The sequence below is a fragment of the Triticum aestivum genome, chromosome 5D (genome assembly GCF_018294505.1).
Source record: "Triticum aestivum cultivar Chinese Spring chromosome 5D, IWGSC CS RefSeq v2.1, whole genome shotgun sequence".
Taxonomy (NCBI): Eukaryota; Viridiplantae; Streptophyta; class Magnoliopsida; order Poales; family Poaceae; genus Triticum; species Triticum aestivum.
The window spans coordinates 523934180-523998537 of NC_057808.1; the positions used below are offsets into that span (position 1 = coordinate 523934180).

The 64358-nt window shown below is 47.1% G+C and overlaps 4 protein-coding genes across 4 annotated transcripts; 1 reads left to right on the plus strand and 3 right to left on the minus strand.

Annotated features, from left to right (window-relative positions):
* Positions 1-3096: 3096 nt before the first annotated feature.
* Positions 3097-20954, minus strand: LOC123121092 (F-box protein SKIP19-like). The gene is made up of 2 exons (XM_044541019.1): positions 20519-20954; positions 3097-3430 (listed from the first exon to the last, which is right to left on the minus strand). The coding sequence occupies exons 1-2, from the start codon at positions 20848-20850 to the stop codon at positions 3097-3099; spliced, it is 666 nt and encodes a 221-aa protein (XP_044396954.1). The 5' UTR covers positions 20851-20954.
* Positions 20955-34858: 13904 nt separating this feature from the next.
* LOC123121093 (putative F-box/LRR-repeat protein 23) lies at positions 34859-36033 on the minus strand. The gene is made up of 3 exons (XM_044541020.1): positions 36027-36033; positions 35501-35870; positions 34859-35393 (listed from the first exon to the last, which is right to left on the minus strand). Exons 1-3 carry the CDS (start codon positions 36031-36033, stop codon positions 35009-35011), a joined length of 762 nt encoding a protein of 253 aa, XP_044396955.1. The 3' UTR covers positions 34859-35008.
* Positions 36034-39788: 3755 nt separating this feature from the next.
* LOC123123446 (glucose-1-phosphate adenylyltransferase large subunit-like) lies at positions 39789-44406 on the plus strand. Its single transcript, XM_044543953.1, has 15 exons — positions 39789-40098; positions 40183-40296; positions 40386-40559; positions 40713-40805; positions 41098-41181; positions 41263-41318; positions 41566-41659; positions 41818-41930; positions 42206-42278; positions 42569-42649; positions 43013-43099; positions 43452-43556; positions 43647-43753; positions 43853-43913; positions 44129-44406. The coding sequence occupies exons 1-15, from the start codon at positions 39925-39927 to the stop codon at positions 44228-44230; spliced, it is 1518 nt and encodes a 505-aa protein (XP_044399888.1). The 5' UTR covers positions 39789-39924; the 3' UTR covers positions 44231-44406.
* A 1016-nt stretch (positions 44407-45422) lies between these two features.
* LOC123125957 (putative wall-associated receptor kinase-like 16) lies at positions 45423-48863 on the minus strand. The gene is made up of 4 exons (XM_044546393.1): positions 48827-48863; positions 48445-48714; positions 48287-48355; positions 45423-46633 (listed from the first exon to the last, which is right to left on the minus strand). Exons 1-4 carry the CDS (start codon positions 48861-48863, stop codon positions 45423-45425), a joined length of 1587 nt encoding a protein of 528 aa, XP_044402328.1.
* Between the last annotated feature and the right edge of the window lie 15495 nt (positions 48864-64358).

The window sequence follows — 64358 nt, forward strand, 5'->3', positions numbered from 1 at the left end:
ACCCGCCGTCCGGTTTTAAGTCACACCCAAACCGTTATTTTACATTTTTCAAAAACCCCCTGATGTTTTAGGTAATTCATTCACGGATCATATTTAAGTCAAACAAATACTTTTTAAAATCATCCATATCTTTTAAACCGTAACTCCGATTTGAACATGTTATATATGAAATTTGATTAGAAAAATATGTAGAATATGAATATGAAATTATTTTACCTGTTAAGTATTTTTAAATATTATTTTGGAATATATTTGAGTCAAACCAAATGATTTTTTAAATTATCTGTATCTTTTAAACCGTAACTTCGATTTTAACATATTTTATATGAAATTTTATTAGAAAAATGTGTGGAATCTAAATATGATGTTAATTTTACCTGCTAAATATTTTTAAAATATTATTATGGAAGCAAACTTATAATTTATAGCGCAAGATCCCTTTTCTTCATACCGGCGGCGATCCAGATTGCAAATAAACACCCCACTATAACTAGGGGTGGGCATAAAAACCGATGAACCGAAGACCGAACCGATACCAAAACCGGAAAAACCGAAATTTCGGTTTTTAATGCTAGAACAGAAAAGTTCGGTTTTTAACTCTGCAAACTGAACTTACTTCGGTCGGTACGGTTTTTAGCTCGGTTAGCCGAAAACCGAACATACCTCACGACGCGTGAACGTACAGTAGTTTCTCCAGCGCTGGAGCTCGCGCCCGACAGGGAAATGATAATTCATGGGCCAAGTCGACCAACCTACGTGCAAGGCCCAATCTGTTATGGGCTTTCTTTTTCTCCAGCGAGGCCACTGTACGCGCGCGCTGCCGGTGGTTCGTTACTTAGTTTAGTCCCACCTCGGTTGGACATGCAGAAGGAGTTGGAGTCCTAGCTTATATAAGAGCGCAGGTGCATGGTAGCGATTACACAGCTGAAATTCCTATTGCATTCGGCTAATACGGTAGAAAACCGAATACCAAACCGAAAACTCGGTTAACTGAATTTTCGGTTAGCTATTTTGTGATGTATGTTTCGGTTTCCAACTTTGCTAACCGAAATTACAAAAAAACCGAACGGTAGAAACTGAATTTTTGGTTTATACCGAATGCTCAGGCCTGACTATAACTATATTGGGAAAAGAAAACATCGAAAACTACGCATGCATACCTTTGAAAAATGTCGCAGGGAAAACAACAGATTTCTCATGCCGAGAGTGAGAGAAAGCGAGAGAGGGAAAGGGAGGAGAGAAGGAGAGAGACGCCTTAGGATTAACCATATTCAACACACGTTTTTTGTTGTTTTGTGTGAACACCGAGGCCATCGCCGGCGAGGTTGAGGAGGAGGATAAGCGGCAACATAAATATGATGCCTCGCAAAAATAAAGGAGATGGACCTATTGTGGTTTTGCGTGATGGTTGTTGAGTTAAAAGCGTGTGTTATGTTTTCTCTCCTGTTGCAACACACGGGCTCTTTTGCTAGTATATGGAAATATCTACAACTGCCTAAGCAGATTGAAGCGAATCATCATCAAAGAAAAAATATAAGAAAAGAAGAACATGCCCCGCAGTTGATTTGCATGGCACAAAAATCGGGATTCGCATGCAATCCCCCGCCGCATGCAAGACAAAAAGATGTCCCGTATCTGAACGGAAATCGCTGAAGACACCCAAGTGCACACGCAGAAATGCGAATCAGTTAATAAAATTTTCACCGGCAGCCTACAGTTACCATGCAAATGTACACCCCAGCCTCCCAATTTAATGCACGTGTCAACACTCAGTAGGCTCACAAGTCCCAGTCAAACAAGTGGTTAAACGGTGTTGTGTAAACCTCCCCACATATAGTGGCTTGGTTATGGTGTCTAGTAGTACACTCTTAGTGCTTGTTACTGCGCTCAACTTGTGTTCCACAAGTCTTTCTTTGGTCATCATGTATGAGAATTTCCTCAGCCTCTATATCATTTGGTAACGTGACTATATTTATAAAACGAGGAGAAAGCCTATTTCAAAAGAACTCGAGTCAAGTTTTTTGTTTTATTCTTTTTTTGAGAGAAATTTCCAATCTATTCATCAATCATGGCAGTACAAAAAACACAAAGGTAATAAAAATTACAACCAGCTTTATGGACCACATAGCGACGACTACAAGCACTAAGCGAGCCGAAGGCGTGCCGCCGTCATCGCCCCTCCCTCACCGGAGCCGGGCAAACCTTGGTGTAGTAGACAGTTGGGAAGTCGTCGTACTAAGGCCCCAAAGGACTAGCACACCAGAGCAGCAACCATCGCCGATGAAGAGAGTTGTAGATCGAAAAGATCAAACTTGTAACCACACGAACGAAGACGAACTGGATCCACAAAGATCCACCGAAGACCAGCACTGACTGAATCCCGTGAGATCCGACGGAGACGCACCTCCACACATCCTTCGACAACGCTAATCGCACCATCGGGACGGGGATAGGATGTGGGAGACATTATTCCTACTGAGGGACATCGCCACCGCCACACAGCCCCAACCAAGACGATTAACCTAACAAAAACGAGAACGGGGTCCCTCCTGCCGGTGTGGGGCTGAGATCCTCCGCATCTCCATGGCCCAAAGGCCATCGGAGGTGGGGCGGATCGGCGGCGGCGCCGGTGGTGGAAGGAAGAAGACTTTTCTTGGGGAGTAGGAAAGACACCTGCATATGTTTGCAAGCTTTTTGTTTTATTCAACACATCAAACGACAAGCCCATCAACTCATTGGATACAACACTAGAGACAATCTCTAAGATATTGTGCCGGCTCAGCATCTTGAAGGTGCTTATAAAAATAAAGTGTGCATATATGCGTTCACAGGAATGAATATATGAGCGTGTATGTGAGTATCGGCGTTTGTACTGTGTTAAAAGAAACACTAGAGTCAAAGATAAAATGCTTTAACAGGCAATTAAGGGCCACGTACAGTAGCAAAGCCCCGTAAAAACACACGGATCGATCTAGCTAAGTTGTAAGGTACTGATCATAAAGAACAATCTGTATTCTCACATGCAAGATTATACCAGTCGGTAGCTCTCGTTATCAGCCAAGTAGAGCCAGAGGAACGGATCACCATACTCGACCGTCATGGTCTCGATCCGGGCAAATTTAGCATTCGCGAGTAGAACGAGAGCGACGGACCATCATACTCGACCTTGATGGTCTTGATCCGGGCGAATTTCGCTCGCAGGGCCTGCTCCTCGTCTTCGCCATAGTACATCTTTGAGCGATTGCAGCGCACCCGAACAAACTCCAGGACAGGGCAGCTCTCAAGGACGTCGCTCAGCTCTCGCACGGTGAGGTCGCTGTATTCAACTACCAGGGAGCGCAGCTCCAGCAGAGGTGACTCTCTTATCACGTTGAGGAGTCGTTTGCTTCGGGGGCAGGATAAAAGCCGCAGGGTAGTCAGCGAGGGCGACCTGCAGACAGTAGCGCGATCTTTCTCGTAAAGATGATCCAGATGAGATTGATAAAATAAGGGCATGTACAATGCATAGCCTCAGGGTGATGCCTCACATGCCATGTAGGACCGGATATCAGGTAAAGTAGGTTCGGATAGGAAAACGGGATCCTCTGGAGGCGGGCGCTTGTGGAGAGAAAAAGTGTGGTCCGGTGTCAAAAGTTGAAAAGGGTGGAGTGAAAAGTAGAGATGCATGTGTATTAGAGTCTTTATTTTCTATTTTTTAATGAGGCCCACTAGTGCTAGCTTGCATTGAGGAGAAAAGTGTGAAAATAGCTGAAAGCGCATGCTTGATGCAGGGGCGCGTTGCGTGTTAATAAAGGGGCCAAGGCCGGCGGCTTACAAGTGGTTAGGTTTAGGTTAGGTGTGGATTGATCTCCGAGCTAATTATAGGATCATATCTCAACAACCTAACCTATCCTAACAATGTACAACACACGCACACCAGGCCCTAAGCTTCCACGGTTCATAACATTACCGTAACATACATTACAATGTTTAAGAAGGCGTCATTACTCATAGAGTTTGAAACAGCACCAACAAGCAGAGGCGGGGTACAACATGCGTACATGCACAAAAGCTACGGGCGGAAACCAGAGTAGCAGTGATACAAACGATCGAGGTCTCGACAACCAAAAGTACAGGATAACGGCAGCTACATGCGGTGAAACTAAGAGTGGCGTAAACGGTCGAGACCACGCCACCGGGCCAGGGGCACTAAGAGTGCAGATCATGGAGCTTCGTCATCACCAGAGTCAGAGGCCTCGGACCCAAGGATGGCATCCACCTGGCCGTCGTCGGCGCCATAGAGCAGCGCGATAGCCGCAAGATCTTCGGGGGAGGCAGGAGGGGCATCGGACTCGTGGAGGCGGGCCTCCTGGATGGCGCGGTCAATGGCTGAGCCGACGTCCGCATCAGAGAGGCGGGTCGCCTTGGCCTTGACAGCTTTGGCGAGCATGGGAGAGTACTTGGCCTCCTTGCCAGCCAGTCGCGCACTCCGCCGAAGCTTGTCTCTGGAAACGGACTGGTCGCGTGCCGTCTTACGGCGCTCCTTGCAAATAGTGCACTCGTGAGTGTCCAGATCCTGCAGAGGGAGAGCTGCATCCACGGCGATCACAGTCAGTGGCAGAGAAGCAGGAGGCATAGGGTTTAATTGATTGAGGGTAGGCGGGGGAGCGGGGTTACCAGCAGCACGTGATGAAGACTCGCCAGCAGAGAATGTGAAGGAGGTGGGGACAGCAGGATCCTCTGCAGGTGGGATAACCACGGCGAATGCGGACGCGAGGGACGGCATCAGCGGGCCCGCGATCAGAGGGGCGGCGGGCGGCCCAAAGCATGGGCTGGGTGGCACCACAGAACCCACCTGCGCAGCCGGGCGGATGACAGGTGGGGGATGGTCCTCAGGAGGGGGTGCATGCACCGCGTCCAGAGAGTCTGAGAGCACGCCATGCAGGAGCGGGGCGTGCATGTCATCGGACGCAGCAGAATCGTCGTCGGAGATGGTAAGTGGCTGGCGCATGGTTCTAGGAGGAGGGAAAGGTGAGGCCAGGGCGGATCTGTCTGAGGCAGAGCCAAGAGATGCGACAGGTGCACGGGGAGCGACCGGCCTAGAGCCGCCGTAGGTGGGATCGGCGCGCCACCCCGCACGAACCGCAGAGACGACGGGGGCGAGGTGAACAGGGGAGGGCGAACGTGGAGATGCACACTGAGAGAGCGGCGCCGAGTCGCCGTCAGATGAGTCACCACCGAAGGGATTGGCCCCATCACCGTGGTGCCAGCGAGAAACCTCTACTACTTTGGCGATTTTGATCTCATTGATGGGTGGAAGCTGGATGACAATGCCAGGGGCTGGTTTGCCTGATTGGAGGAGCACAAGTGCGCGAACTAAAGTGTAATCGATGCCATGGAGGCAGAAGTCGTCAACGGCGCAAACGTCGCCCAGGAAGGCCAGGGCGAAGCGTATGCTGTCATTGTGCCAGAGCTCGTGCGGAAACTCGGAGACCTCGACCTCAGCGAGGTCAGTGAACATAGCAATTGAGCGGTCGACGTGCTCGACCGGCTCAATAGTGACTACATTCCCTTCTAACTCTATTGGGCTATGGCTAATCATGTCATTGCGTGCGGCGGGTGTGTGGAAGGTGAGGCAAGCAATCCCCCGCCATGATCCGCCCATGATGAAGGCGGGGTTGTCGCAGGTGTGTTGGATGGCTTTGCGGATGAGGGGGTGGGGTTGGGGTCTGGGTTCTGAAGGTGCACGAAAGCAAAGCGGCGCGGGCAGTGGACTAGGCATGGTGGAGCGGCGACTAAGGACATATCCCCGTAGGGCGGCAACAGCCCAGCCTCATGGAACGGCCGTGGCGGCTCCTCATCGGAGTCGGTTTCGGAGACGTGAGAAGGGGAGCGAGTGTATTGGGAGGCAAGGAGTGTTGGAGATCGTTGCAGAAATTAAAAAATTTCTACGCATCACCAAGAACAATCTATGGAGTCTTCTAGCAACGAGAGGGAAAAGAGTGCATCTACATACCCTTGTAGATCGCGAGCGGAAGCGTTCAAGTGAACGGGGTTGATGGAGTCGTACTCGTCGTGATCCAAATCACCGATGACCGAGCGCCGGACGGACGGCACCTCCGCGTTCAACACATGTACGGTTGGGAAGACGTCTCTTCCTTCTTGATCCAGCAAGGGGAGGGAGAGGTTGATGGAGATCCAGCAGCACGACGGCGTGGTGGTGGAAGCAGCGGGGATCTCGGCAGGGCTTCGCCAAGCTCAGCGAGAGGGAGAGGTGTCACGGGAGGGAGAGGGAGGCGCCAGGGGCTTGGGGTGCTGCTCCCATGCGCCTCCCCACTATATATAGGGGTGGAGGGGGCTGGTTTCTTGCCCTCCAAGTCCATTGGGGCGTTGGCAAAGGTGGGGGAAAGAAATCCCATCATTTCCCTTCCCCACCGATTGTTATCCTCCTTTTTTAGGGATCTTGATCTTATCCCTTCGGGATATGATCTTATTCCATCTAAGGTGGGATCTTGGTGCGCCTTGACTAGGGGTGTGGGGCCTTGCCCCCACTACCCACGTTCATGTGGGTCCCCGCATGCAGGTGGGCCCCACTTCGGAACCTTCTAGAACCTTCCCGGTACAATACCGAAAAATCCCGAACATTTTCCGGTGGCCAAAATAGGACTTCCCATATATAAATCTTTACCTCCGGACCATTCCGGAACTACTCGTGACGTCCGGGATCTCATCCGGGACTCCGAACAACTTTCGGTTAACCGCATACTAATATCTCTAAAACTCTAGCGTCACTGAACCTTAAGTGTGTAGACCCTACGGGTTCGGGAGACATGCAGACATGACCGAGACGACTCTCCGGTCATTAACCAACAGCGGGATCTGGATACCCATGTTGGCTCCCACATGTTCCACGATGATCTCATCGGATGAACCACGATGTCGAGGATTCAATCAATCCCGTATACAATTCCCTTTGTCAATCGGTACGTTACTTGCCCGAGATTCGATCGTCGGTATCCCAATACCTTGTTCAATCTCGTTACCGGCAAGTCACTTTACTCGTACCGTAATGCATGATCCCGTGACCAAACACTTGGTCACATTGAGCTCATTATGATGATGCATTACCGAGTGGGCCCAGAGATACCTCTCCGTCATACGGAGTGACAAATCCCAGTCTCGATTCGTGCCAACCCAACAGACACTTTCGGAGATACCCGTAGTGCACCTTTATAGCCACCCAGTTACGTTGTGACGTTTGGCACACCCAAAGCACTCCTATGGTATCCGGGAGTTGCACAATCACATGGTCTAAGGAAATGATACTTGACATTTGGAAAAGCTCTAGCAAACGAACTACACGATCTTGTGCTATGCTTAGGATTGGGTCTTGTCCATCACATCATTCTCCTAATGATGTGATCCCGTTATCAATGACATCCAATGTCCATAGTCAGGAAACCATGACTATCTGTTGATCAACGAGCTAGTCAACTAGAGGCTCACTAGGGACATGTTGTGGTCTATGTATTCACACATGTATTACGATTTCCGGATAACACAATTATAGCATGAACAATAGACAATTATCATGAACAAGGAAATATAATAATAACCATTTTATTATTGCCTCTAGGGCATATTTCCAACAGTCTCCCACTTGCACTAGAGTCAATAATCTAGTTACATTGTGATGAATCGAACACCCATAGAGTTCTGGTGTTGATCATGTTTTGCTCTAGGGAGAGGTTTAGTCAACGGATCTGCTACATTCAGGTCCGTATGTACTTTACAAATATCTATGTCTCCATTTTGAACATTTTCACAAATGGAGTTGAAGCGACGCTTGATATGCCTGGTCTTCCTGTGAAACCTGGGCTCCTTGGCAAGGGCAATAGCTCCAGTGTTGTCACAGAAGAGAGTCATCGGGCCCGACGCATTGGGAATAACTCCTAGGTCGGTAATGACATCCTTCACCCAGATTGCTTCTTGTGCTGCCTCTGAGGCCGCCATGTATTCCGCTTCACATGTAGATCTCGCCACAATGCTTTGCTTGCAACTGCACCAGCTTACTGCCCCACCATTAAAAATATAGACGCATCCGGTTTGTGACTTAGAGTCATCCAGATCTGTGTCGAAGCTAGCATCGACGTAACCCTTTACGACGAGCTCTTCGTCACCTCCATAAACGAGAAACATATCCTTAGTCCTCTTCAGGTACTTCAGGATATTCTTGACCGCTGTCCAGTGTTCCATGCCGGGATTACTTTGGTACCTTCCTACCAAACTTACGGCAAGGTTTACATCAGGTCTGGTACACAGCATGGCATACATAATAGACCCTATGGCCGAGGCATAGGGGACGACACTCATCTTTTCTCTATCTTCTGCCGTGGTCGGGCATTGAGCCGTGCTCAATTGCACACCTTGCAATACAGGCAAGAACCCCTTCTTGGACTGATCCATATTGAACTTCTTCAATATCTTGTCAAGGTACGTACTTTGTGAAAGACCAATGAGGCGTCTTGATCTATCTCTATAGATCTTGATGCCTAATATATAAGCAGCTTCTCCAAGGTCCTTCATTGAAAAACACTTGTTCAAGTAGGCCTTTATGCTTCCCAAGAATTCTATATCATTTCCCATCAACAGTATGTCATCCACATATAATATGAGAAATGCTACAGAGCTCCCACTCACTTTCTTGTAAACACAGGCTTCTCCATAAGTCTGTGTAAACCCAAACGCTTTGATCATCTCATCAAATCGAATGTTCCAACTCCGAGATGCTTGCACCAGCCCATAGATGGAGCGCTGGAGCTTGCATACCTTGTTAGTATTCTTAGGATCGACAAAACCTTCCGGCTGCATCATATACAATTCTTCCTTAAGAAAGCCGTTAAGGAATGCCGTTTTGACGTCCATTTGCCATATCTCATAATCATAGTATGCGGCAATTGCTAACATGATTCGGACGGACTTCAGCTTCGCTACGGGTGAGAAAGTCTCATCGTAGTCAACCCCTTGAACTTGTCGATAACCCTTAGCGACAAGTCAAGCTTTATAGACGGTAACTTACCATCCGCGTCCGTCTTCTTCTTAAAGATCCATTTGTTTTCTATCGCTCGCCGATCATCGGGCAAGTCTGTCAAAGTCCACACTTTGTTTTCATACATGGATCCTATCTCGGATTGCATGGCTTCAAGCCATTTGTTGGAATCTAGGCCCGCCATTGCTTCTTCATAGTTCGAAGGTTCACCGTTGTCTAACAACATGATTTCCAGGACAGGGTTGCCATACCACTCTGGTGTGGAACGTGTCCTCGTGGACCTACGAAGTTCAGTAGTAACTTGATCCGAAGTACCTTGATCATCATCATTAGCTTCCTCTCTAGTCAGTGCAGGCACCACAGGAACATCTTCCTGAGCTGCGCTACTTTCCGGTTCAAGAGGTAGTACTTCATCAAGTTCCACTTTCCTCCCACTTACTTCTTTCGAGAGAAACTCTTTCTCCAGAAAGGACCCATTCTTGGCAACAAAGATCTTGCCTTCGGATCTGAGGTAGAAGGTATACCCAATGGTTTCCTTAGGGTATCCTATGAAGACGCATTTTTCCGACTTGGGTTCGAGCTTTTCAGGTTGAAGTTTCTTGACATAAGCATCGCATCCCCAAACTTTTAGAAACGACAGCTTAGGTTTCTTCCCAAACCATAATTCATACGGTGTCGTCTCAACGGATTTCGACGGAGCCCTATTGAAAGTGAATGCGGCAGTCTCTAAAGCATAGCCCCAAAATGAGAGCGGTAGATCGGTAAGAGACATCATAGATCGCACCATATCCAATAGAGTGCGATTACGACGTTCGGACACACCATTTCGCTGAGGTGTTCCAGGCGGCGTGAGTTGTGAAACTATTCCACATTTCCTTAAGTGTGTGCCAAATTCGTGACTCAAATATTCCCCTCCACGATCTGATCGTAAGAACTTTATTTTTCCTGTCACGTTGATTCTCAACCTCACTCTGAAATTCCTTGAACTTTTCAAAGGTCTCAGACTTGTGTTTCATTAGGTAGACATACCCATATCTACTCAAGTCATCAGTGAGAGTGAGAACATAACGATAGCCACCGCGAGCCTCAACACTCATTGGACCGCACACATCAGTATGTATGATTTCCAATAAGTTGGTTGCTCGCTCCATTGTTCCGGAGAACGGAGTCTTGGTCATCTTACCCATGAGGCATGGTTCGCACGTGTCAAATGATTCGTAATCAAGAGACTCCAAAAGTCCATTTGCATGGAGCTTCTTCATGCGTTTGACACCAATGTGACCAAGACGGCAGTGCCACAAGTATGTGGGACTATCATTATCAACCTTACATCTTTTGGTATTCACACTATGAATATGTGTAACACTACGTTCGAGATTCATTAAGAATAAACCATTAACCAGCGGGGCATGACCATGAAACATATCTCTCATATAAATAGAACAACCATTATTCTCGGATTTAAATGAGTAGCCATCTCGAATTAAACGAGATCCTGATACAATGTTCATGCTCAAAGCTGGCACTAAATAACAATTATTGAGGTTTAAAACCAATCCCGTAGGTAAATGTAGAGGTAGCGTGCCGACGGCGATCACATCGACCTTGGAACCATTCCCGACGTGCATCATCACCTCGTCCTTTGCCAGTCTCCGTTTATTCCGCAGCTCCTGCTTTGAGTTACAAATATGAGCAACCGCACCGGTATCAAATACCCAGGAGCTACTACGAGTGCTGGTAAGGTACACATCAATAACATGTATATCACATCTACCTTTGGTGTTGCCGGCCTTCTTGTCCGCTAAGTACTTGGGGCAGTTCCGCTTCCAGTGACCACTTCCCTTGCAATAAAAGCACTCAGTCTCAGGCTTGGGTCCATTCTTTGGCTTCTTCCCGGCAACTGGCTTACCGGGCGCGGCAACTCCCTTGCCGTCCTTCTTGAAGTTCTTCTTACCCTTGCCTTTCTTGAACTTAGTGGTTTTATTCACCATCAACACTTGATGTTCCTTTTTGATCTCCACCTCTGCTGATTTCAGCATTGAATATACCTCAGGAATGGTCTTTTCCATCCCCTGCATATTGAAGTTCATCACAAAGCTCTTGTAGCTCGGTGGAAGCGACTGAAGGATTCTGTCAATGACCGCGTCATCCGGGAGATTAACTCCCAGCTGAGTCAAGCGGTTGTGTAACCCAGACATTTTGAGTATGTGCTCACTGACAGAACTATTTTCCTCCATCTTACAACTGAAGAACTTGTCGGAGACTTCATATCTCTCGACCCGGGCATGAGCTTGGAAAACCATTTTCAGCTCTTCGAACATCTCATATGCTCCGTGTTGCTCAAAACGCTTTTGGAGCCCCGGTTCTAAGCTGTAAAGCATGCTGCACTGAACGAGGGAGTAATCATCAGCACACTGCTGCCAAGCGTTCATAACGTCTTGGTTCTCTGGGATGGGTGCGTCACCTAGCGGTGCTTGTAGGACATAATCTTTCTTGGCAGCTATGAGGATGATCCTCAGGTTCCGGACCCAGTCCGTATAGTTGCTGCCATCATCTTTCAGCTTGGTTTTCTCTAGGAACGCGTTGAAGTTGAGGGCAACATTAGCGTGGGACATTTGATCTACAAGACATATTGTAAAGATTTTAGACTAAGTTCATGATAATTAAGTTCATCTAATCAAATTATTCAATGAACTCCCACTCAGATAGACATCCCTCTAGTCATCTAAGTGAAACATGATCCGAGTCAACTAGGCCGTGTCCGATCATCACGTGAGACGGACTAGTCAACATCGGTGAACATCTTCATGTTGATCGTATCTTCTATACGACTCATGTTCGACCTTTCGGTCTCTTGTGTTCCGAGGCCATGTCTGTACATGCTAGGCTCGTCAAGTCAACCTAAGTGTTTTGCATGTGTAAATCTATCTTACACCCGTTGTATGTGAACGTTAGAATCTATCACACCCGATCATCACTTGGTGCTTCGAAACAACGGGCTTTCGCAACGGCGCACAGTTAGGGGGAACACTTTCTTGAAATTATTATAAGGGATCATCTTACTTACTACCGTCGTACTAAGAAAATAAGAAGCAAAATATGATAAACATCACATGCAATCAAATAGTGACATGATATAGCCAGTATCATATTGCTCCTTTGATCTCCATCTTCGGGGCGCCATGATCATCTTCGTCACCGGCATGACACCATGATCTCCATCATCGTGTCTTCATGAAGTTGTCACGCCAACGATTACTTCTACTTCTATGGCTAACGTGTTTAGCAATAAAGTAAAGTAATTTACATGGCGTTATTCAATGACACACAGGTCATACAAAAATAAAGACAACTCCTATGGCTCCTGCTGGTTGTCATACTCATCGACATGCAAGTCGTGATTCCTATTACAAGAACATGATCAATCTCATACATCACATCCTTTTGGCCATATCACATCACAAGGCAGATGCTGCAAAAACAAATTAGACGTCCTCTAATTATTGTTGCATGTTTTTACGTGGCTTCTATAGGTTTCTAGCAAGAACGTTTCTTACCTACGTAAAACCACAACGTGATATGCCAATTTCTATTTACCCTTCATAAGGACCCTTTTCATCGAATCCGATCCGACTAAAGTGGGAGAGACAGACACCCGCTAGCCACCTTATGCAACTAGTGCATGTCAGTCGGTGGAACCTGTCTCACGTAAGCGTACGTGTAAGGTCGGTCCGGGCCGCTTCATCCCACGATGCCGCCGAATCAAGATAAGACTAGTAATGGCAAGTAAATTGACAATATCGACGCCCACAACTGCTTTGTGTTCTACTCGTGCATAGAAACTACGCATAGACCTAGCTCATGATGCCACTGTTGGAGATCGTTGCAGAAATTAAAAAAATTCTACGCATCACCAAGAACAATCTATGGAGTCTTCTAGCAACGAGAGGGAAAAGAGTGCATCTACATACCCTTGTAGATCGCGAGCGGAAGCGTTCAAGTGAACGGGGTTGATGGAGTCGTACTCGTCGTGATCCAAATCACCGATGACCGAGCGCCGAACGGACGGCACCTCCGCGTTCAACACACGTACGGTTGGGAAGACGTCTCCTCCTTCTTGATCCAGCAAGGGGAGGGAGAGGTTGATGGAGATCCAGCAGCACGACGGCGTGGTGGTGGAAGCAGCGGGGGTCTCGGCATGGCTTCGCCAAGCTCAGCGAGAGGGAGAGGTGTCACGGGAGGGAGAGGGAGGCGCCATGGGCTTGGGGTGCTGCTCCCATGCGCCTCCCCACTATATATAGGGGTGGAGGGGCCTGGTTTCTTGCCCTCCAAGTCCATTGGGGCGTTGGCAAAGGTGGGGGAAAGAAATCACATCATTTCCCTTCCCCACTGATTGTTATCCTCCTTTTTTAGGGATCTTGATCTTATCCCTTCGGGATATGATCTTATTCCCTCTAAGGTGGGATCTTGGTGCGCCTTGACCAGGGGTGTGGGGCCTTTCCCCCACTACCCACGTTCATGTGGGTCCCCCCATGCAGGTGGGCCCCACTTCGGAACCTTCTAGAACCTTCCCGGTACAATACCGAAAAATCCCGAACATTTTCCGGTGGCCAAAATAGGACTTCCCATATATAAATCTTTACCTCCGGACCATTCCGGAACTACTCGTGACATCCGGGATCTCATCCGGGACTCCGAACAACTTTCGGTTAACCACATACTAATATCTCTACAACTCTAGCGTCACCGAACCTTAAGTGTGTAGACCCTACGGGTTCGGGAGACATGCAGACATGACCGAGACGACTCTCCGGTCAATAACCAACAGCGGGATCTGGATACCCATGTTGGCTCCCACATGTTCCACGATGATCTCATCGGATGAACCACGATGTCGAGGATTCAATCAATTCCGTATACAATTCCCTTTGTCAATCGGTACGTTACTTGCCCGAGATTCGATCGTCGGTATCCCAATACCTTGTTCAATCTCGTTACCGGCAAGTCACTTTACTCGTACCGTAATGCATGATCCCGTGACCAAACACTTGGTCACATTGAGCTCATTATGATGATGCATTACTGAGTGGGCCCAGAGATACCTCTCCGTCATACGGAGTGACAAATCCCAGTCTCGATTCGTGCCAACCCAACAGACACTTTCGGAGATACCCGTAGTGCACCTTTATAGCCACCCAGTTACGTTGTGACGTTTGGCACACCCAAAGCACTCCTATGGTATCCGGGAGTTGCACAATCACATGGTCTAAGGAAATGATACTTGACATTTGGAAAAGCTCTAGCAAACGAACTACACGATCTTGTGCTATGCTTAGGATTGGGTCTTGTCCATCACATCATTCTCCTAATGATGTGATCCCGTTATCAATGACATCCAATGTCCATAGTCAGGAAACCATGACTATCTGTTGATCAATGAGCTAGTCAACTAGAGGCTCACTAGGGACATGTTGTGGTCTATGTATTCACACATGTATTACGATTTCCGGATAACACAGTTATAGCATGAACAATAGACAATTATCATGAACAAGGAAATATAATAATAACCATTTTATTATTGCCTCTAGGGCATATTTCCAACAAGGAGGACGTCGGAGAGACGTTCCCGCAGCTCCTGGGTGTCGAACGGGGGCGTGTGCGTGTGCTGGGTTTCTCGGAGGGGGGGGTGGGTGTGGGTGGAGGCGCAGAGGCGCGTGTGAAGGAAATATGCCCTAGAGGCAATAATAAAGTATTATATATTTCCTTATATCATGATAAATTTTTATTATTCATGCTAGAATTATATTAACCGGAAACATAATACATGTGTGAATACATAGACAAATAGAGTGTCACTAGTATGCCTCTACTTGACTAGCTCGTTAATCAAAGATGGTTATGTTTCCTAGCCATAGACATAAGTTGTCATTTGATTAACGAGATCACCTCATTAGGAGAATGACGTGATTGACTTGACCCATTCCGTTAGCTTAGCACTCGATCGTTTAGTATGTTGCTATTGCTTTCTTCATGACTTATACATGTTCCTATGACTATGAGATTATGCAACTCCCGTTTACCGGAGGAACACTTTGTGTGCTACCAAACGTCACAACGTAAATGGATGATTATAAAGGTGCTCTACAGGTGTCTCCAAAGGTACTTGTTGGGTTGGCGTATTTCGAGATTAGGATTTGTCACTCCGATTGTCGGAGAGGTATCTCTGGGCCCACTCGGTAATGCACATCACTATAAGCCTTGCAAGCATTGTGACTAATGAGTTAGTTGCGGGATGATGTGTTACGGAACGAGTAAATAGACTTGTCGATAAGGAGATTGAACTAGGTATCGAGATACCGACGATCAAATCTCGGGCAAGTAACATACCGGTGACAAAGGGAACAACGTATGTTGTTATGCGGTCTGACCGATAAAGATCTTCGTAGAATATGTGGGAGCCAATATGGGCATCCAGGTCCCGCTATTGGTTATTGACCGGAGACGTGTCTCGGTCATGTCTACATAGTTCTCGAACCCGTAGGGTCCGCACGCTTAACGTTACGATGACAGTTTTATTGAGTTTTGATGTACCGAAGGAGTTCGGAGTCCTCGATGAGATCGGGGACATGACGAGGAATCTCGAAATGGCCGAGACGTAAAGATCGATATATTGGACGACTATATTCGGACTTCGGAAAGGTTCCGAGTGATTCGGGTATTTTTCGGAGTACCGGAGAGTTACGGGAATACGTATTGGGCCTTATTGGGCCATACGGGAAAGAAGGAAAAGGGCCTCAAGGGTGGCCGCACCCCTCCCCTTGGTCTGGTCCGAATTGGACTAGGGAAGGGGGGCGCCCCCTTCCTTCCTTCTCTTTTTCCCTTCCTCTTTTCCTATTCCATATGGGAGGTGGAATCCTACTAGGACTAGGGAGTCCTAGTAGGACTCCACACTTGGTGCGCCCCCTCCTAGGGCCGGCCTCCTCCTCCCTTGCTCCTTTATATACGGGGGCAGGGGGCACCCCAAAGACACAACAATTGATCCTTGAGATCTCTTAGCCGTGTGCGGTGCCCCCCTCCACCATATTACACCTCGATAATACCGTTGCGGAGCTTAGGCGAAGCCCTGCGTCGGTGAAACATCATCATCGTCACCACGCCGTCGTGCTGACGAAACTCTCCCTCAACACTCGGCTGGATCGGAGTTCGAGGGACGTCATCGAGCTGAACGTGTGTAGAACTCGGAGGTGCCGTACGTTCGGTACTTGATCGGTCGGATCGTGAAGACGTACTACTACATCAACCGCGTTGTGATAACGCTTCCGCTGTCGGTCTACGAGGGTACGTGGACAACACTCTCCCCTCTCGTTGCTATGCATCACCATGATCTTGCGTGTGCGTAGGAATTTTTTTGAAATTACTACGTTCCCCAACAGCGTGGTGGCGAGGGGGGAGGGGAGCCTGTTGGCATTGACGGGAATGCAATTGAGGACGAGTGGGGAGGGAATGCAAAGCGCGGTGAATGGTTCAGAGAGGATGATGGGGACGTCGCCGATCATGAGCGTGCGTGCGGCGCTGGCCGCCGACGAGGAGGGGCCAGCGGAGTCCATGTTGCGTGTGCAAAAAGCTGGGTTAGGTTGGGAGGAGAAAGAGTCGGGAAGAGGTGGGAAGAAAGGCCATATCCTCTTATACCTGCAGTCACGGCTACGGTGGCCACACCGCCAGCAGCGAGCGCAGCGGACGGGTGAGGGAGTCCTGGATAAGGGGGTCCTCGGACAGCCGGACTATGTACTTTGGCCGGACTGTTGGACTATGAAGATACAAGATTCAAGACTTCGTCCCGTGTCCGGGTGGGACTCTCCTTTGCGTGGAAGGCAAGCTTGGCAATTCGGATATGTAGATCTCCTCCCTTGTAACCGATTCTGTGTAACCCTAGCCCCCTCCGGTGTCTATATAAACCAGAGGGTTTAGTCCGTAGGACAAAAACAATCATAATCATAGGCTAGCTTCTAGGGTTTAGCCTATACGATCTCGTGGTAGATCAACTCTTGTAATACTCATATCATCAAGATCAATCAAGCAGGAAGTAGGGTATTACCTCCATTGAGAGGGCCCGAACCTGGGTAAACATTGTGTCCCCGCTTGCTATTACCATCCGCCTTAGACGCACAGTTCGGGACCCCCTACCCGAGATCCGCCGGTTTTGACACCGACAACGGGGTCACGGCAGGTCTCCACACAATGATCTAGAGAAAGGCACCGGAAGCAGCGCCGCTTTCTTTGGGAGGGAGGAGGAGTGCGAGAGCGTGGTTGAGGGGGAAGGAGGCGTCGAGGTGTTATATAGGTGGGTGAGGGAGTGGATGGCTGTGAGCGGGAGGGGAGGAGAGGAGGGCATCTTTGTACGAAGGCGTCGTTTTGTTGTTGGACTCCGAGGGTGACAAGGCCGCCGTCAGAGCAGCTGGGTCCGTTGCGTGTGTCAGAGGGCGATGGGGCGACGTGCTGTGGCGTGGTGACCGAGCGGCCGACGTAGCCTGTAGAGGGAGTTTAGGCGTGATCATGAGGCCTAGATGCTGATCAGAGGCAGCGTGGAGGAGCTGCAGTGACGGGCGAGCGCGTGATCTCTCCGCCTCGTCGGTTCCCGATACAAGATTCGCCGTTGATGCGGTCGTCGTGGCCGCGCGTGGGGAGACAGAGGGCGGCGCAGCGGGGGCCAGATTAGACGCGGGGCGGGCAAGCGGGCCGTCCAAAAATGGCACAGACAGAGAGACAGAGAGGGATTCCTGGGGGCGCGCGTCAACACCGGTCGCATGCGGCGAATCTGGCACAACGTACGGATCTTTTGCAAGATTTGGTGTGTCTGCTGGCGCCGCACGGCCATCATTATGCATGAAGCGGGCCCCAGGCGCATGCGGGGTAGGGTGGACGTGCAGCGAGCGTGCGACCGCGGGGGACTGCAGTGGCGCATGGACCTGCAGTAGCTGATGAGAGAAAGGGCCAAGGATGGAGTCCGATCGAGGGGGCAGAGGAGGGTATGTAAACTTGGTATAATTATGAAGGAAACGACTACAGTGAGCGACGGCCGGTTCAAGCTGGTCAAAGAGAAAGAGTCGAAGCCCTTCAAAATCAAGGGACCCATGTTTGAGAATTTGAATTTTGGTTGCGTGGGAGAAGATGCCAGACTTAAAAATGTGCTCATGAACTTTGACTGCCAGAAAATCTTGTTTGACCGAAAAACAGTGGTTTAGGGCAGACTCGACTAACAGTTCATTAGGCCTAACAGTAATTGGCAAGAAAGTAATCCAAAACAGGTGCGTGTGTTGAGTGTAATGCACGTGTGGTGTAAGCTGGGTAAAGCGATTAACATTAAGCATACGATAGAAAAAGCTAATACCAGGCCGTTGACGACGCTCCTTGGGTAGATCAAGAGTTGTGGACGCAGGTGGCAGCAGAGCATGATCAGCCGCCGACGGCGAGGGAGACGCGGCACCAGCAGATGACGGCAGTGCAACCCCAGAAGGCAAGCAGCAGGTACCCCCCCCCCCAGGCAGAGGCCATGGGAAGCGGATCATCATGCCCAGCTTGCGGAAGTCGCCCATGGAGGCGATGAGCGATGCAACATCAGGCGAGGCAACGGTGAAGGAGAACCATGAGTCTCCATCATCCGTTACGTTGAAAAGGTGGCGTACGCCGCCAAAGAGGCCGGCAAGGATGAGGCTCATCGTGGAAGCATCAAGAGCGAAAGGGAACTGGATGACACGCGCGTACGTGCGGCATCCGTGTTGCTGGTTTGGTAGATGAGTGGAGACAGGCGATCGACATTGTGCCCATGCGACCCTTTCGAAGTGGACGCCCAGGTCGCGGGGATTTGGAGCAGCTGTGCAATCGTCATGCATGTAGCAGCAGAGCGAGGTGGAGGTGGGAGCGGGGGCAGGGTTCTAGCGAAGGAGAAGGAGTAGTTGCAGCAACGGAGAGTGGTTTGAGCGAGGATGATCTCTGCAACACGCGCAGAAGCGACGTGGAAATGAAAGATCAAGGGAGAGCATTGTGCGACAAAGAAGTGAGCAGCAGAGCCGCCCAGGACGGCCTGGAGCAGAGCGACAGCAACTATGGCGTCGAGGTGGCGGTTGGAGTAGCCGAAGGTGATGTAGAGCGGGGTGGCGAGGTGGAGGGCCGGAGTGGTGATGTTGAGGCGGAGGTAGTTGCTGCAATCGTCTTCAAACTCCAGGCCCATGACATTGCTGCAGCCCAGGAAACAACGGAGCGCAACCTGGCCGGCCTTGACATAGGGTAGGTCGAAGAATGGCGAGGGTGGTGGAGCCACTGATGGGAGGAGCTCGTGTAGGGGGTTGGTGGCAAGAGTGAGGTCGGGCGTCGGGAAGGCAAGGTGTTTGGTGGCTGGGGCTTGGCCGGAGGCCGGCGGGGCGGCTTGCGAGAAGGGCGGAGCGGGAGCGGGAGCGGGAGGCATCCTGACTTCAAAGAGAGTGAGTTCCTGATTTGTCTGCTTCACACACAATTAAGCGCGACCTACAATCGCGAAGCCCCGTCACAAACATAAAGATGTAATCCGATCCAAGGTACCCATCATAAAGAGCACACTGTGATGTCATCTTGGAAATTAGTTGCAGTCGTAGCTCTCTTAATCAGAAAAAAAAGGGCCAAAGGTACGCATAATCACTTTCGACCGCCATGGTGTCGATCCGGGCGAATTTCGCTCGCAGGGCATGCTCGTGGTGGCCCTTGATCCCGGAGCAATCGCGCACCCGGAGAACTGCCAGGCGAGGGCAGCTCTCAAGGACGTCGCTCAGTACTCCCACGGTGACGCGAATTATTTCAAGTTCAAGGAAACGCAACTCCAGTAGAGGCGACTCTCTCATCACGTTGACGAGTCGTGTGTTGAAGACGTTGCACCATATTGGCCGTCTCCAGACGTATCTGGACGGCCGCGGCCTCTTGACTATCTTGTCCAGAACTCATCAGCAGCATCGGGGAGGGTAGGCTTAAAGTCGTGGACTATTGACTGGCCGTTTCTAAGTCCACCACCTCCTCCCCAATAGGCTTGCGCTCAGCGATCACGCTTATCACTTGGGAGATCTGGAAAGAGAGGAACGAGCGAGTTTTCAACAATAAGTCCTCCCTGCCTTCGGTTGTCATGCATAAGATTAGGGAAGAGGGGAAGGACTGGATCCTCGCCGGTGCTAAAAATCTGGCGGGACTTGTAGGCTGATCCTCTTTCCCCTGTGTCGGGGGCAGTGTTCGCCCCCTTCCTCGTTTTTTTTGTTTTTTGGCTCTTGCCATACCCCAGTTTGCTTCTCCTATATCAATATAAGGCAAAAGCTTTTTTGCCCGTTTCAAAAAAAAAGAAAAAAAAAGACGTTGCACCATACAAGCCGCAGGGTAGTCAGTGAGGGCGACCTGCAGACAGTAGCATGATCTTTCTCATAAACATGATAATATTTCAAACAGTAAACTAAGAGACGTAAGAAGAAACACCTTTCCAAGATATACTGTAGGAGCTCATCGGTGACAAAGAACCTCCCGGCGAACACCCGAAGCTGTCCGCCGGAACGGTCCACGGCCGCCTTCGCCATTGCGCGCAGGACAACACTGCTCTTCCGGACCACGACCTCGTGCTTCTCCATGTCCACGGCTCGCCATACATCGGGCAACTTGGCCGCCTCGAGCCACGAGCGGCACACGAGGCCGGCGCCCATGAGGACCTCGACGGCGCCGAGCCTGACGAAGATCGAGGCGAGGGTGTCGAGGGGCAGCAGCGACCAGTCCGTGGCAGGCGGCTCTGACCGGGGAAGCGCCCCATCGTCCATCGATGATCGATCAATCCTCTGGGACGTGAACCCGTCGGTCTTTGACTGTTGAATACGAGGCCTTTCTTCACGCGTTCTGGCCGAAATCTCGTGCCAACCATGTTGGAAATAATCCGAACCTAATCAGGTACGGAGTACTGTATGTCAATACTGCTAGCAGGTCATGTCCGACTTGAACTAGTGCTATAGGAATTGCATTGTGTGGCTATTTAGACGCGTGTCCGTGTCCTAGTGTGTCTCTGGCTTGCACGTCCTCCTGGCGTGATGTTACCTGAGTGCAAGTCGAATTGTGGTTCTACATCCACGAGTCCATCAAAATTATGTTTCGAGAACTATCGCCATCTTAGGCCAACTCCACCGTGCGATCCCAAACGGACGTCCGGTTTGGCCGGATTTTGTCCCTTTGGAACGTCGATGGGTTCGCCCGTGTCCGGTCTTGTCTGTTGGGTCGTGCGTGCGCCCATCGCGCGGCCGCACCCCAAATCACGTCCGTGTTGAACATGATTTAACAAAACAGAAAAACGTAAATAAAATGACTAAAAAAACTAAATAACGCAGTTTAATAAACATAAAACTTAGTTACGGGGTCACGGCCATAAAACGGCCCAGTTTAGCAGTTCACTTGACTTAATTAACATAAAAAAACAAAAACAAAAACGCCGCCGTGCGCTCCAGCCGCGCCCGTCGATGCCATGGCCCTCGCCGTCTTCAGTGGCCGCCGGTGTCGTCGTCGTCGCTGACGAGGTCGACGTAGGCCGGCGGCGTCCAGAGGTGGGACGGCGGCGCATGGTACACAGGGGCGGCCTGGAAGGCTGGAGGTGCCTGCACCACCTCCTCCCGTGGCGAGGCCTCCCGCTCCGGTGACCGCGGCGGCGTGGGGCGCCAGTTCACGCCCCCCACGGCGTCGACCATCTCCGGCACGGTGCACGACCAGCTCCATTGCTGGCCCACCAGGCCGGGGTGGAACGCGGCCACCGGCTCCGCCTCCATCGCCTCCTCCCTCCTCTCGTCCTCCTTGACGGCCACCATCTCCATCTCGGGGAAGGCGACGTCGCCGGCGGCAGAGAGTGCCAGCGCCTCCTCCAAGCCGTGCCATTGGCGCTCGTCGTGCGTGTTCATGGAGTCCTCCATGACACGCTGCATGAGCCAGGCCTCCTCCTCCGCTGTCATGCGAGGAGGTGGAGGTGGTGACGGAGACGGGGAAGGTGACGGCATGGGCGTGAGGCCGCTCACCCGCGTACGCCCGCGCACCTCTCGACGTGGCTGCCGCGGCCCAGACACCATGCTGACGAAGTAGGACGCGCGGCGCGTGTCGTGCTCGTCCTGGAGCCATGTGTCCCAGAGCACAGAGTCGGGGGCGTACCTGTCGTCGTAGTACAGGTCGTCGGGGAGGAGGCGGCGGCGGCGCTCGATCTCATCGCGGCGCGCACGGCCACCCATCGGCATCGGCGGGATCGGGACCCGGTCGGCGCTGAGGTGCCATCCGTTGGGGAGGTGGACGTCGCTCCACGGGACCGGCGTCCTCGTCTCCCAGTACCGCCGACACACGTCCGCGCAGAGGTACTGCCGGTCGCGCTCGCCGGCGGGCCTAGGGGCGATGGTGAAGGGGGCCGGCGCGGGAGCTCGACGGGAGGAGCGCGGCGGTGACGCGGGCTCCTCCTTCTTAACGGAGCCGCGGCGGCGGCCCGAGGAGGAGCCGGCCTCGCGGTCGTGCTTCCCCTTGCGGCCGTAGTTCCATAGCCCCATGGTTGCGGCCGGCCGGTGAGTTCGAGGACGGGGAGTGGCTAGGGTTTGGGCGTGTCGGCTTTCGAGGGGGCAGAGAGGGGCCGGAGTGGGAAGTGAGGACGACGACCGGTCCACGGGTCCCATTTAAGAAGGACGGCGACCTTCCACTGGGCCGATGACAGGTGGGGCCGGCCGCCCGTGCGCATTGATGTTGGCGGGTGGGAGGTAGGTGGCCGCCCCATCACGCGGCCAGACGCGGACGAGCGGCGCGTCCGTTCGGTGTCCGTGGCGACCTAAACCCGGCGCAAGTTTGCGCTCAAAATGGGTCGGCCCGGACATAAAACGGACAAGATGGGTCCGGGCCATCGCACGCTGGGCCGCTTGATTTGTCCCTTTTGCGCTAAACGGACAGGGCCGGACAAAATGGGCTCGCGCGGTGGAGTTGGCCTTAGGGCACGGGCCTCCTAGGACGATTGTTCCAGGGTGCCAACTTGGTCCTGGACTTGGGACATCGTCCTTCTCCGGCCACAAGATCTCAGGCCGCAGGATGAAGCTTATGAGGACCGGTTCATGGAACCTCCGGTCTTGGCAAATTTTGGGAAGCTCCGCATAGTTTTATTTCTTCATCGGTTTTTATTTTGTTTTTACTTTTTTATGTTTTATGTTTTTGTCCTTTTCCTTTTATATTTTTTCAAAATAGATGTTGACTTTTTAAATACTTCTTGAATATTTTTTGGGTCGAACATGTGTTTAGATACGCATTGAACTTTTTAAAAATACATGTTGAACGTTTTTTTTGGGGGGGGGGGGGACACGTGTTAAGAAATTACATGAGTAAATTTTTATATTTTCATGAGTATTTTTCCTTTAAATGTCACGAAAAATATTTTTTAACACGTATTTTTTTTAAAAAATTCCATGGGCAATTATTTGAATTGTATGAATAGATTTTACAAACTATGGAAACAGATTTTTACATTTTCATGATGAGTTTCACAATGTCATGAATAAAGTATTAAATGTGTGGACATTTATTAAATCTTATTAACATTTTTGAATTATTAAAATATTAAATTAAGCAAAAAAAATTTAAACTGTATGAACATTTTAAAATGCTAGTTGAATATATTTTTTAAAATTTTAATAAATTATTTTCATTTCCGAAATATAAATAAAAGTAAGAAAGATCAAGCGAATAAAAAAACAAACGTAACAAAGAAACTAACACTATTACTGGGTCGCCCACTACAGCCCGATGTCTGTCTTGCAAGATGAGACCTAACCTCTCAAAAACAAAAAAGATGAGACCTAGTCGGGTCTGGTTATATCACAGACACACATGGGTTGGGGCACAAGGGCCACACCTTGGGCCATCACCCAGTCGCAGTGGCAGTAGTAGTTCCCGTAATCGTTGCACTCATCTTCAAAATCAGGAACTCTGTCGCAGTCGTCGTTCCCGTAATCGGAAGTGTAGATGGACTCCTCACGCCACTCGATCGTCAGGTTCTTGATCCTGGCGAATTTCTCTCGCAACGCACGCTCACCATCGTCATTGATCTGGAAACAATCGTGCAACCAAAGAACCTCGAGGAGCGGGCATCTCTCAAGGACGTCGGTCAATTCTCCGGCGTTCATGTAAACGCCGTCGAGTTCAAGGGTACGCAGCTCCAGCAAAGGTGATTCTCTTATCACATTGATGGGTCTTGTCCTGAAGACGTCGCACCATGTAAGCCGAAGGGTAGTCAGTGAGTGCGACCTGCAGCCGGTACGCAGTTCGATCTTTTCTCATAAAGATGTTCAAGGAATGAATGGGATTGGTAAAAATTTCGAACAGAAAGCTAAGTGAGAATAGAAGAACACCTTTCGAAGATATACTGTAGGAGCTCATCGGTGACGAACACTAGTGCAGAACCGGGCTGTATCACCGGTTCGTAAGGGCCTTTAGTGCCGGTTCTGCAACCGGCACTAAAGGGTGGGGACTAAAGCCCCCCCCTCCCCCCCTCTTTAGTACCGGTTCGGCACGAACCGCCACTAAAGTGCCACCACGTGGCACGAGCCAGGCCCGGATGCGGGGAGACCATTAGTACCGGTTGGTGTACCAACCGGTACTAAATGTTTGGGCGGTTTTGATTTTATTTTTTATTTTTCCTTTAGTTTTGTGTTTTCAATTTAATTTAGAGATTGTTTTTACATTATAATGAGTTGTTAAGTCATTAGGTGAAAGTACCGCAGATTAGTTTCGACTGGATGCATGGATCCTAGCTAAGTGATCAAGTAATATGGATATGGCATATACTTGATCACTTAGCTAGGATCCATCCAGTTGAAACTAATCTGCGGTTTCTTTCATAAATGATATAATAACTCATCATCATCATCATCATATTAATATAAAAACTCTTGCATCATATCATCACCAACAACTATATACTAGCTAGCTAAAAATCATCATAGTCGTCATTACCACTATTTAATCATCATATAGTCATTACCGCTATCTAATCACCACCAACACTAGCTTAAAGAAGAAACATTCACATGTACCAGAAGCAAAGATATCATCGAGTTCAACATGGTCATGAGATTATAAGCGTTCATAAGACCACAAAAGCCAAATCACTATTTGAGATTAAGTTCAGGATGAAGAACACAGACATGAGAGGACAAGTACTAATTAATTAAGAGCATGAACTAGCTTATAATCACTCCTGCTCTCTCTCGGGTAAAATAGCATAGAACATGTATATCTCTCCTGACTCATCATATTGGAGCATGCAGATGAACCTGTCTCCTAATCGTGGGTTGCGCTTCTGTTTGCTGCCCCTAGTACTTCTCTGCGATTGTTAACAATTGTGCTCCAATCTTTCACTATCAAGCATTCCTCGCTTTTAGAAATCCTGTATGCACTCATGTGCATTGTAGGATGTCTTGGCCGTAAGTTAACCATTGACATGCGACCTTTAGTACCGATCCACTGAGGCACAACTGTCATCGGGAATCCCTGTTTAAGAACATCGTATAGTAACATTACTTAGCAATGAAGTTTAGCTTGAAAAATAATGTATGCAAAAGATGCACTGAGGACAAATAGTAAAAATCTTACCATCTTTCCTAAATAGATGTGACCGTAGTTCAATACGATCACTATTGGTCGCACATTTGAGTACTAAGATTTTCAAATTCAGGAAAATAATTTGTCTTGACAGCATCAAGATCCTCAAGCCATGAAACATAATGACTTATCTCCTCGCAATTTAGTTCAGCCCCGGGACAGTGGACGGTCATGTCTACCAAGCGCCGGACATGTTTGCTTGAATGGAAATAAGCTGTCAATAGAAATTAGTTGTCAACTATTTTTGAATAAACAATATCGAAGACATAAATATGGCTGAGAAACTCACATAATGGTAGAACTGGAGGCGTCTGCACATCGACCCAAATGTCTCTATTACCTTCAATATCATCTTGGGGACGAATATCAAAGGTGATAAACATATCAGGCTCAAATGCATAAGCCTTGCATAGTGCTTGCCAAGTTTTGCATTCAAAATAGGTGTAGGTGTCTGCATTGTATAATTTGACGTTGAAGGTATAACCATGCTCGGTCTTCAAGTAAACTCTCTTTACCTCCATAGTTTTGTTAGGACTGAAACCTATCTTATCAAGGACAAAAATTCTTGCATGGCAGGGGATACGCTAGTAGAATAGTGAAAATTTAAAATTATAAGTTGAAGCAAATGAAGCATAAGTCATGCTTAATTACGAAAGAAGACTTTTCGTTGTGACTTACTGTATGCACTTCGAAGGTCTCATCGAGCTTGATGCTGAAGTGCCTATCATCAACTAGGAAATTTATGTCGCACAGGCTGCGCTGGTCTTTGCAGTATTCGCACATAATGAAATCGTTTTCGTCGTCAGACGACATTTCCTATGTTCATAGTTGAAACATTAATTAGTTCAATTCAACTAATTCAACTAAGCACTTACTAAAAATAAACTAGTTCAATTCTATTAATTCAACTAGTTCAATTCAACTAATTCAACTAAGCACTTACTAAAAATAAACTAGTTCAATTCTATTAATTCAACTAGTTCAATTCAACTAATTCAACTAAGCATTTACTAAAAATAAACTAGTTTAATTCTATTAATTCAACTAGTTCAATTCAACTAATTCAACTAAGCACTTACTAAAAATAAACTAGTTCAATTCTATTAATTCAACTAATTCAATTCAACTAAGCACTTACTAAAAATAAACTAGTTCAATTCTATTAATTCAACTAGTTCAATTCAACTAAGCACTTACTAAAAATAAACTAGTTCAATTCTATTAATTCAACTAGTTCAATTCAACTAATTCAACTAAGCATTTACTAAAAATAAACTAGTTTAATTCAACTAAGCACTTACTAAAAATAAACTAGTTCAATTCTATTAATTCAACTAGTTCAATTCAACTAATTCAACTAAGCACTTACTAAAAATAAGCTAGTTCAATTCTTTTAATTCAACTAGTTCAATTCAACTAATTGAACTAAGCACTTACTAAAAATAAACTAGTTCAATTAATTTTCTTACTAAAAATAAAGTAGTTATTTCTATATATAGTAAATTTAATATATCTAACATTTGACATTAATATATCTAATTCATCTATAACTATAAAAGTATTAAAAACTAACTCATCTAACATTAATATCTAGCTAATTCTAATATTCATCTAACATTTGACATTAATATCTAACATATATTTCTATCTAATTCATCTAACATTTGATATTAATCTAACATTTATATAAACTAAAAGTATATATAAAAAACTAAAAACAAAAAAAACATTAACAAACAACAGAAAAAATAGGCCGCCGACGCGCGGCAGTGCCGGGGCGCGGTCGATCTCTTACAGCGGGGCGACGACGGGGACGGGCTGGGGCGCGGCGACGGGGGCGCGCGGCGACGTCGGCGGAGGGCGCGCGGCGTCGACAGCGGAGGCGGCGACGGGGCGGGGGCCGCGACGACGGCCGGCGACGACGGCGGAGGGCGCGCAGCGACGACGGCGCGCGGCGGGGCGCGCGACGACGGGGGCGGCCACGACGGCGACGGGGACGGGCTGGGGCGCGACGTGGGCGGCGACGGGCTTGGCGAGGGGCGCGCGCGACGGGGGCGAGAAGAACAGATGAACTGAAACCAACCGAAATTTTCGTAAGTGCAGTATATATAGGAGAGGCCATTAGTACCGGTTGGAGCCACCAACCGGTACTAAAGGCCTATTTTGGCTGGCGACGACGGCGGAGGGCGCGCAGCGACGACGGGGGCGGCGACGACGGCGACGGGGACGGGCTGGGGCGCGACGTGGGCGGCGACGGGCTCGGCGAGGGGCGCGCGCGACGGGGGCGAGAAGAACAGATGAACTGAAACCAACCGAAATTTTTGTAAGTGCAGTATATATAGGAGAGGCCATTAGTACCGGTTGGAGCCACCAACCGGTACTAAAGGCCTATTTTGGCCAGGCCAAGCGGCGGGAAGAGCAGACCTTTAGTACCGGGTGGTGGCAGCAACCGGTACTAAAGACCGACCTTTAGTACCGGTTGGAGCCACGAACCGGTACTAAAGTGTGTGCGCTCCTATCCCACTGTGCAGAAAGTTTAGTCCCACCTCGCGGGGTGAAGGGCAGCAGCATTGGTTTATAAACCCAGCCGCGGCTGCTCCTTCGAACTCCTCTGTAAAGCAGGCTTCTGGGCGTAACTATGACGCGCTGCCCTGTGAGCCTGCTGGCCCTTGTGGGCCTGAATTTCCACGCCCGAGGCCTAGCAGGCCAACTGGGCAGCGCCCCGACAATTTTTTATATAGTTTTTTCTTTTCTACATTATTTATACATGACCGTTTGTACACGAAGTGCGTCCAGTTTTTGCCATGACCCTCTCCACTTTTTTGCACATGCTATGCGGGTGAAATGATGATACCATGCCAAGTTTCAACCTTTTCAGAGTTCATTTGTAGAGCTTTTCAATTTCAGGGTCATTTAGCTCAAAATAAATAAGTAAGTGCATTAAAAATGGCAAATGATGTCAGAAAGGGTTGAAAGTTGATGACGTGGCTTTGAATGGCGCCTGCTGAACGCAAAAAAAAGTCCGGAGTTGTAATAAGTTATTAAAAATTTGAATTGCCGGTGTAACAGATGAGTTTTCGTCCGAAACCCTGATACTTCGAAAGAGATTATCCAGTTTGTACACGAAGTGCATCCAGTTTTTGCCGTGACCCTCTCTACTTTTTTGCACATGATATGCGGGTGAAATGATGATACCATGCCAAGTTTCAACCTTTTCAGAGTTCATTTGTAGTGATTTTCAATTTCAGGGCTATTTAGCTCAAAACAAATCAGTAAATGTATTAAAAATAGCAAATGATGTCAGAAAGGGTTGAAAGTTGATGACGTGACTTCGAATGGCGCCTCCTGAACGCAAAAAAAGTCCGGAGTTGTAATAAGTTATTAAAATTTTGAATTGCCGGTGTAACAGATGAGTTTTCGTCCGAAACCCTGATACTTCGAAAGAGATTGTCCAGTTTGTACACGAAGTGCATCCAGTTTTTGCCGTGACCCTCTCTACTTTTTTGCACATGCTATGCGGGTGAAATGATGATACTATGCCAAGTTTCAACCTTTTCAGAGTTCAGTTGTAGTGCTTTTCAATTTCAGGGTTATTTAGCTCAAAACAAATCAGTAAATGCATTAAAAATAACAAATTATGTCAGAAAGGGTTGAAAGTTGATGACGTGGCTTTGAATGGTGCCTGCTGAACGCAAAAAAAGTCCGGAGTTTGAGAGGAGAGAGTGAGGGTGTAAACATGTAAAAATATACATAAAAAATACATTGATCATCAATGATCTTTTTGTGTACAATCTGAATTGTCAATATGAGTCCTCAACGGTTTAGAAACCGGTGAAGACTCATATTGCGGCCACAAATTCTACACATAGAGTTCAATGAAGACCAAGTGTTGTTATAGTTTGAGAAGTAACATATTTAAGGTGGTAAAAACCCTGTTAGCCGAGCGAGGTGGGACTAAAAAACCGCCGCAACTACAAACCTCTAGTACCGGTTTGTGGTATGAACCGATAATAAAGGCGCTGGTGGGGCCCCAGCCGGACCACGGCGTGCCACAACCTCTTTAGTACCGGTTCGTGCCTGGTTCGCGACGAATTAGCTCCGCCCACCTAGCCGTTCGAACCGGCACTAATGGACACATTAGTGCCGGCTTTGTTACAAACCGGTCCTAATGTGCTTCATATTACTCCGTTTTTCTACTAGTGGAAGGACATCCCGGCGAACACCCGGAGTTGTCCGTCGGAACGGTCGACGGCCGCTTTTGTTGGAACCGTGGCCTGCCCTAGCTCGGCTCTACCTCTCTCTCGCTGCACCTCCCGCTCGTTCTCTCTGACACAACGAAGAGGAAGATGAAGGAAGAAGAAAGACTTAGGACACAGGTGTTTCCCGGAGCACGTACTTCGCCCGCCGCACGAACGGCGTGTATTTCTTTTCCCTGAGCTGCCTCACATTGCTACACCCGATTCATCAACGAGCAGTAGTACACGGGACTTATACCTGGGCTAAACCACATGCGCACGTACGCACGCCTGCCCAGCTCGCGATCCGCTCCGCCCGGTCCGCACGCACGACGCGCTCACGCGCACGACACGGCCGGCGTCCAACGGCCACCACAACGAGCTCCCGCTACTCTCGGCAACGACTCAGATGCGTTCCACGATCCGCATGCCCAGGCCGCGCACACGACGCGCTCCTACGCGCTCGACGCGGCCGGACTCCGCATGCATCGCCCGTGTCCGCTCGCCAACTACCAAGCATGCACACACACCGGTCACGCACGCCACGCTTCCGATCCGTCCCGCGTGCACACACGCACGCCCAACACGATCGCCGTGGCTTATGCCCAACAGCTTTCGCCATTGCGCACAGGACAAACTCGTTCTCCTCGTACAGTACCTCGTGGTTCTGCATGTCCACGGCTCGCCACACATCTGGCAACTTGGCCGCCTCCAGCCACGAGCGGCACACGAGGCCGGCGCCCATGAGGACCTCGACGGCGCCAAGCCTGACGAAGATCGAGGCGAGAGCATCGAGGGGCAGCAACGACCAGTCCCTGGCCGGGGGCTCCGACAGGGGAGGCGCCACGTTGTCCATCGACGATCGATCCGTCCTCTGGGACTGGAACTGGGGACGTTAGAAACTCATAACAGTCATAGCGTCAGGTAAGTTCAGAGATCAATTTTACAGAGGCAAGGCAGGGATGTGAACCGTTGGTCTTTGAGTGTTGATGAAGACGGAGGGCTTGCTTCTCGCGTGCCAACCTTGTTGGAAATAATCCAAACCTAATCAGGTACTGTACGTGTCAGTAGTGTTTGCAGTTCATGTCCGAGTTGAACTAGACGTGTGTCCGTGTCCTAGTGTGTCTCTCTCTCGCATGCCATGGCGTGGTGGTACCTGCTGAGTGCAAGTCGGATTGTCACATTGGCCTAATTCTTGAAAGTTGAATACTGAAAATTAAGTACAACTTTGATGTTATAGGGACCGAGGAAGATGAATCAGATTGATTCTTTTCTCGGAGCTATCCAGGTAAATCAGCCTCGACCCTGAGTTTTGAATCTGAAGGAAATGCAACTATTTCAGAAGTTGGAGTCCAACTTTATATGAATTTTTTTGTCATGTATTTTTCTTCTAGTCCTTGAAAATGAGACTACTTTGAGCAATTAATTGGGTTGATCGTCTTGCTTTAATGCATACAACTTGGCCAATTAATTTTCCCAAATGGTAAGTGCACATATGTGTGGCACAAAATAACACCGCCCTGACGTTTTAATAACTAAATTGCCATAAAAAACGAAACCCCAAGAAAAAACTGAAGCTTGTCATGCAAACAAAAAATTGTCATGCTTCACAACTAAAGTTGTCATCTCCGGGTAACTAAAGTTGCCATAAAAAAGTTAGGACGGAATTGCTCCGTGCCACACGTGTGGCACTTATCAGGTCCTTAATTTTGTAGATTGTGTTATTTGATTGTGTTGGGAATTCAAAATTTTGTTTCCTTTAAAAGTCTGCGAATAACTTCAATCCTGGATTTGCCACTACATCAGAGCATCTACAATAGCTGCCCTATATCTCTGTGTGTGTGGGGGTGGGTGGGTGTGGAGGACTCCATCAAATTCAAGGGTCTCTCTCCCATATAGCTCCACGCTCCCCGGTCTAATTGGCCTAGTTGTTTAGGTTCCTAACTAGACGGGCTCTAATCTCGGTCTAATTGGTCTAATAGAATTAGACGAGAAGGCCGCTAGGATTTTTCTCTCTAGTTTTCTCGCAGCTCTTCATCCTGGATGTTGAAGCTCTGCCGGACTACTACTTCGGAATGCGTGGATACCTCGGAGGGGTCATCTACTTTGACTCTCGTCACAGAGAACATTCTCATGGCTGAGAGGTATAACCTAGCTGCAGGAATCGGCGGGACCTTCATGCAGCATCGACTCGTCACTGCTTCCACCACTCTGCACCATCCGTGAGTTTGATCATTACCTTCATCTTCATAGTGTTCCTAGGACTGATTGTATAGCTTAATTGTTTTTGCTGCGTATCATGTTCCCCTTTAGCTTCGTCCCCTAGGTGGTGCCCTTCCCAGCTGTTCAGCGATATCGACGCATGCATGAAGTTGTGGGAGACACGAGCGCACATCGTCGCGCAAAAAGCATGTTGTCTTTCTAACGATGGCCATGATCAGGACATGGAAATAACGATGGCCATCAGGAAATAACGATGGCCATGGGCTTATCGTCTAATTCGAAGCTTTCCTCGAAGCAGTCCTGCACCATCGATGCATGTCAATCTCTCGATAGATATAGCAAAATGATTATCCAGCCCCTTTTAACTAATCGCATTATTTTTCCTTAATCCATCCCGATCCCATATATATCTCGTATGTCCTGACCCAACCAACAGATGTCCCGAGCGACCTAATCTTGCATGTACAACCCACCCATCCCTCTCCCTGTTGGAAATATGCCCTAGAGGCAATAATAAAGTGGTTATTATTATATTAATCATGATAAAAGTTTATCATTCATGCCAGAATTGTATTGATTGGAAACTTAAATACATGTGTGAATACATAAGCAAATACCAAGTCCCTACTATGCCTCTAATAGACTAGCTCGTTGATCAAAAGATGATTAAGATTTCCTGACCATAGACATGAGTTGTCATTTGATAACCAGATCACATCATTAGAAGAATGATGTGATGGACAAGACCCATTCGTTAGCTTAGCATATGATCGTTCAGTTTATTGCTACTGTTTTCTTAAATGTCAAATACATATTTCTTCGACCATGACCCCCTCGTCCCCTCCCTCGTCGCACCCGTAGACGACGAGGAGGACCCCTCGTCACACCCAGCGGTTGCCTCTCCCATGCACCCATTCCTCGCCGCCGCCAGAGGGCGTGACCGGGCGGCAGCGGGGCCCATCTCCTCCTCGCACGGGGGTGCTGCGGCGGGGCAGCCTCCTTGGCCAGGGCGGCGTGCCGGCGTCGGGCATGCCGAGGACAGCGGCCCTCGGTGATAATCCCCAAGTGTAAGGAATCATCGTAGCAATTTTCAAAGGTGGAAGTGATAAGTATGGAGTGTCGAACCCACAAGGAGCTAAAGGTAAGATCAATATTCTCTCAAGTCCTATCTGCCACTGATACGACTCTACGTACACCGAACATTTGCTTCCATCTAGAAACGAGAAATAAAACTACGTTGTGGGTATGAAGAGGATAGCTTTGCATGATATTGGAGAACTAAAATATAAAAATAGGTGTTGTTCTCATAAAGTTAGAATATATTACTATATATTATAAATAGCGAGTGTGGAATAATGATGGGTCGGTGTGCGGAATTATCCTAGGCAATTATTAACAAGATCGGTAGTCGGCATTGCAATTTCATATGAGGGAGAGGCATAAGCTAACATACTTTCTCTCATTGGATCATATGCACTTATGATTGGAACTCTAGCAAGCATTCGCAACTACTAAAAATCATTAAGGTAAAACCCAACCATTGCATTAAAGTATCAAGTTTCCTTTATCCCATACGCAACAACCCCCTTACTCGGGTTTATGCTTCTGTCACTCAAGTAACCCACTATAAGAGAATCATGAACGTATTACAACACCCTACAGCAGGGATCCCTCACGTATGCGCGGCACGGATGGCACCATAGGACAACACCAAAATAAAACATACAACTCAAACCAATCTAGATCATCAATCAACCCAAAGGACAAAAGAAATCTACTCAAAACATCATAGGATGGCAACACATCATTGGATCATAATATGTGGCATAAAGCACCATGTTCAAGTAGGGGATTACAGCGGGGTGCGGGAGAGTGGACCGCGTAAAAGAGATGAGGAAGGTGATGAAGATGGGGATGTTGATGAAGACGATCACCGCGGCGATGATTCCGCCGGCGGCACTCCAGCCACCGAGAGAGAGGGGGGAGAGTCTCCCCCTTGTGCTTCCTCCTCCATGGCCTACCCCCTAGATGGGGAGAGGTTCTTCCTCTGGTCCTTGGCCTCCATAGCGATGATGGCCCCCTCCGGGATCCTCCTCCATGGCCTTCGGTGATGATGGCCCCCTCCGGGATCCTCCTCCATGGCCTCCGGTGATGATGTCCCCCTCCGGCAGGGTGCCGGAGAGGGCCTATTTTTCGTAGCTACAGAGGCTTGCGTCGCGGAACTCCCGATCTAGATTTCTTTCTGGAGTTTTCTCTATTTATAGGAGCTTTTGGCGTCGGGGAAAAGTCAAGGGGGTCCACGAGGAGGTGACAAGGCAGGGGGCGCTCGTGCCGCTGAGATTGAAGAGCTCGGTGGAGATGCGTGTGTAGAGCCACTAGATGATGACAAGAAAGTCCTTGAGCCAGCGAGGGTTGTGCGGCTCGGGAGGAGAGGCATCGGAGATGTGGTGTAGCAGCGGCCGAGGTGGATCTCAAACAAGTGGCGCCAGTGGTAATAGTTTCGGCTATGGAGATAAAAAACTGTGGGGATGAAGGGGGGTAACATTAGTAATTGTGTCGCTGAAACAGAGAGAGGGAACGGTGAGGGTGGTGATGGAGGAGGTGGCCAGGAGAGTTTGGGTGACGGGCTGTGAGGGGTTGCCGGCACCGAGGTTGGTCGTGGTGCGCCGGGACGCCGGAAGTTAGGGAAGGATCTAGAGAAAATCCGATACCATGAAAACTGATCGAGTTCTTTCCTTAATCACGTGTCACGTCCAGAGTACAAGGGGATTACATATAGGAGGGGCGACGCCCAACCGAAGCCAGTAGGTGCACGGGATCGTACGTAGATCGTGGGGAGACCAAGGTGGACCGAGTCACCTGTCTAACAGCACTCGCAGTCGTAGTTTCCGTAATCGTTGCACTCATCTTCAAAATCAGGAACGCTGACACAGTCGTCGTTCCCGTAATCGGAACTGTAGATGTGGATGGGCTCAGCACGCCACTCGATCATTAGGTTCTTGATCCTGGCGAATTTCTCTCGCAGCGCACGCTCGCCATCATCATTGATCTGGAAACAGTCGTGCAACCCAAGAACCTCGAGGAGCGGGCATCTCGCAAGGACGTCGGCCAGTTCTCCGGCGTTCATGTAAGCGCCGTCGAGTTCGAGGGTACGCAGCTCCAGCACAGGTGACTCTCTTATCACATTGATGGGTCGTGTCCTGAAGACGTCGCACCATGTAAGCCGAAGGGTAGTCAGTGAGGGCGACCTGCAGACAGTAGTGCCAGCCATCTTTCTCATAAAGATGTTCTAGGAAAGAATGAAATTGATAAAATTTCGAACAGAAAGCTAAGTGAGATTAGAATAGAAAAACACCTTTCGAAGATATACTGTAGGAGCTCATCGGTGACGAAGGACATCCCGGCGAACACCCGGAGCTGTCCGTCGGAACGGTCCACAGCCGCTTTCGCCATTGCGCACAGGACAAAATCGTCCTTCTCGAACACGACCTCATGGTTCTGCATGTCCACGGCTCGCCACACATCTGGCAACTTGGCCGCCTCTAGCCACGAGCGGCACACGAGGCCGGCGCCCATGAGGACCTCCACGGCGCCGAGACTGACGAAGATCGAGGCGAGGGCGTCGAGGGGCATCAGCGACCAGTCCCTGACCGTCGGCTCCAACAGGGGCGGTGCCATGTCGTCCATTGATGATCGATCGATCGATGGGTCTGGTAAGTTCAGAACTTAATTTTACAGAGGCGGGCCAGGGACGTGAACTGTCCGTCTTTGACTGTTGAAGACGAAGGGCTTGCTTCTCGCCTGCCAACTCAATAGTGTTTGCAGTTCATGTCCGAGTTGAACTAGACGTGTGTCCGTGTCCTAGTGTGTCTCTGGCTTGCATGCCATGGCGTGGTGGTAGCTGAGTGCAAGTCGGATTCTCACATTGGCCTAATTCTTGAAACTTGAATACTGAAAATTAAGTACAAATTTGATGTTATAGGGACCGAAGAAGATGAAGCAGATTGATTCTTTTCTCAGAGCTATCCAGGTAAATCAGCCTGGACCCTGAGTTTTGAATCTGAAGGAAATGCAACTATTTCAGAAGCCGGAGTCCAACTTTATATAAATTTTTGTGTAAAATATTTTTAGTCTAATCCATGAGAATGAAACTACTTTGAACAATTAATTGGGTTGATCGTCTTGCCTTAATGCATACGACTTCGCCAATTAATTTTGTAGATTGTGTTATTTGATTGTATCTGGAATTCGAAATTTTGTTTCCATTAAAAGTCCGTCAGAATAATTTCAAATCCTGGATCTGCTACTAGTATATCAGAGCATCTACAATAGCTGCCCTATAATACGGCATAACCACTTTTTATCTTGTCCTTGAGAATGAAACTAATTTGAACAATTAATTGTATTGATCGAATTGGCCAGTTATTTTTGTAGATTGTCTTATTTGATTGGGTCGTTGCTTCTATTTTAAGTATCGAGTCGTTTGAAAATTTTGAAAAATATACATTGAACATTTATAGTATCCATTGATTTTTTTAATATATGTTGAACATTTTAAATAATACACAATGATCTTTTCTTAATATACAATGAACATTTTTGAAAAAAAAATATGAATACATGGGTTGAATTTTTCTGAATATGCATTGAATATTTACTAATTAATACGTTGAATTTTCATAATAGATGATGAACATTTTTGTAATTAAAAGGTGAGCTATTTCATAAAATATGATGAACATTTTTCTTAATACGATGAACATTTTGTAACACACGGTTAACTTTTTATATAATACATAATAAAGAGAAGAAAACAGAAAATAAAAAAAGTAAAAGCAAAAAGGAAAAGAAATTTAAAAGCAAAACCAGAACAAAACAACTGAAAACCGGACAAAACAGTGAAAAACTGAAAGCAAAAAAACCATAGAAGAAAAACAAATAAAAACACAGGAAACAGCAGCGAAGGAAAACGGCACAGGAAATCCGTACGTGAGCCGGCCCATGTGCCGACTCGCTTCAGCGAAGCCGCAGTTCCTAGACGCACACACGCGTCAAATAGGATCCACCAGGCCTGGGTGCCCGGGTCATGTAGCACTAAATTAAGAGAGAATTACTTATTTGGCCCCTTCTTAAATTCTGCTTCCCTTTTTGGCCCAAAAAACTTGTTTCTTCCCTTTTCGACACTTAAACTTTATTTTGTTCCCTATGTGACACTTTCGTCGGTCTTGGCTAGTAACGGTGTTAAGTCTGACCTAAAAAAACCGTTTTACCCCTAGTGTAATATGTGACCCGATTATTTACATACAAACACAGAGGTCTCATTGTTGAATAAACAAACAAAAAATAGTACTATGTGTATAATCATAAAAAAGTATTGCAGGGGAATAATGATAATAATAATATGAGTGAAACAATGACGATAAATTATTTTTTTGCGGGATAAAAAGAACAATGACGACAGATCCAATTGATCAACAGCTAGCTTCTACCGGTGGCGTGAGGTAATAGACGAGCATGCACTGTTCCTGGCAAAAATCGATTAAGCTGCTAGCATCCTTGCTTATTGTGCTTGCTTTGCACGTAGCGTGTTAGCTCCTTTGAAGCACCGATACGCACACAAGTACGTACTACACGACAAGCATGCACACACACTCAGTAAGCACGCACGTATTGACGCATGCAAGCGGCAGCAAGCACGCAGCCATCACGCACGCATCACGGTACCAGCAAGGCGGCAAGCAAGCGGCGGCGGCGGTGGCAGCAATAACCGGGGGCACGCTCGCGCAGTCGAGCCCAATACTCGATCCAATCTTTTTTTCTGACATATTACCACCAGGGGCAGCATTGTCTTTCTACATGCCATTTAACAATGCCGGATGGAAAAACGGATGAAAATGTCAGATAAGGAATAGAATGAAGTTTAAGTGTCAAGAATGGAAGGAAAAAGTTTTTTGAGCCAAAAAGGGAAGCAAAATTTAAGAAAGGGCCGAATAAGGAATTCTCTCCTAAATTAACCGCTTGCGCCAAGTTCTAGGACCGCTAATTTAATTGACTCAATAAGAAATGGTGTGAGATTTCACATGGCAAATTCACAAAAAAAAAACTGCCAATTAGATCATGGCAAATGAGAGTGTGCAACCCATCCCGTACATTTTACCCTGTAAAAAAGTAACCATAATACAAATAACGGGCGATCTACATCTCAAAAAGGAGAAGGCCCTTTTGAATGTAGTGGATAACAACGGAATGGGGCTATCGAATTAATATGTATTCGAATCTTGGGAGGTGGTAATCACCGACTCATATTGTTGATGTTATTGTTGCTATAATCAAAAAAGAAGTGTCCAAAATGCCTCTAAAAAGATCAGACAGAAGTAAAACGAGTTGTAATTGTACATGCATATAAAGAACCCAAACATGGTAACAATGTGATAATACGATATGATGACGGTTGCCATTAATCAGGAAGGAAACTCAAAAGAATTGAGACTTTTTTTTTTGCCAGGAACAAACTAGAAGTACTAGCTGTACAGTCGCCATGTAGTATTTTTGTGATGTACCTAATTGTCACCGTTGCATAACCATTTAGCCCTGATTTATAGGATAAAAAAATTATAGAAAATGAGATGACATGTATCTGAAATTCTATGAATAGAAATAAAAAAAAGGTGTCATTTGGTTCATATAGGATTTTTTTTCACTGAGTCCATGTTAATATTTATTTTCCTATAAAATGTAAAGGATAGGAAGAATTCCTTCATAGAAATAGGATTCTACTCTTATCTTACAAATCAAAAGGCTCTAAAGAAAATTTTCCTATACAAATTCTATCCTATGGGATTCCTACAAATCAAAGGAGGACTAAGTTACCTCTGATCCAGCGCAACACAACCCCGCCGCCCCGGCAGACCCCACGAACCCTCCACCAAACCAAGCGATGCTATGCTGATCAGACGCACTGCGCCGGCGGTGCCCATCCTGAATCTGCAACGTCACCATCTAATCCGCCGCCAAGAAACTTAGAGCATCTACAGCCGCGATGGGCAAATCGGCCCCTCAAACGCCCGCGGATGCGTCCGGGCGCATCCGCGGACACAGACCGGTCAAGCCTCAAATAATGCAACCCACATCCGGATACCACAAATTAGAAACCTCAAATCCATATTATTACATGCGAAGGTTGTCCGGTCGCCGTGGCCATGTCCGGCGGCCGGCTGCGCTTCCTAGAGTGGTTGTCTGGTCGTCCGCAAGGTAGAGTAAGGCATGGGACACGAGCCGGCTCACAGGGCTCAAGGCGCCGCCGTCTCCCATGCCCTACTTTTCCTCTTCGGAGCCCGGAACCCGTTGGGTACCATTGGACGTCAGATCGATGATGGATTTGTCCTAAAACGAGCCGGCGACATCCACCATGACTCGGTTGTGGTGCACCATACGGGGCGCTGGAGAATGCGTCTTCGCCTCGCCGTTGTCCACCGCCGCGAGCGCTGCCGCCGTCTCCCGTGCCTGCTGAGAGTTAGTGAGGAGAGAAGGGTCGCTCTCCGTAAGTCTAGCATTTTCGGAGGCAACTCTATGGAGTAAAAATAAAAATGTTCCCACGTGATTCTCCACATACGCCAAAGTGGACACGTGGAACGCAAGGAAGCAGCAAGTCTATCGTGAGGCCGAGCTGAGGATTGGACGCGGCCACCGCACACTCTCGTGACACTAGCGAGCACGCCGCGGGCGCAAGAAGCACAGCCCAAGCCAAGCTCCCGGCCGGGCGGATTCATTGGTTGCGCGATGGACCTGCGCGTCGCTGCCCCCGCCTCCGTGGCCGCCGCCGCGCGCCGGGGCGTGCTCGGAGTCGGATGCGCGCGTGTCCGGCCGCTCCAAGGCCGCCGCCAGTGCCGCCCCTCCGTGCGCGTGTCCGTCGCGACCACGGAGTCCGCCGCCGCAGCCGCCGCCGTAGCAGCCGTAAGTAACACACGTCCCCCGTCCCTCTCAGTCCCAGCCACTAGCTAGCTCTGGTCATGCAGTTCACGACTCTTTGCCGTTCAGTCGGCGGCCGAGGATGAGGAGACGACGAACCCGAGGACGGTGGTGGCGGTCGTCCTCGGCGGCGGCGCCGGGACGAGGCTCTTCCCTCTCACCAAGCGCAGGGCCAAGCCCGCCGTGAGTTGTCACTCCTCTTTTTCCACGACCCGCCAAATGCGAGTAGATTATTTGACAGACATCGATTGTACTGGTGCTACCCGCCGCAGGTGCCGATAGGCGGCGCGTACAGGCTCATCGACGTGCCCATGAGCAACTGCATCAACAGCGGGATCAACAAGGTGTACGTCCTCACCCAGTTCAACTCCGCCTCCCTCAACCGCCACCTCTCCAGGGCCTACAACTTCAGCAATGGCGTCGGCTTCGGAGACGGTTTCGTCGAGGTACCACGTCCTGCAATTCAATTCAGACCGCTCATACTGTAGGGGATAATGTATTACGGATGGAAGATGCACTGCTTCAAGGAATCTTCGGGTCTTGCTTTGATTATCTGAAACAGGGATAACAGAGTGGAAACTGACTGTTTGTTTTTTCAGGTTCTAGCAGCAACTCAGAGGCCTGGATCGGAGGGAAAGACGTGGTTTCAGGGTACCGCCGACGCGGTTCGGCAATTCGCTTGGCTTTTCGATGTACGTTTTCTCTCAGCGTGTGTGAGTGAGATGCATCTTTCTTTCATCACTACAGACGATGAATCGCGATGCAGGGAGTGTGCACGTGCTAGGTAGAAAAATGTTCATGTGGTGTGGTTTCCCCATTGGTGTTTTGCACAAAGCCATTTTCCACCCTAAGAAAACACAGAGCCTCTTGCCCCTGTTATACCGATATAGTTCCAGAATCAAGAACCTGGGTTCAGATGTGTGTTCGGTTCCGCTACTGGAAACCTCATGCTTGTAACACTGCACTTTTTTTTATGCTTTTCAGGATGCCAAATCTAAAGACATAGAGGATGTGCTGATTCTTTCTGGCGATCACCTCTACCGTATGGACTACATGGACTTTGTTCAGGTAATTTACCACATAAAGATTGTTTTTCACACTTGTCTGTTCAAATGTGGTTAAATTGTTGTGGCGATTCCACATATGCAGAGTCATCGGCAGAGAGACGCAGGCATCAGCATCTGTTGCTTGCCTATTGATGGCAGGTGATTTCCTTTCTATTTCAGTGGCTAATGTACATAAAGTCACAAGTGGCCTCCCACTGTGCATCATCTACATGCAGAGGAAATAATAAAATTCTTCAAAAAAAATTATGTTTTTGAAAAAAACGAATTGCCATTGCTGTGTTAAGGCAAATGTTTGATTTTTAGCATATAATAAACTCTTCGATTTAACACTCTCTTAGTTTGTGTCTTGTGGATTAGAGATGAATAATTCTATTTTCAATGTTAGCCGAGCGTCTGATTTTGGTCTAATGAAGATAGACGACACAGGAAGAGTTATTTCATTTAGTGAAAAACCGAGAGGAGCTGATTTAAAAGCAATGGTAAGTTGTGTTGATCTCTTCATGCCACTCACCTATCCTGTCCACACACTAGAGTAACATTCTAGATGGCCAAGTGCACTGTGTATCAGTTAGTACAACACTGAGAATGCCATTCAAATAAAATAAAACAGAAGTTCATGGACATTTGTTTTTGGCAGCAAGTTGACACCACTCTCCTCGGCTTACCGAAGGAGGAAGCAGAAAAGAAACCATACATAGCTTCAATGGGGGTATACATATTCAAGAAAGAGATACTTCTAAATCTTTTGAGGTACGCCAATTCAACTTACTGGACCTAAATTTAATGTCAGTTGAATATTCTCTTTGATTCTTCCCTGAAGAAAAGTATCCAGTTCTCCAAATACAAGGCAAACTGTCCAAGTTCCAATAAACATGGAAAGTACTAAATACAAGCTGTTTCATTTTCGAATATTTTATGTTTTAGTCTTTTTGGGATAATACCTTATGTTGTAGTAAGGTACATTTCTCATAGAACAACTTGATCACAAGTAGATCTTAATATGCAGTGCATTTTTGTTAGGTCAGATGGCGTTTTCCCACTGCAAATGATTTTGGGTCTGAAATAATTCCAGCTGCAGCAAGAGAGATTAATGTAAAGGTACGTGGATACCTAGCATGTGATGCTGTCAGCATCACCTACTGGTGCATTCTTCAATTGCAGTCGGGCATCTAAAACTGCACAATTGAAAGACAGAAAAGTAGGATGATGGCATTGCCAGAATATTGCCATTTCAGTTCCCTATTACTGCACTTGTAATTTTTTGTTTCAAAATGTTAAAATTGTATCTTTTATGTTTTATTATTTTCCGTAAACCTGAACTTTCATATGATGTTTTTTTACGCTGACTTCCACATGATGTCGCTGGTATCTAATATTTAAAACTTTAGGCATATCTTTTCAATGATTACTGGGAAGATATTGGAACTATCAAATCCTTCTTCGAAGCAAATCTTGCCCTTGCTGAACAGGTATGGGTAGTCTGTGAAAACTAATGGCGAGCTGCCTCTTTATTTCGTTATCCTCTTACAGTCTTTGCCCTTCTTTTCCTACACCACTATGTTATTGGTTCTGGTGTTAGTCTTATTCAATGTAAGGTGTTAATAGTTACTCTTATGCAGTATCACTGTTTATTGGTATGGCCCAGTGAGGCAGTAGATATATACACTGACACTTTACAAGGTGCAAGAATCATAGAGAGCACTCTACAAAAGAGATAAATACAATGTACTAATGGTCATAATACGTATGAACAAGCAATAAACTTTTATTTTGCAAGAAATAAAGTGGGAACCTGAACCTTTGGTAACATGTCATCATCTTTTTGTATGCAGCCTTCAAAGTTCAGTTTCTATGATGCTAGCAAACCGATGTACACATCACGCAGAAACCTACCACCATCTATGATCAGCACTAGTAAGGTATGTGTTGCCTCTGGGCTAGTATGACTCCCATTTTGCACTATTCTTTTCTTGAAAATTCTGTGTGTACCATTTTTACAGCCCAAAATTCTTTCTATTAGATTGTGCCATCATTATCACCGTGCTTTGCCTTTGCACCCTTAGTTACTACTCCCTCCGTCCCAAAATTCTTGTCTTAGATTTGTCTAAATCCGGATGTATCTAAAACATGACTTGATACATCCGTATCTAGACAAATCTAAGACAAGAATTTTGGGACGGAGGGAGTAATATCTTACTATAAGTGTTCAGTTACTCTTCATAAATCGATTTGGTTGCCGTGCCGCCTAACATGTGTGTATACCATTTGCAGATCACTGATTCGATCATTTCCCATGGATGTTTCTTAGATAAATGCAGGGTAGAGCACAGTGTCGTTGGAATCCGTTCTCGGATAGGCTCCAACGTACACCTCAAGGTTAGGCCTCTTGCTTGCAAAAATCATAAACAAAAATAGGGATCCATTATAGCCTTCCACAACAGCAAATGTGGTTCTCCATTTCTTCAGGATACGGTAATGCTCGGTGCTGATTTCTATGAAACTGACATGGAAAGATGCGACCAGCTGGCCGAAGGAAAGGTTCCGATTGGGATCGGGGAGAATACTTCGATTCAGTACGCATGCATATTTACTTCCTAGCTCACCGCTCATCAATTTAGACATCGCGTTGTATTACTCTTGTCTGACAAATGTCTTCCTCTTGTTCTGCCCAGAAACTGCATCATTGACAAGAATGCGAGGATAGGGAAGAATGTGACCATTGCTAACGCCGAGGTATGCATGATGTTCTCTGCCACCTTGTTTCTTCAAGAACAGTCGCATAATGAATATGAATCAACAAGCTATGATCCCCCAATCTTGCTCTAATTTGATAAGATTTGTGTAGCGTTCGTTGGAAATGCTATTATTCATTTCCAGTGAACCGCCCTTCGGAGTTGGTGTCGTCCGAATATTACTGAACATGTGGTTTGCTGTTGGGTTCTTTGCAGGGTGTACAGGAATCAGATAGGGCGTCAGAAGGCTTCCACATCCGGTCCGGCATCACGGTTGTGCTGAAGAACTCGGTGATTGCGGATGGATTAGTCATATGAGCTGAAAAGGCGGTTCTCCAGTCCAGCAAGAGAAATAAAGAATTCGTTTGTACTCTTCCAATAAGATGCGTGGCAACCCTGAAAATGCTCCTTGTGTATAGGAGATGACTTTGGTTCTCAAACATGCAATGTCGTATCACCAAATTGCTTTAAATATTCAAATAGCGTTGTCAATATAACCGAGGTTTTAAATTTTGAAAACAGAAAACTTCAGTACCTCATCGAAATATGTGAAATTTAACAAATTTGAAGAATTTCACAAATTATTTTGGTTTTCGATATATCAAAATTCACCTAATTCTATTGATTTTTTATTAAATTTAAATTCCTTTTGAAATTATTTTGAACCTAGCTTGAAATTTTGAGGTTACAAATATTTCGGTACCCTACCCTAAAAAAAATCAGCACCCACTGAAAGGGCTGAAATTTTGGAAAATTCATTTCAGCTTTTAGTTTTTTTTTGCTTGTTGGGGAGTGTGCACATCCTGGAGGGAGGAAGTTCGAAGATGAAAGCCAACCAGTTCACTTGAAAAGAATTGTGCTATCACTAGGCAGGCATTGCATTTATCCAAAGTAGCATCATGGGTTTTCATACTTGGGCACTGCCACGCCATTCCGGGACCTGTGATGCTGGGCATGGGCAACAAACACTGACGCTCCTGGATTTCAGTTCTGGCTAAGCAGCATCAAGCGAGGAACGAGGGAAAATCATGGCCGGAGGAACTCCGGTGGAATCGGCCACGTACGAACGTGCTGCTAGCGAGCGACCAACCCCCCCCCCCCCCCCCCCCCTCATGTGCTCACAGCCTCGCATCACAGCATCCACTGAAATTTAAAATTTTCGTTGATTAAGAGAGAAGGTTTAAGACGAATGGCCGCAAAGCCGGATACAAAGAACTACTCTCGCAGCAAGTTGGAATGAGCACGTGGGGGCAAATGATGTACTCCTACACACACACACAAGTAAAATAATGACATAAAAGTATAGTAAGGGTTTTCCATTATGCTCAACTTATATTATTGAATGTAAACCATGTTTACATCTAAATTTATAAAATTAGAGTGAATGGTGAGAAACAACAAGAATCAAAACTGACACACGATCGAGAAAAGGGACCAACAATGTCATTTTCAATAGAAATCTTCAGAAAGCCGGACATGGTAGATTAACTATGTCCAAAACATGTGCAAACTACCGAGGATACCTTGATGATATCATGAACTCTTCTTCCATACTATATTGTCTCGTTGAATCCTCATCACCGCCTCTTTCATGCTCATTCATTGGGCAATTTATTGGGATAACGTCATTCTCAAATTCCTCATCCACCACATTATCTGAAACAATATGCATTGATGATTGTAGGCTTTCTAGTGTCAACTCCACTTGTCGCATGGTTGGGCGATCCTCTCCTTTTAACTGTGTACATGCTATTGCAAGTGTAGCGACTTCATGGGCTTCTTTGCTCCAGTCATCTATAACTTGTGGATCTAGTATATGCGACAAGTTATCTTCTGCAAATAACATAGCAAAATGCGCAACAATGCCATCACCACTGGGGGATAAATATGAAAATGGCTTCTTTCTGGTCAACAGTTCTACAACCATGACACCAAAACTGTAGACATCACTTTTCTCCGTGAGTCGCCCTGTGTAGAAGTACATAGGGTCTAAATATCCGATGGTACCTTGCACCATGGTTGTTAACCCTGATTTCTCCACTGAAATATACCTTGAAGCTCCAAAATCTGTTATCTTTGTTGTTAGAGTATCATCCAAAAGTATGTTAACTGACTTGATGTCTCTGTGGATGATAGGTATTGAAGCTGTCGAGTGAAGATATGCTAGGGATTTAGCTGTTTCAATTGCTATTCGTAGCCTATCACTCCATGACAATGATTTTGGTCCCTCAACATGAAGATGATCATAAAGGGTTCCATTTGATATGAACTCATAAACCAACATTGGGACTTCTGTTTTAAGACAACAACCATAGAGTTTTACTACATTTCGATGGTTGATTTGTGAAAGTATAGCAACCTCATTGATAAACTCATCAATCTCTTTTTGAACCACCTTCTTTGGTTTCTTGATAGCCACGACATGGAGGTCTGATAAAATACCTTTGTAGACTGTGCCATGCCCTCTGCCACCAAGCTCACGAGCTTTATCAACGTTGTTTGTCGCCTTCTCTAGCTCTTCTAAAGGTATAATCATCCTTTCTGCAATATCAGCTCTTTGAGATACCAATTGTTGCAACAATTGACCACGATTCTGCTCAAAGAACTTGCGCTTCAACATTTGTGTCCTTTTGTGCCTTAGTTTCTTGGAAATGAAGATCCCAATAAAAACCAAAAGTACAAGGCATGCCCCGCTAGCAACTCCTATGATGATACCCTTATCTGCAAAAATACATATCATTATCCATTTTCTCCAACGGATATGTAGGCACAAAAAATAGTATTTCTCTAGCACATTTGTCTATACTTGCTAAGAATCAACAAAGTACACTTAAGGCCAACTCTAGCCCATCCCCTAAAACCCATAGAGGAGTAAAACTTTTCCCCCACCACTTATCCGGCACCTATATTTACTCGACCGCTCGGCGGCGGAGTAAAAAATCCCCATCCTCCTCTGGCTCCTCTAACCGGGACCTAGCCGAACCCCTAAAACCCATAGAGGAGTAAAACTTTTCCTCCACCACTTATACGGCGCCTATATTTACTCGACCGCTCGGCGCAGAGTAAAAAATCCCCATCCTCCTCTGCCTCTCCTCCTCCTCACTCCCCACCGCTGGTGACTCCCCCGCCGTTCCTCGCCGCCCCTCCTCCCCAATGGCCGGATCCCATGGCCGCTGGTCCCCGCCGCCCATCCGCAGCGCCGATCCGCGCAGCCACGAGCGCAGCATGGATGCGTCCTCGCACCGCTGCCGAGACGCTGCGGGCCTGTCCGTCGGGCTCGCTGGTTTCCCCGACCTTCCCATGCCGCCACCGCTATAGAGGAAGCACCTTGGCATCCGACAGCGGGCGTGGGGGACGTGGGTGACTAGGAGACCCACAAGAAGCATTAGTTTGGCTCTTTTCACACCGGCGACCTCGCCGCAAAGGAGTAAGGCCGGTGGCAGGTTCGGCTGCATGGCGCCGATGCCCTCCTCAACTTTGCATGGGGCGAGGGTCCACTGCCTCCTCTGCCGCCGCAGGGGTGGTAACTGCGGCAGTGGCCAGGGGGCGGGAGGCGAGGGAGCACATCGTAGGAGGCCGCCGACGAAGAGTACATGATGGACCTCTGCCGCAAGTACCCCGAGCTGGTGGAGGCAGAGCGCGTGACCAGCGGGGGGATGTCATCGACGTCTCGAGCGGCAAGGAGGATGGCGAGCCGACAACGACTTCGACGTTGAAGAGTTGCGGAGGATCTTCCCCGACCGTGGCGACGGTGGCACAAGGCAATGGATTTTGCGGGCGGATTGGCCTGCCCTCTATAAATCCGGCGATTAAGGTCTTAATTTGACTATGCTTCGGTGGTTTTTAATGTAAATTATGTTTACTTTTAAGTTTTTTTTGTTTAGGTTTAAACTAGACTATGTTTCGGCGGATGCTTATATACATTAGGTGTCGAATTTCGGTTTAAAAGTTAGTTTAAATCGAATCTATGTTGAAATAATTTTCTTTTTACTTCGCTAAATTTACGAGGTCCGACCAAAACTTAGTGGAGTAAAAATACTTCGCTAAGTTTACTCTGCCGTTTTGCTTGTCTATTTTTAGGGGATCGGCTAGAGTTGGCCAAAGTAAGTTACGAATTTTGTGTAATACTACAGGGAGTAACCGAAGCATATTAACAAACTGCAAGGATGTTTCTTTAACGACAACAAGCTAATTAAGTCGACTATAATAAGAATATATTGAAGGGTTGAATAGTTTTGAATAGTATTGGTATTATTGGTAGCTTTGAATAGTTTTTTTTTTGCAAGAGTTTGAATGGTTGTCTTCATCAGCTCAAAAGGAACAAAAAGATCAACAATCCTCCCAGAGTTATTGTAGTGTTCCACTACTTCTCACCTTTAAATAACCAACGGCCATCTGATACAAAACGTTCAATTAACTTATGTATGAGTGTCTGCTTCTGTACTGTGTTAAAAAAACTTAATTAGTTACATTATAGAGTACATGATGGAGAAACAGTTTAGCCAAATTAACCAGACACGTGTGTAACTAACCTTGGCATCCATCGACGAGGTAGGGGTTGCCTTGGTAGCCTTCACTGCATTGGCATGAATAGCCACGGCTCTCTTGTATGCAGTGGCTGTGCTTGCTCTTGCATATGCTATGTGCTGCCTTCATGGGACAATTCGGTTGCTGCGAGCTCACTTTAGCCGGAGGAAAGCCAGGAAGCAAGACCTCCCACTGTAAAATCATGGGAATCTCCTCGTGCTGAATCATCGTCGACAGCTCGCCGGAAAACCTACCCAAATCAAACCACCCTTGCTCTGCGATTAATACGTATGGGAGAATCGATTTTGGATTTAGCACGGTGCTTCGGTCGAGCCCTTGGTGATAGATCTTTGGATCGGAGTAGGTTAGTAGATCCGGTGAACCTACCTTGTCCAGCAGCGGATGAACTCGAGCCGGAGGCCATCGTGGTGGTGGGGCACACGGCGATGGCGGAGAGTGGGCGAGGTGGAGGTGGAGCTTCCCGTGAGCACCGCGCTAACCCTAAATCGGTAGGGATTGTAGGTGGGGATTGTGGCCGCGATAAACCTCGTGAGTCGTGCCCCGGCCCCCACCTCTGTTTATATATAGCGCGGGTCACAGGGGCCCACCAACCATGGTTTGGTTGGGCGCCCCCGATCAGGGCGCGAGTCAGGGGCCCGTTTGACCCGTTGGGTTCGAACGGGAGAGAGATCAACCTAACACTTGGAAGCTCATATACCCAGGCATGCCGTAGTTGGACATAGTGATACGTGCCTGGCAGCAGCCTATGCCAGTGATAAAAGCTAAGTCAGGGCGAGTGCACACTTGTGAATACTGTAAGCTGCCAACTGCCGAAGCATATGGTACTGCTTTCATTTGATCGATCTCATACTGGTTCTTGGGACATTGGAATTTCCCAAAACTATCGCCCTTGACTATTGGAGCAGGTGTGGCTTTACTCGCATGCATATTATACTTTTTAAGAATCTTTTCTAAATATGCTTTCTGAGATAGTCCTAAGACTCCATTGTTCCTATCTCGGTGAATTTCTATGCCCAAAACATATGATGCTTCACCAAGATCTGTTATGTCAAAATTTGAGGATAAGTATTTCTTTGTTTCTTGTAGTAGACTAACATCACTACTAGCAAGCAGGATATCATCCACATACAAGATTAGAAAAATATATTTCCCATTTTTAAACATTGCATAAATGCAATTATCCTCAATATTTTCTTTAAATCCAAAACTTTTAATCGTTTGATTAAACTTTAGATACCACTGCCGAGAGGCTTGTCTTAATCCATAAATGGATTTCTTCAGGCGGCATCCCATATTTTCCTTGCCTTCCATGATAAAACCCTTGGGTTGTTTCATGTAGACCTTTTCTTTTAAATCACCATTCAGAAATGCCGTCTTAACATCCATTTGATGTAACTCCAAATCAAAATGAGCAACTAATGCCATTATGATTATGAAAGAATCCTTACATGAGACTGGAGAAAATGTCTCATTGTAATCTATCCCTTCTCTTTGTGTAAATCCTTTTGCCACGAGTCGTGCTTTATACTTTTCTATATTCCCTTTAGAGTCATACTTAATTTTGTAGACCCATTTACAGCCTACTGTTTTGGCTCCTTTGGGAATTTCCTCTAAGTCCCAAACATCTTTGGAACTCATCGATTTCATCTCGTCTTCCATTGCCTTCATCCACTTTGATGAATGAGGGCTTCTCATGGCTTCTTCATATGAGGTGGGATCTTTTTCCATATGAACCATTTCTGTGTTATAAACTTTAAAGTCAGTAGAAATAGCTGACTTTCTTGGTCTTGTAGACCTTCTAAGGGCCTCATTTTCTGGCACATTTTGTGCCTCAACTTCTGGCACTTCTTCTAAAATTTGTTGTTGCACCTCCCTTTCATGCTCAACAATGGGTTCAGTCGGCTCCTGACGGACAGGTTCCGGGTCTTCCCCCATAGCTGTCATGGGTGGAGTTGCAACTGGTAGTGAGAAAACGGCTCCTGAATCATCGGATTAGGTGCATGCACCCTCTTCTCCTCAAGATCAATTTTCCGAGCTACCAAGCTCCCCCTCATCATTTCGTCCTCTAAGAAGACTGCATGTCTCGTTTCTACAAACTTTGTATATCTGTCAGAGCAGTAGAAACGAAAACCTTTTGATCTGTCTAGATAGCCAATGAAGTGGCAACTTACTGTTTTGGGATCTAACTTTGCAATGTTTGGATTAAACATTTTGGCCTCAGCAGGGCACCCCCACACCCTGAAGTGTTGTAGGGAGGGCATCCTTCCTGTCCATAGCTCGTACGGTGTTTTGGGCACCGACTTGCTTGGTACTCTATTGAGAATGTGAATGGCGGTTTTAAGCGCCTCCATCCATAATCCCAATGGCAAGTTGGAATAACTCATCATGCTGCGCACCATATCCATAAGGGTACGATTGCGCCTTTCAGCTACTCCATTTTGCTGAGGCTCGCCCGGCATTGAATACTGGGCTACTATGCCAGTCTCCTGCAAGAACTTCGCAAAAGGTCCAGGGACTTGGCCATATGGAGTGTGTCGACCGTAGTACTCTCCCCCACGGTCGGACCTTACTATCTTTATTCTTTTATCGTGCTGATTTTCAACTTCAGCTTTGAATATTTTAAATTTATCCAACGCTTCCGATCTTTCTTTGATTGGATAAATATAACCATAGCGAGAGTAATCATCTGTGAATATTACGAACGAGTCATATCCATCCACACTTTTCACCAGAAATGGTCCACAAATATCAGTGTGAATGATTTCTAGTGTGCCTGTGCTATGGATTGCACCTTTCTTGATTTGTTTTACGTACTTTCCTTTAACGCAATCTATGCATTGTTCTAAGTCTGAAAATTCTAACGGAGGAAGAATTTCACTTTTGACTAATCTTTCTATTCTCCCCTTCGAAATATGGCCCAAGCGACAGTGCCATAATTTCGATGAGTCAAATATTCTTTTTCTTTTCTTGTGTTCTTTATTCGACGCGGAAACATGTTCTTTCACATTGCAAACGGAATAAACTTTTTCATGAAGTGATAACAAATAAAGCTCATCATGTAGTAAAGCATCACCCACATAAGCATTATTTAACCAAATGGCACACTTGCCATGTCCAAAATAACATTCATAATTATCTTTGTCCAAGCAAGAAACACTTATTAAGTTTCTATGACATGATGGAACAAATAAAACATCTCTAAGTAGAAGATTGAATCCATCAGCTAACTCCAAGGAGATATCACCGACAGCTTCAACTTCTGCTTCAACTCCGTTCGCCACTTCAATGCGTCTTTCGCTTCTTAGCGTAGTCCGCGTCGAATGGAATCCCTGTAAAAAATTTGCAACATGAACAGTTGCTCCTGAGTCAATCCACCAAGTGGATTTTGAAAACTATGCATACAGGGATTCATTTACAAATGAAACTATATTGTTACCTCTTTTTGCCATGATCGACTTTAGCCAATCAGGACAGTCTTTCTTGTAATGCCCGGTCTTCTTACAGTGGAGACAAGTGTCTTTGTCCACTGAGAAAGGCTGTTGCTGACGCTGATGCTGATAGGAAGCTTTTCCTTGTGGCTTTGAAGGAGAACTTTTGTTGTTTTGATTGTAATTCTTTCTTTTGTGACCCTGCACATAGTTGAGTGTACCACCATGTGAGGCTTTGAGTCTCTCCTCTTCTTGAACACACATTGCTATTGTCTTTTCAATGTCCCATGTTCCAGGTGACATATTGTAGTTCACAACAAAAGCTTCAAACTCCTTCGGCAGTGAAGCCATGACAAGGTGGACCAGGAGCGCTGGTTTGATCTCCAGATCCGCATCCATGGGTTTGAGCTTTGCTGCCGTATTGCTCATCCTGAGGATGTGCTCTCTTATGCCATGACTACCACCTATGTAGCGTTCTGTCACCAGTTGCTCTAACACCTGGGTGGCATATATCTTTGAAGAGCCAGTGAACTGGCTCTTTATCTTTGAGAGCAACTCCCCTGCGGAAGTGCACTCTGCAATGGAGCCCACAATGGCGCTCTCAATTGTGTTCTTTATAAAGGCCATGCATTTTTTGTTTGCATTGACCCACTTTTGGTTATCTATGAGGTAGGACTGCTCCAAAGGAGCATATGTTGGGGAACGTAGCAGAAATTCAAAATTTTCTACGCATCACCAAGATCAATCTATGGAGTAATCTAGCAACGAGGGGAAGGGGAGTGAATCTACATACCCTTGTAGATCGCGATGCGGAAGCGTTGCAAGAACGCGGATGAGGGAGTCGTACTCGTAGCGATTCAGATCGCGGTTGATTCCGATCTAAGCACCGAAAGAACGGTGCCTCCGCGTTCAACACACGTGCAGCCCGGTGACGTCTCCCACGCCTTGATCCAGCAAGGAGAGAGGGAGAGGTTGGGGAAGACTCCATCCAGCAGCAACACGACGGCATGGTGGTGGTGGAGGAGCGTGGCAATCCCGCAGGGCTTCGCCAAGCACCGCGGGAGAGGAGGAGGAGGAAGAGGGGTAGGGCTGCGCCAAAAGGAGACGTTCTCATGTCTATGGCAGCCCAAAACCTCAATATATATAGGGGAGGGGGAGGGCTGCGCCCCCATCTAGGGTTTCCCCCTTCAAGGGGTGCGGCTAGCCCTAGATGGGGCTTGGGGGGCGGCCAAAGGGGGGAGGAGTGCCTCCCAAGTCAAGTGGAGGCCCTCCCCCTTAGGGTTTCCCCTCTCCCATGCGCATGGGCCTTGGGGGGGCTGGTGCCCCTGGCCCATTAAGGCTAGGGCGCCCCCTTACAGCCCATGCTACTGTATTGGACGTGGTGGAACATTTTCCGGACCTCCGGACCCCTCCGGAATCCTCCGGAATCTTCTGGAAGCTTCCCGGTACAATACCGAAAAAACCCGAACTTTTCCCGGAACCCGAACAACAACTTTCCATATATAAATCTTTACCTCCGGACCATTCCGGAACTCCTCGTGACGTCCGGGATCTCATCCGGGACTCCGAACAACATTCGGTAACCACGTACATGCTATCCCTATAACCCTAGCGTCATCGAACCTTAAGTGTGTAGACCCTACGGGTTCGGGAACCATGCAGACATGACCGAGACGTTCTCCGGTCAATAACCAACAGCGGGATCTGGATACCCATGTTGGCTCCCACATGTTCCACGATGATCTCATCGGATGAACCACGATGTCGGGGATTCAATCAATCCCGTATTCAATTCCCTTTGTCCAGCGGTATGTTACTTGCCCGAGATTCGATCGTCGGTATCCCTATACCTTGTTCAATCTCGTTACCGGCAAGTCTCTTTACTCGTTCCGTAACTCACATCATCCCGTGATCAACTCCTTGGTCACATTGTGCACATAATGATGATGTCCTACCGAGTGGGCCCAGAGATACCTCTCCGTTTACACGGAGTGACAAATCCCAGTCTCGATTCGTGCCAACCCAACAGGCACTTTCGGACATACCCGTAGTGCACCTTTATAGCCACCCAGTTACGTTGTGACGTTTGGCACACCCAAAGCATTCCTACGGTATCCGGGAGTTGCACAATCTCATGGTCTAAGGAAGTGATACTTGACATTAGAAAAGCTCTGAGCAAACGAACTACACGATCTTGTGCTAGGCTTAGGATTGGGTCTTGTCCATCACATCATTCTCCTAATGATGTGATCCCGTTATCAACGACATCCAATGTCCATGGTCAGGAAACCGTAACCATCTATTGATCAACGAGCTAGTCTCCTAGAGGCTTACTAGGGACATGGTGTTGTCTATGTATCCACACATGTATCTGAGTTTCCTATCAATACAATTCTAGCATGGATAATAAACGATTATCATGAACAAGGAAATATAATAATAACCTATTTATTATTGCCTCTAGGGCATATTTCCAACAGTCTCCCACTTGCACTAGAGTCAATAATCTAGTTCACATCACCATGTGATTAACACTGACAGGTCACATCACCATGTGACCAACACCCAAGAGTTTACTAGAGTCAACAATCTAGTTCACATCTCTATGTGATTAACACTCAATGAGTTCTGGTTTGATCATGTTATGCTTGTGAGAGAGGTTATTAGTCAACGGGTCTGAACCTTTCAGATCCGTGTGTGCTTTACGAATATCTATGTCATCTTTGTGGATGCTACCACGCGCTATTTGGAGCCATTTCAAATAATTGCTCTACTATACGAATCCGGTTTACTACTCAGAGTCATCCGGATTAGTGTCAAAGTTCGCATCGACGTAACCCTTTACGACGAACTCCTTTCCACCTCCATAATCGAGAAAATTCCTTAATCCACTAGGTACTAAGGATAAGTTCGACCGCTGTCATGAGATCCTTTCCCGGATCACCATTGTACCCTCTTGACCAACTCATGGCAAGGCACACTACATGTGCGGTACACAGCATAGCATACTATAGAGCCTACGTCTAAAGCATAGGGGACGACCTTCGTCCTTTCTCTATCTTCTGTTGTGGTCAGGTCTTGAGTCTCACTCAATACTCACACCTTGTAACACAGCCAAGAACTCCTTCTTTGCTGATCTATTTTGAACTCTTTCAAAATCATGTCAAGGTGTGCTGTCTTTTGAAAGTATCATCAGGCGTCTTGATCTATCTCTATGGATCTTGATGCCCAATATGTAAGTAGCTTTATCCAGGTCTTCCTTTGAAAAACTCCTTTCAAACAACCCTTTATGCTTTCCAGAAATTTTACATCATTTCGGATCAACAATATGTCATTCACATATACTTATCAGAAATGTTGTAGCGCTCCCACTCACTTTATTGTAAATACAAGTTTCTAACAAACTTTGTATAAACCCAAAAACTTTGATCACCCCATCAAAGCGTATATTCTGACTCCGAGATGCTTGCTCTAATCCATGGAAGGATCGCTGGAGCTAGCATACCTTTTAGCATCCTTAGGATCGACAAAACCTTTCTGATTGTATCACATACAACCTTTCCTTACGAAAACTGGTAAGGAAACTTGTTTTGACATCCATCTGCCAGATTTCATAAATGTAGCTAATGCTAACATGATTCCGACGGACCTAAGCATCGCTACGGATGAGAAAAACTCATCGTAGTCAACTCCTTGAACTTGTGAAAATACTCTTTGCCACAAGTCGAGCTTCATAGACGGTAACATTACCGTCCACGTCCGTCTTCTTCTCAAAGATCCATTTATCTCGGATTTCATGGTTTCTAACCATTTGTCGGAATATGGGCCCACCATCGCTTCTCCATAGCTCGTAGGTTCAGTATTGTCCAACAACATGATATCTCAGACAGGATCACGTACCACTCTGAAGTAGTGCGCATCCTCGTCGTCCTACGAGGTTTGGTAGTGACTTGATCCGAAGTTTCATGATCACTATCATAAGCTTCCACTTCAATTGGTGTAGGTGCCACAGGAACAACTTCCTGTGCCCTGCTACACACTAGTTGAAGCGACGGTTCAATAACCATATCAAGTCTCCACCATCCTCCCACTCAATTCTTTCGAGAGAAACTTTTCCTCAAGAAAGGACTCATTTCTAGAAGCAATTACTTTTGCTTCCAGATCTGAAATAGGAGGTATACCCAACTGTTTTTGGGTATTCTATGAAGATGCATTTATCCGCTTTGGGTTTGAGCTTATCAGCCTGAAACTTTTTTACATAAGCATCGCAGCCCCAAACTTTTAAGAAACGACAACTTAGGTTTCTATAAACGGTGTCGTCTCAACGGAATTGCGTGGTGCCCCTTTTAAAGTGAATGTGGTTGTCTCTAATGCCTAACCCATAAACGATAGTGGTAATTTGATAAGAAACATCATGGTATGCACCATATCCAATAGGGTGCAGCTATGATGTCCGGACACACCATCACACTATGGTGTTCCAGGCGGTATTAATTGTGAAACACTTTCCACAATGTCTTAATTGTGTGCCAAACTCGTAACTCAGATACTCATCTCTATGATCATATCACAGACATTTTATCCTCTTGTCACGACAATCTTCAACTTCACTCTGAAATTACTTGAACCTTTCAATAATTCAGACTTGTGTTTTATCAAGTAAATACACTCAGCATCTACTCAAATCATTTGTGAAGTAAGAACATAACGATATCCACTGCATGCCTCAGCACTCATTGGACTGCATACATCAAAATGTATTACTTCCAATAAGTTGCTCTCTTGTTCCATCTTGCTGAAAACGAGGACTTTCAGTCATCTTGCCCATGTGGTATGATTTGCATGTCTCAAGTGATTCGAAATCAAGTGAGTCCAAACGATCCATCTGCATGGAGTTTCTTCATGCATATATACCAATAGACATGGTTCGCATGTCTCAATCTTTTCAAAAACGAGTGAGTCCAAAGATCCATCTACATGGAGCTTCTTCATGCGTTTTATCCCAATATGACTCAAATAGCAGTGCCACAAGTATGTGGTACTATCATTACTTTTGGCATGAACATGTGTATCACTACGATCGAGATTCATTTTTGGGTGCGAGACCATTGAAGGTATTATTCAAATAAACAGAGTAACCATTATTCTCCTTAAATGAATAACCGTTTTGCGGTAAACATAATCCAATCATGTTTAACGCAAACACCAAATCTCGATGGTAGAGGGAGCATGCGATGCTTGATCACATCAACCTTGGAACCACTTCCAACACATATCGTCATCTCACCTTTAGCTAGTCTCCATTTATTCCGCAGCTTTTATTTCGAGTTAATAACACTTAGCAACCGAACCGGTATCTAATACCCTGGTGCTGCTAGGAGTACTAGTAAAGTACACATTCATATAACGTATATCCAATATACTTCTGTCGACCTTGCCTGCCTTCTCATCTACCAAGTATCTAGGGTAGTGCTGCTTCAGTGACCGTTCCTCTTATTACAGAAGCACTTAGTCTCGGGTTTGGGTTCAACCTTGGGATTCTTCACTAGAGCAGCAAACGACTTGCTGTTTCATGAAGTATCCCTTTTGCCCTTGCCCTTCTTAAACTAGTGGTTCTACTAACCATCAACAATTGATGCTCCTTCTTGATTTCTACTCTCGCGGTGTCAAACATCGCGAATAGCTCAAGGATCATCATAACTATCCTTGATATGTTATAGTTCATCACGAAGCTCTACTAGCTTGGTGGCAGTGACTATGGAGAACTATCACTATCTCATCTGGGAGATTAACTCCCACTCGATTCAAGCGATTGTGGCACTCAGACAATCTGAGCACACGCTCAACGATTGAGCTTTTCTTCCTTAGTTTGCAGGCTTAAGAAACTTGTCAGAGGTCTCATACCTCTTGACGTGGGCACTAGTCTGAAATCCCAATTTCAGTCTTCGGAACATCTCACATGTTCTGCGACGTTTCAAAAACGTCTTGGGTGCCACAATTCTAAACCGCACTGAACTATCACGTAGTTATCAAAACGTGTATGTCAGATGTTTCGTAACATCTACAGACGACGCTGAGGTTCAGCACACCGAGCGGTGCATTAAGGACATAAGCCTTCTGTGTAGTAATGAGGACAATCCTCAGTTTACGGACCCAGTCCGCATAATTGCTACTACCAACTTTCAACTAAATTTTTCTCTAGGAACATATCTAAACCAGTAGAACTTAAAGCGCAAGCTATGACATAATTTGCAAATACCTTTTTGACTATGTTCATGATAATGAAGTTCATCTGATTATGAACTCCCACTCAGATAGACATCCCTCTAGTCATCTAAGTGAAACATGATCCGAGTTCAACTAGGCCGTGTCCGATCATCACGTGAGACGGACTAGTCAAGATCGGTGAACATCTCCATGTTGATCGTATCTTCTATACGACTCATGCTCGACCTTTCGGTCCTCCGTGTTCCGAGGCCATGTCTGTACATGCTAGGCTCGTCAAGTCAACCTAAGTGTATTGCGTGTGTGCCGAGGCCATGTCTGTACATGCTAGGCTCGTCAACACCCGTTGTATTCGAACGTAAGAATCTATCACACCCGATCATCACGTGGTGCTTCGATACGACGAACCTTCGCAACGGTGCACAGTTAGGGTGAACACTTTCTTGAAATTATTATAAGGGATCATCCTACTTGCTACCGTCGTTCTAAGCAAATAAGATGCAAAAACATGATAAACATCACATGCAATCAAATAGTGACATGATATGGCCAATATCATTATGCTCCTTTGATCTCCATCTTCGGGGCACCATGATCATCTTTGTCACCGGCATGACACCATGATCTCCATCATTGTGTCTTCATGAAGTTGTCACGCCAACGATTACTTCTACTTCTATGGCTAACGCGCTTAGCAATAAAGTAAAGTAATTTACATGGCGTTATTCAATGACACGCAGGTCATACAAAAAATAAAGACAACTCCTATGGCTCCTGCCGGTTGTCATACTCATCGACATGCAAGTCGTGATTCCTATTACAAGAATATGATCAATCTCATACATCACATATATCATTCATCACATCTTCTGGCCATATCACATCACATAGCACTTGCTGCAAAAACAAGTTAGACGTCCTCTAATTGTTGTTGCAAGTTTTTACGTGGTTTGTAGGTTTCTAGCAAGAACGCTTCTTACCTACGTATGACCACAACGTGATTTGCCAATTTCTATTTACCCTTCATAAGGACCCTTTTCATCGAATCCGTTCCGACTAAAGTAGGAGAGACAGACACCCGCTAGCCACCTTATGCATCTAGTGCATGTCAGTCGGTGGAACCAGTCTCACGTAAGTGTACGTGTAAGGTCGGTCCGGGCCGCTTCATCCCACAATGCCGCCGAAACAAGATAAGACTAGTAGCGGCAAGAAGAATTGACAACATCGACGCCCACAACTACTTTGTGTTCTACTCGTGCATAGAAACTACGCATAGACCTAGCTCATGATGCCACTGTTGGGGAACGTAGCAGAAATTCAAAATTTTCTACGCATCACCAAGATCAATCTATGGAGTAATCTAGCAACGAGGGGAAGGGGAGTGAATCTACATACCCTTGTAGATCGCGATGCGGAAGCGTTGCAAGAACGCGGATGAGGGAGTCGTACTCGTAGCGATTCAGATCGCGGTTGATTCCGATCTAAGCACCGAAAGAACGGTGCCTCCGCGTTCAACACACGTGCAGCCCGGTGACGTCTCCCACGCCTTGATCCAGCAAGGAGAGAGGGAGAGGTTGGGGAAGACTCCATCCAGCAGCAACACGACGGCATGGTGGTGGTGGAGGAGCGTGGCAATCCCGCAGGGCTTCGCCAAGCACCGCGGGAGAGGAGGAGGAGGAAGAGGGGTAGGGCTGCGCCAAAAGGAGACGTTCTCATGTCTATGGCAGCCCAAAACCTCAATATATATAGGGGAGGGGGAGGGCTGCGCCCCATCTAGGGTTTCCCCCTTCAAGGGGTGCGGCTAGCCCTAGATGGGGCTTGGGGGGCGGCCAAAGGGGGGAGGAGTGCCTCCCAAGTCAAGTGGAGGCCCTCCCCCTTAGGGTTTCCCCTCTCCCATGCGCATGGGCCTTGGGGGGGCTGGTGCCCCTGGCCCATTAAGGCTAGGGCGCCCCCTTACAGCCCATGCTACTGTATTGGACGTGGTGGAACATTTTCCGGACCTCCGGACCCCTCCGGAATCCTCCGGAATCTTCTGGAAGCTTCCCGGTACAATACCGAAAAAACCCGAACTTTTCCCGGAACCCGAACAACAACTTTCCATATATAAATCTTTACCTCCGGACCATTCCGGAACTCCTCGTGACGTCCGGGATCTCATCCGGGACTCCGAACAACATTCGGTAACCACGTACATGCTATCCCTATAACCCTAGCGTCATCGAACCTTAAGTGTGTAGACCCTACGGGTTCGGGAACCATGCAGACATGACCGAGACGTTCTCCGGTCAATAACCAACAGCGGGATCTGGATACCCATGTTGGCTCCCACATGTTCCACGATGATCTCATCGGATGAACCACGATGTCGGGGATTCAATCAATCCCGTATTCAATTCCCTTTGTCCAGCGGTATGTTACTTGCCCGAGATTCGATCGTCGGTATCCCTATACCTTGTTCAATCTCGTTACCGGCAAGTCTCTTTACTCGTTCTGTAACTCACATCATCCCGTGATCAACTCCTTGGTCACATTGTGCACATAATGATGATGTCCTACCGAGTGGGCCCAGAGATACCTCTCCGTTTACACGGAGTGACAAATCCCAGTCTCGATTCGTGCCAACCCAACAGACACTTTCGGACATACCCGTAGTGCACCTTTATAGCCACCCAGTTACGTTGTGACGTTTGGCACACCCAAAGCATTCCTACGGTATCCGGGAGTTGCACAATCTCATGGTCTAAGGAAGTGATACTTGACATTAGAAAAGCTCTGAGCAAACGAACTACACGATCTTGTGCTAGGCTTAGGATTGGGTCTTGTCCATCACATCATTCTCCTAATGATGTGATCCCGTTATCAACGACATCCAATGTCCATGGTCAGGAAACCGTAACCATCTATTGATCAACGAGCTAGTCTCCTAGAGGCTTACTAGGGACATGGTGTTGTCTATGTATCCACACATGTATCTGAGTTTCCTATCAATACAATTCTAGCATGGATAATAAACGATTATCATGAACAAGGAAATATAATAATAACCTATTTATTATTGCCTCTAGGGCATATTTCCAACAGCATAGTCCCCTTTCTTTTTAGCCCATGCAGCATCATCATCAGTGGCCTCTCTTACTGGCTCTGTGGGTCTGATCGGCTGTGGTTTCTCCACAACCCAGTCAAGATCAGCACAAACAAATGCCAGTTCAACTTTCTTCCTTCACTCAGTGTGGTTGTCACCTTTGAGTGTCGGAACTTCTTTTAGGCAACTCATAAAGTGAAAGCCTCCTGAAATCACAATTTAAGTGACATCAATATAACAATAATATGCATTAATCTAACGTTGGTCAAATTAAACATATAATTGTCTATGCAATTAAATCTATATTACCGTTGGGAAAAAATTAAAAATAAATGCACCTTTAAATTTCAATAATAAAACATGATCATGTTATTAACAACGTTGGTCATAAAAAATAACATAATCATATTAATTTTAATAATCTCTTCAACATGCTCTTAAAACCTTCATTCTATATAAACTTTTATTTTCTTTGTAAAAGAGCATTATTAATTATTTACGCAGCGGAAAACATGAATAAAAAATCATGAACTTTTTAAGCTTTACAGAAACTTTTCTTTGACCGAATAAGAAATCATGAACTTTTTTAATTTTCTTTATAAAATTCATGAACATTTATTTTCTGAAAATTTTCTTTTTGCATTTTCAGAAACTTTTTCTGTCACTTTTCTATTTTCTAGACAAAATTTTCGTTGGAAAAAATTGCATAGGAAAGCTATTTAAAATCTGCCCAGAAACTGGACAAAATCTACAGCAGCAACGGCGTGCGGCTAAGGCCTCGGCCCAGCGCGCGGCCCAGCCGGCCTGGACCCAGCGCGCCCGCGGCGGCTGGCCACGGCCCAGCGGCGACTGCGCCCGGCCTCCACTTTCGGCCCGAAAAAGCCCGTGGCCAGCTAGGGTTTCATCGCAGCCGTTGGATGCAATCGGACGGACGCGCGTGCATCTCGGCAGCACAAAAACGCCCAGCCAGCCTCACCGCCTGAACCCTAGCCCCATTCTCGTTCTCTCCTCGCACGCCCCGCTCTCTGTCTCCCTCTACGGCGGCGGCCCCTGTCCAGGTCGCCAGGCCACCGCGCCGCGCCCGGTCGCCGGCGACGGCCATCGCGCCGCGCCGCGCCGTGGTGCTCCTTTCCTTTCCCTCTCTCCTTTCTTCCATCCTGTGATAGAGAGCGACAGAGAGGTGCGGCCAAGCCGTCTGCTCCCATGCAGCCGGGTTGGGGCTCCGCCAGCGACGGCGTGCAGCCACTGCACCGCGCGAGCCGCGCGAGAGCCGCCTTCCCTTCTTCCTCTTCCACCGCCACCTAGCAGAGAGAAAAAAGAGAAGCCCGACGGCCTTCTCTTCCCCTCACGTGAGGCTACTTTGCCCTTTCTGCTCCCCTTCGTTTTCGACGACGGCAGAGCACTCTACGGCGGCGTCGTGGTCATCCCCCTCGCCGGCTGCACGTCCACCTTGCGGTGAGCGCGCCGCCGTCGAGCGGTTTGTCCGCGATGCCCTTTGCCCCGTGTGGGGTGGTTCTTCTTCCCGGATCCTCGGCTTGCCGATGCGATTCGGGATCGAGAGGAACGGCGCGGCCGGAGCGGCGGCGCAACTTTTCTTTGAGATGTCTTTGCCCTCTTTTTTGCTGTTAGGGTTCTTGAGGAAGGGGATCTCTTTTTCTTTTTCTGTTTTGTTTCTTTGTACCGAAATCAACTAGCCCGATCTGGCTCTGATACCATTGATAGATCTTTGGATCGGAGTAGGCTAGTAGATCCGGTGAACCTACCTTGTCCAGCAGCGGATGAACTCGAGCCGGAGGCCATCGTGGTGGTGGGCACACGGCGATGGCGGAGAGTGGGCGAGGTGGAGGTGGAGCTTCCCGTGAGCACCGCGCTAACCCTAGATCGGTAGGGATTGTAGGTGGGGATTGTGGCAGCGATAAACCTCGTGAGTCGTGCCCCGGCCCCCACCTCTGTTTATATATAGCGCGGGTCACAGGGGCCCACCAACCATGGTTTGGTTGGGCGCCCCCGATCAGGGCGCGAGTCAGGGGCCCGTTTGATCCGTTGGGTTCGAACGGGAGAGAGATCAACCTAACACTTGGAAGCTCATATACCCAGGCATGCCGTAGTTGGACATAGTGATACGTGCCTGGCAGCAGCCTATGCCGTAGCAGTACTTGTCGTGGTTGCGTCTTGCGACCACCGTCGTAGCGTAGGTGCCATTCACATTCACGTTGGAGGAGCAGAAGGAGGCGCGTCCACTGAGGATGGTTTTCTCATCGGACGCGAGCATTGTCGCCTTGATGTTGCACCCCATGAGGATGAGCTCGTTACGGGTTGACATGGAGTATGGTTTCTCCATGGGCCGTGTGAAAGACATTGTCGAAATAGAAAATGTCATCGGGTGTAAGACCTAAGAAGGCACCGGTGTGAACGACACGCACCGTGGTGTTCGTGAGGGAGATATCAAGGACACGGAAGTCTCCGTAGTCGCCGAGAAGCAGCCGTGTAGTGTTCCCGCTTGTTGTGTCGCAGGTGAGATTGAACCCCGGTCTATAGCAGTGTCGGGGGCCCATGCCAAACGGGTAGGGTACTTTGACGTCACCACATGAGGTGTTGCAATTATCTGGCAAGGTGATCCATATTAGTAGAGAAATTTTGCTAGAAATAAGGAACTTGTCATTGATTTATAGGGAAAACGGAGAAAAGATTGCAGTGTCGCTAACCTGTGACTGTGAATGAAGAGACGCAGCCGTTGGGCAGATTATGGTTGCCATGGGTTCCTGATGGACACTCGCACTCAAAAGAGCCTTCCGTATTTTTGCATTTACCAAGGCACCGGCTTCCTCCTGGCTGCTCACACTCATTTATATCTAGCATCAATATAGCCAACCAACGAAATATGTTATCAGGAAGTGTAATCCCTAGTAATTTGATAACTGTTGATAGTGTCGACGATCGAATTATGTTGTTGTTTCTGTTTAAAAAAAATGTTGTTGATTGAATTATTAAGAAAGCAGCTAGTGGCAATTGGTGCATACTACTATTACTCCTTCGATATGTTTCTTCCTAAAACCACATCACTTATTTTTGAATGGACGTAATACTAATTTAATACTCCCTCCTTCCTAATTTAAAAGCATACACATATCTCTAGATCGCTAGTTCGACCAATAAAACACAC

What these genes read in the sequence shown, in the direction of transcription:
- LOC123121092 (XM_044541019.1), bottom strand. Translation starts at nt 20,850, where the DNA reads ATGGACGATGGGGCGCTTCCCCGGTCAGAGCCGCCTGCCACGGACTGG. An exon ending in CTACAGTATATCTTGGAAAG is followed by an intron (nt 3,431 to 20,518) that starts GTGTTTCTTCTT and finishes TACTGTCTGCAG; the next exon opens with GTCGCCCTCGCTGACTACCC.
- LOC123121093 (XM_044541020.1), bottom strand. An exon ending in CTACAGTATATCTTCGAAAG is followed by an intron (nt 35,394 to 35,500) that starts GTGTTTTTCTAT and finishes TACTGTCTGCAG; the next exon opens with GTCGCCCTCACTGACTACCC.
- LOC123125957 (XM_044546393.1), bottom strand. Translation starts at nt 48,863, where the DNA reads ATGGCCTCCGGCTCGAGTTCATCCGCTGCTGGACAAG. An exon ending in TTCATCCGCTGCTGGACAAG is followed by an intron (nt 48,715 to 48,826) that starts GTAGGTTCACCG and finishes TATTAATCGCAG; the next exon opens with AGCAAGGGTGGTTTGATTTG. An exon ending in TGGCCGTTGGTTATTTAAAG is followed by an intron (nt 46,634 to 48,286) that starts GTGAGAAGTAGT and finishes GTATTTTTGCAG; the next exon opens with ATAAGGGTATCATCATAGGA.
- LOC123123446 (XM_044543953.1), top strand. Translation starts at nt 39,925, where the DNA reads ATGGACCTGCGCGTCGCTGCCCCCGCCTCCGTGGCCGCCGCCGCGCGC. An exon ending in ATACTTCTAAATCTTTTGAG is followed by an intron (nt 41,931 to 42,205) that starts GTACGCCAATTC and finishes TTGTTAGGTCAG; the next exon opens with ATGGCGTTTTCCCACTGCAA. An exon ending in CAAGAGAGATTAATGTAAAG is followed by an intron (nt 42,279 to 42,568) that starts GTACGTGGATAC and finishes TTAAAACTTTAG; the next exon opens with GCATATCTTTTCAATGATTA.